Source organism: Chelonia mydas, chromosome 1, assembly GCF_015237465.2.
Source record: "Chelonia mydas isolate rCheMyd1 chromosome 1, rCheMyd1.pri.v2, whole genome shotgun sequence".
Classification (NCBI taxonomy): domain Eukaryota; kingdom Metazoa; phylum Chordata; order Testudines; family Cheloniidae; genus Chelonia; species Chelonia mydas.
Genome location: NC_057849.1, coordinates 158,141,276 through 158,213,364, shown reverse-complemented (window position 1 = coordinate 158,213,364; position 72,089 = coordinate 158,141,276). Strand labels below are relative to the sequence as shown.

Genomic DNA, 72,089 nt, shown 5'->3' with positions numbered 1-72,089 from the left:
TAACTAGAACTAGGAGACGTGTATCATGGATGCTCATAGAGTTCTCCTAAACTATCACACATTCCTCTGTAAAGTTTGATTCTTTTTTTTCAGACTGTGTTTGTATCCATCTCTGTTCACCAAAGCATTGGAGTATATGGTTAAATGATATTGACCTTAATGAGAGTTAAGCATGCGCTTAAGATTTTGCTGAACAGGGAAGGACTTAAGCGCATGTTAACAATCAAGATCATGCTTAAGTATTTTGCTGAAGCGAGATCTTAGTCAATTGAACAAGACATATAACTCAGTTGTGCAGCCTTTTCTCATTTTACAGAGCACTTACTCACCTCATAAGTCCCCATGTGAAGAAAGCTTGCACAATTGGGCTTATTGTGATCAGACAATATAAATATTCATCATATTTCTCTCTGTTGCCATATGGCAACTCAGAAGTCAGGAGGCCAGATTTTGCTCTGTTAAGCAAGTAAAAATCCAGAGTAACTCCGTTAAAATCAGGCGAGTTATAACCTGAATTTACATTAGGGTAAATTGTTACTGAATCTGGTCCAAGCTCAGTGTTTTTGGGTAAGGAAACAATAAATGAAAAGCAAAGGAGAGAGGACTGTGAACATAAGCTGTAGACCACAAAGACAGGAAGAGGACTCATGGGGGATTTTAACCATCGAGAGAGCCACTGGGTAGGAAATACAGGTAAACAGGCATAATCAGAGAGTTCTAAATTGCATAGAGTAGAGACAACTTCTTTTCCAGAAATTAGAGACTTCAGCCAGAGGAGAAGCCATCCTAGATCCACTTCCTCCTGTCAGGGAGGCATTGATAGAGACTAAGAGGTGATCTTGGAATCAATGACCTCAAACTACTTGAATTCAACATAGTAAGGAATGGGAATCATAGAATGGAGAAGCACAAGGACATTCAGTTTCAGAAAAGTAAATTTGGGGGAATTAAGTCAGCTACGGATTAAGATGCAATGGGAGTAAAAATTAAAATCTACTAGTGTGGAGGAAGGATTGAGAATTTTGAAAGGCATATGGCACAATATTTCAATAGTGCCACAAGTATATGTAGCATTGGACAGGTATAGGTCAATGCCAAACAGACAGGTGCCTGCCCTGAAAGGCATTGTTTCAACTGGATAATATTTTTCACTTCTTGGATTAACCTGTTGTGTAGTGTTGCACTATAAGGTTAAAAAGTCAGTGTGTTTCATCCTGCACATGGTGTTATTTTAGTGGGCGGTGAAACACTTTGGAATCCTTCTGGAGGAAAAATTCAGTCTAAATCTGTAATAAGTTATTATGAAAGTCTGTCAGCTGCTATGCTCGGAAAAATGAGTTTTGACATGGCATAAGTAGAGAATTAGGAAAGAGATGCTGTACACACATGCACGCTTGCTGAGAGTACATATCACTAACTTTGAGGAGAAGAAAAAAAAGTTAGGAATGTTGCAATTATCAAAGAGCATTAGAAACCTATTAAACTCAGAATCAAAGTTCAAAGGATCCCAAACCTGTGAGAGTATGAAAATGCCCTTTTAAGGCATCCAGACAACCTTAACTTTACCCCAGTAGTGGTGCCCTGAGCAAAGAAACCAAAATCCGAGACAACCTTATCCAACCGTTACAAAGACGTTCATCCCACCAGTGACATCAGACTTTGTATAATGACCTTTGTAAAGCATTCCAGAATGTGTGGTCATATTCTTCGAAGGCTTTCTGACACCTGCTCTCAACCTTAACTCCTGCATTATCTAAGGTGGGGGCGGCGGGGTAGTTTGTTTTGTTTTTTGTCTGGAAACTTCCTTGTTTTTGTTTTGTTTTTTAATATCATGTTACCAGGGCCCTGGCAGGGAGAGTGAGAAGGGCAGAGACCTGCTGCATGGGTGCCAGAGAGCATCAGGATATAACAGGATAGGTGGTGTAGAAGTGCTTTGTTGTCCAACATTTCCTGCCTGAGGCAGGGGAGTATCATGATGAGGAGAGGGGAAATGGTTCTTCACTCCTCAGAGCCCCTCCTCCTTCTTTCAACACAAGGGGCCTTTCCTGGCAGTTCAGCCACTCAGCAAGCCTAACTGGCATCTCAGCCACAACAAACATAGGTTCTCCTTTCTAGCCCACCCTTTACATTCCACACCCCATGCTTCCCGCTCTGGTCTCCACCTTCTCTCACACCCTTCCAGGTTCCTCTCTCTCCATTTTCCACTTTCTCCCCACCAACCTCTTGGGATTCCATCTCTTTTTCTCCAGAATTGTAGACAATTCTAGCAAACAGGTGAGACACTTCCTGGGACAGTGAAACTAGTTTGTATACCATGATGCCTTCCTATTCGATGTGGCTTCTGTCCATAAGGATCAAGAGTCAAAAATACTCCTTTCCTTGGAAAAAATGCCCCACGATTTAAAACTGCCCTAAATAGTCATATTAGACTATAACATCTGAGGTTCTGAAAACCTACCATTGATGAGCATATCCTCGAGGCCCCACCAAAAGCATAACGCTAGAGAAGAATTTAAAACACAGGCAGTTTGTGATGAAACAGCAAAAAAAAAAAACCAACAAAAACCCCACCTTTAATCAAGTTCATTCCAAATGTTTGGGGGGATAAAAAAAACGCTTTGTGCTTTATTTTTAAGTGTCCCCATGTGGAAACAAATCAACTTTTGCCTAAAGTAATGAAGGGGGGGGGCTTGAAAATATAGGGCTTATAATGGGTGTCTAGACTCAACTTTAACTAAGGAATTACTCCCAACACCTGTGTATTGCTGCCCATGTCCAGAAACAAGATGGCCATACCCTGCTCCATTCAGCAGCAGCACATTCCACCACGTTTTCTGTGATTTGTTTTACTGCACCCAAAAGTGTGTGAGGCATATTACAGACATATAATTAGACAGTTCTCTGCCCTTGTATGTGTTTTATTGTGAGGTGTCTCAAAAGAGCTAGGACTGAGGCATGGCTTTTATAGAAGAAAACACTGACCACAAAGAGTAAATTAAAGTAATAGTTTTAAAAATGAACTGCTAATTCAACCACATCTTCAATGGAAAATTCATATTACAGCAAAAACACAGCATATTTCTCTCTCTTTTGTGAGTTTAACTTGGAACACCACACAGCTTTTATTTTGGACTGAAAGCAGAGAGTTCTGGAGTGAGGCTTTCTAGCATCTGCTTTGCTGTGGCAGCTGTACAGTGAAAAAATGGCATTTTTGTTAAAAATTCATCAGTTAGCTCAGATGTTTGGCTTGAATTTTCTGATCCTTGATCTTCATGTTGCAGCTGAAAAAATCTGAAAAAATCTGATCAAAACTGACAGTTTTTTTTTCTTGGAGCAATAATTACATTTACACTTTGTTTATTGTAATACTTGAAAGGTGTTTCCAGGGCTCTATTATTTTTAGGTCTTTCCTCTTGCAAAAGATTACAAGATGTACTGTTTGAAATGTGATGAATTAAATAAAAAAGTACATCACAATTTAATACAGCAACCATTTTCTTTTTTCCTACCTCCCAAGCATAATCCTCACACACTGCAAACTAAGGGCCTGATCCAGCAACCATTGCAGTCAATGGGAGCCTTACCAGTGGCCTCCATGGCCACTGCATCAGCCACCATAAGAATGGGCAGATTTCTAGTTGCTTGTCTCATGTGAGTACTCCCATTGGCTTTAATGGGACTGTTCTGGTGAGCGGGATTTGTCCCTATGACTATATTACACATTGGCTAGACCCTCAGTTATTCTCTAGCCTTTTAACCACTTGACTGAGGGGTTAGTACAACTAACTGAGCTAAAAGTTCACATCGATCATTTAACAACTTGCCTTGACATGCATTGTCAGAATTATGCACATCAAGAGCAGTTAAAAAACAGCTAGGACATTGTTAATAAGTAAAAGTAGCCATAATGACAGGTTAAATATTAAAGAGGATGAAGGTGAATATTAAAGTTAAAATATTAAATATTAAGTTAAATATTAAATATTCTTCAGTGAAGGTGCTAATATCTGTTGTTTCCTTTCTGTAGTTCCAGGTAGCGGATTGTTCTCTGAACTCAAGTGTGTTTGAAGAACAAGGGTGAAATCCTGGATCCACTGATGTCAATGGGAGATTAGCCATCAACTGGAATAGAACCAAGATACATTATAGCTACATTTACTTTTCACCCTTATTTTTTATTGTTGGCACAACCCCTCCCAAATAACATTTAATACAGTATTTTTGTTACATACAGAATTAACACATCTTTATCAATAAAAGTACTGGAGAACTTCAGTAGATTACTTAAAACTTCTGATTTGTGACTTTCAGAGCTAACTGTGTCATGCTAGGGGTTAAGTTACAATAGCCAGTACAATTACTTTGCTAACTTGCATTCATTCTATAGCAGCAGTCTTATTAATTTCAGTTTTAACTGAAGCCAGTTTTTCAGCCACTACAAGGAGGATGCTGGTAAATAAAGGCCTCAGTGGACAAATAAGTAGAATAGGTCATCAAGTTCACAGCTTAACATATCCATGTGAAAAATGGAGCATGTTGTAATGAAAATGGAGAGTGATGGGCTGCTTCACTCTTGTGATTTGCATTGTGAGCCCCTTTGGGTAGGGAGCTGGTCTGCATACTTTGTCAGAAGTGCCCAGCAAGAAGGGAGCTGGCTCCTTGTTAAGACCTCACACAGATGGTCAGGGGGAAGTGATGAGATAGGGATGAGGCAGTAAGTTCCATTTGGATTCTTAGGTTTTCTTAACAGCTATAAAAGCCCTGTGTGGCACAGAGTCTCAGCTGATCAAGGCCTGGGCAGTGGGATTAAAAAGAGTGGTGTAGATGTTCAGGCTCAGGCTGGAGCCTGGGTTCTGAGACCCTCCCCCGTCATATGGTCTCAGGTTCCACCCCAAGCCCAAATGTCTACACTTCAGTTTTATAACCCGCCCCAGCCCCGTGAGCCCAAGTCAGCTGACCTGGGCCAGTCACAGCTATGCCACAGGTCTTTCATCACAGTGTGAGACATATTCTTGGGCATGGGATACAGGGAACTTTATAAGAACAGCTACTTGTGAGACATAATAGAAAGATATGCTGGAAACTGTGGGAACTCTGCAAACTTGTATTGAACATCTGGCGTGGTAACCTTGGCTGGGGATGTTTCTCTCTCTTATTTCTAGTTATATACGATTGTTTTATTCCCCTCTCTTCTTATAACAAATACACTCTTAAACCCTCAAGAATAAAACCTTGATGGAGAAAATTCCCCCTGAATCACTTTATAAAAATGTTTAAGACACCTAATCCACACCAACAGCATAGAGATGTTAGCACACTTTTGCTGCTATATACAATTATAACGCTCAGTGCTGAGGAGGAAACATTTGAAATTAATCAACAAACTTTCATGCGCCACACACAGGGCAGGGCCACTGGAAAGCTGGTTTTAGGTCTAATATCCATGATCAATAACAACTACTCTAACAAAATGTGTTTTTGAAATGGACACAGTACAAATAATTCACTTGGGTTCAGCAACAATCTCCAGTGTGCTGGAGTCTTCCAGTGGCTCCACAACCAGTTCCTACTTAGCATCAGTTGGTGTCTAGGGCTCTGGCAATCTCAACACCCAATCTTAGTCCTTGTTAGTAGGAAACCAAGTCTGGAACAGATTCCTGTGCATTGCTACAGCCTCTCTTACACTTCATGAATATGAGATTGTGACTTTAGTGACCAGGTATAAATCCCATCAAGAAGTTATACTTATGTTCTCAGTGGTAGCTGATGACAGAACAAGGAGTAATGGTCTCAAGTTGCAGTGGGGGAGGTCTAGGTTGGATATTAGGAAAAACTTTTTCACTAGGAGGGTTGTGAAACACTGGCATGCATTACCTAGGGAGGTGGTGGAATCTCCTTCCTTAGATATTTTTAAGGTCAGGCTTGACAAAGCCCTGGCTGGGATGATTTAGTTGGGGATTGGTCCTGCTTTGAGCAGGGGGTTGGACTAGATGACCTCCTGAGGTCCCTTCCAACCTTGAGATTCTATGATTCTATGACAATGACCTGTCCATTTGTAGACATGTTCAAGTTTTGTATATGTCCCTGAGGGCTCGTGATCTGTTCACGGTGGGAACAAGTAGCTACAGAAATCACAAATCCAGCCAAAGGCTAAGGCTTTATATTCTCTTCTGTTGCTTTATACCCTGTGATATATCACAGAGTGTGCAGGAGAGTGATGTAAGGACCTCATCCAAACCCACTGAAGTCAATAGCAAGTGTTGCATCAGCATTTTGGCTGTAAATAGAAAAACAGATGACTAAAAATGGTCAAGTAAGAAAAGTGCTTCAAACTTTTTAATTTTGAAATCATCTGTAAAGGAAAATTATACGGGGTAAATTCTGTCTTGTCTTGCACTAGGAAGAAGAGAGTTTGGGAGACTCTTCTCTGCTTACCTGTTGCCCAACAGTTAATTTTCCATTGCACAGGAAGCAGGTAGAATGGTGACTTAGTGTTCTGAGAACTATGCTGGTGATCTAATTAATATGCCAGGGATGGTCATTTTCCCTAAGTGTTTGTTGACTGGCGTCTTGAGGTGTGGCCAAGACCCTAGCACCCTGAGACTCTGCTGGCACCATAAAGCAAGTGCTTGGAGTAGTGCACTCCTTTCTTTTCTGGACTGGCTGTAGAAAGGACTATCTGAAACCAAGTTAATTGATTGCATGTTTCCAAGGGAGAAATCACAAGTCTCAAGGGAGATGGAGGATGATGGGAGTGTATATGACTTATGGTCTGAGTACATAATGATATCTTTTGTGCTTATTTTAACCTTTAGTTCTCCTTGTGTTCCTCTGCAACCTCTCCATTTTCCTTACTCACTCTTGAAGGTGGCTGTATATTCAAAATATCATTGCAATCTTTTTAATTTTCATTGTGTATCATAGATAAACTTCATCACACCTTGGTGTACGTACTGTATATGCATTCATAAACACATTCTACTAAATTCTACTTAAGGGAAAAAACCTAAAGCTTTACTAATTTCCAAATCTGTCTGCTTCTGAAATACTCTACTACTCATCAATCCTAAATGAAATTGTGAATTAACAGGAATAGAAGAAATTACATTCAACAGAATACTTTTGTCTCCATTTAATTCAACTTCTGAAATACACCAATATTTTTCATGTGAGATTTCAAGGTTATAGTGCTCAGTACATTCTTTTATTTCCTTAGAACTGTAAACACTGATTAAATGTTTCCACCCCCCAAAAAATCAGTGTTATCTAATATATTGTAAGATCAGCTCGGGACATTGCATTAAAACAAAGGAAAGCAAGCAAGCATATCTAAGTGATAAAGTGTTTTTCTTTGTTCTACTGCTAAGATAGAATATACACCAAGATATTTATTGTAGAGCCAATGCGATCTGAGAAGTAGGTGCTGGAGTCAACTTGTTCCAGCACACTAGGTGGAACAGCTCTCTTTCTCTTTCTCTCTCTCTCTCTCTATATATATATAATACAAGCTATAAAGTCGATTGAAGAAATGTAAATTGAAGAAAAATCTGGAATGTTCTGAATGTTCCACTCTAATAAACTGAATGCTGATTTCTCCCTAATTTTTAATGATAAATTAACAGTAACTAACTACTGTGTTCATAACAAATACCAGTGGGACATTTCCCATAATCTAAAATGTTATGCCATACTTGGGATTTAAATATCAGTATATTAAGAGTGAAAACACTACAACATTACCAGAGAATCAAAATGGTACATAACAATCCTTTATTTGTGTAGCTGATTTATCTAGTTAGTGCAGAGGTAGCATGTGTTTTGAGTGAATTGCTGCTTTTTTCCCCCTCATGCAGCAACTGGGATAAATGAAGTCAAAGTCAAAGTCTGAATGAAGGTTCCTAGGGCAACAATTAAACTAAAAGAGGGCATGGAGAGGAGGCATAGTGACAGTGGCTGCAGGCATTTTACCTGAAGCGGTCAGGAGCAGATATACTAGCTCAATCTATTATGTACATCAAGCTCTACTAGTCCTTGTTGCACATTTGGAAAAAATATAGCCTGCTTCTTCCATGCCAGCTGGTTTCTTTGTCCTCTTCCCTCTCTTGTTGCCGCTCAGCAGATTAGGGAAGAAGAATGCAGGGCATTTTAACAAGAGGAACCTGTAGGCCCACAGCACATCACTGGCATTGACAATTAAGAATTACGGGTTATCATGTTGGATAGGAGGAATAGACCTGTCAAACACTTGAGTTTGGCTGGAGCTTTCTGGCCTCAGGTCCAGTTCCTAGGCCTCTCCCCTGGGTTCTGCTGTTTTTTGGCTGTCTTACAGGGTAGGCATGACCAACAGTAGAGATTCCATCCCTTCTTCCCCTGCCAGCCATCCAGCTCACTGTGCTCAGCACCTCCACCTTGTCCAGTGAGAGAGAGAGAGAGGAAGTTGGGGGAATGGCTGAGCAGAGGAGAAGGAGTGGGAGAAATTGGCAGGAGAACTGAGGGAGGGAGGATGGGAGTCTCAGTCACTAACCCAGCAGAAACAAGAGCAAGCTGCTCAGCCTGAATATCTGCAGAGGTGCTGCTGACAAGAAGAGCCCTGGATATTGAGGATGGCAAGAAGAATGCGTGGGGGTTGGAATTGATAGATTTTAGGGGAATAGTGTCGTAAGGTCTTGACCACTTAACCTGTGGTAATTAAAGGTGCCACAATATTTCTTCATCAGAATAAGGATGCATTAACCTTGACATCCTGGCTGCACAGCAGCTTACTTAACCACCCTGTGCAAACATAAATTCTTCTTCTCCATCCCTCCCCTGCAGCCTCAGTTAGAGTAAGCTCCCTTTGTGCTGCCAGAGAGATGCGAAGAGACCTTAGTGTACATGAGAATAAGGCTCTGAGCATTCTTCGGTTTGTGTTTTGGAACTGCAGTGCAGTGTTGCTGAGCACTTCCTGTGGTTTTTCGCCTCAGTGGGCTACACTTTAGAAATGGCAAATTAACTGGAAGCATGTGGGACAGGGTGGCCAACTTTCTAATGTCTGAAAACTGGACTCCCTTGCCCCTGTCCCGTCTCTTCTCCCAGACCCCCGTCCCTGCCCCAACCTCACCTCTTCCCTCAAGGCCCTGCCCCCACGCTCACTCCTCTTCTCCACCCCCCTCACCTCGCTGTCGCTCTCTGCTCTGCCCCCTCGACTCCAGCGTGAGCAGCTCCAGGGGACTTGAAAACCCCAGCTCCAGCAGGTCACCTAGCAGTGCAGGTCAGAGGAGTGCTGTGGCCGTACGGGAGCAGTCAGGCAGCCCTGCTGGTGCGCTAAGATGTGGCCTTCCTGCTTGGCAGCTGTCCCCCCCCGCCCCCCGCCGCCTCCCTCTTCACTGCTTGCCCAGCAGCCCCCTTCCCACCCACTCAAGCCCTCCCCACCCTGGAGCTGCCTGAGAGCATGGCCAGGGGAAGCGCTGGCTGGTGGGGCAGCTCGCGTTCCTTCCCTCCTGGGGAACGTTCCATGCCCACTGGGACCACTTACCTCACTCATCATGGGCCCCCACGCTCTGTCCTCCGCTGCAGCCCTGCAAACCATGCTCCTCAAAGGAGCTGCCCACAGCCCAAGCCGGTGCATGCGTCCTGCCGTGGGAGCCGCTGCTTCAGGGCTGGGCACCAGGCTACCACTCCCTCCTTGGCCCCCTATCTGTGGTAAGTGGACTTTTAGTGTCCAGTGAGTAGATCTGACTGGACACTGCCAGTTCCCTTTTTGACTGTACTTTCCAGTCGAAAACCGAACTCCTGGCAACCCTAAAGTGGGATGGCACAAGTGGGCTCAGGCTCTGCCCCTCCCCCCACTTACTAGCACTCTGTACCACACACGGTGTGAGCTGGTCCCTAAAGGGTACAATCTAGTCCATAGTTAGTAGCTCAGTGTGCAAAGTGCTTTAGGGTCCTTTGAGATGAGAAGCACTATATCAATGTAAAGTGATACTACTATTATTATGCACCGCCTTGTATTTAGGCATTGCAGGGGTCTTAGGCAAGTGAGAGACAATATATGCAGTGATATTTTGGCACAACAAGGCCTCTTAATGATGAATTGGCAGTTAATTCAAAAGAGCTTCAGATTTAATTTAGCTTTCTCCCCCTCTCTTTGAAGGAAATGAGAGGTGACACAACAGGATTAGATACACATTTTAGGTTTTTTAAAAACCAGGATATTTATCTAAAAGATTGTAATGGGTCCAAGCTGATAAATACCCCATATTGTGCTTGGCTTGGACACCAATTTAGAAAATAAATATTATTTACCAGCTATTTTGTAGATGCTCCTCTGGAATCTTCACAAGCTGCTATGGTTTTTGTAGCACTGTGTGAAAAAGCAAATTGTACTGATGCTTCTTAAAGGGTTTGTTGTATGTCTATATCTATACCTATATAGGGGCTGTCAAACAATTTTTTAAAATGGCAATTAATCACGAGATTAAAAAATAGTCACAATTAATTGCAATTTTAATTGCACTATTAAACAATAATAGAATACCAATTTTAATTTAATATAAATATTTTTGGATGTTTTTCTACGTTTTCAAATATACTAATTTCAATTACAATACAGAATCCAAAGTGTACAGTACTCACTTTGTACTATGCCAGTGCCATGCAAACTCCTGTTCTCACTTTCAGGAAACATTGTAAATAAGAAGCGGGCAGCATTATCTCCTGTAAATGTAAACAAATTTGTTTGTCTGAGCGATTGGCTGAACAAGAAGTAGGACTGAGTGGACGTGAAGGCTCTAAAGTTTTACGTTGGTTTGTGTTTGAGTGCAGTTAGGTAAAAAAAAAAGTCTACATTTGTAAGTTGCACTTTCACATCAGAGAGTGCACTACAGTACTTGCCTGAGGTGAACTGAAAAATACTACTTCTTTTGTTTATCTTTTTACAGTGCAAATATTTCTAATACAAATAATAATATAAAGTGAGCACTGTGCACTTTGTATTCTGAGGTTGTAATTGAAACAAACATATTTGAAACTGTAGAGAAACATCCGAAAATATTTATAACAAATGTAAATTGGTATTCTAACATTGTTTAACAGGGCAATTAAACTTGTGCTTAGGAAATAGCGAGCCTGTAGGTGTGTCCAGGCACCCTCTGAAGGCTTAATGATTCACTCTTAGTCTGCATATATATAGTATACTTGATTATCTTGATTACTTTATTACTTTGTTTTTTGGCTTCAGAAACTGCTGGTAGAGAGTGCAATAGCCCTGCAGTCCTTACCAGCTCCCTAACACTCAGCTGGTCTCTGATTGGCTAGAGCTGTGTGAAATGTTTTGTTCACAGGGCAAGTGAAAGGCCATGCAAACAGTCACCTGCCTTAGAGAGTGAACCCAAAACCAGAGACGGCAAGGTACCTTGTGAATTGTTTTTGAGACTGCAAACTTCTTGCCAGAACTAGAAGTGCAATGCCTTGCTCTGCCTGGAGTAATGTGGATTTCTAGCTGTTAAGTTTAAGGGGTTCATTTCAGGTTGATTGCAGAAGATCCCCGGGTGTAAATTATGTAGCAGGTTCTCTGGAACTCTGGCGGAACGACCTGAACTTCATATATGTGAAGGGGCCACCGTATTGCCGGCTGTGGTTGTATGTTCATAAAGGGTAAAATTCATCCTTGTGCAGAGGGCTGGCACCATGGCACATAACTAGACTGTAAGAGGGATTTGACTGGTGCTTGCCTTCTGCAAATAGGCAAATTACACCCAAAGAGAAATTGGTTCACTGAGCTTTGCATACCTTTTCCCAGGAGTAAAGCAACTGCATATATTGCAGCTTTTAAAATAACCTCTCACACATAAAATCACTGTCTTGGTATCATCAATTAGCCAGGGAGGAAGGAACACAATGTAATTTTTTGCATTTGTAATAATGTATTTTTTATCGTGTAGCTCTGATTTTCTGTTCAGGGACCAGACTCGTGTAAACTTAGACCTAAGCTACTTTCCTTTCTTTGTCCAGCCAATAATTCTAGCTCTAAGGATATGTGTGCACTGCAATCAGGAGGTGTGATTGCAGCATGTGTAGACATACATGCACTAGCTTTGATCCAGGTAGCACAAGCTAGCCTTGTGTAAGGGGACTGTTGCCCCCTTACTAACAGTCAGTGGGGGTGTTTTGGTTGGCTAGCTCCCAGTACTAAAAGGTGAAGGGTCGATGGGGAATCAGGACCCTGAGACTGACAGCCCCCAGGCACAATGAGGAGAGGCCAATGCTCCTGGTCAGCCTGAATGACAGGGCGAGCAGGCTAACCAGGGAGTCAGGAGGCCAGGGAGGTCCCGTCCTCCGTATGAGCTGGATTTGCCTAGGTCAGACAGAGTGGGGTCGAGCTAAGGAGAAAGCAGGGGCCCAAGTTAAGCTGGGGAGCAGAGCTGGGCCAGATCCAGAAGAACCAGAAAAGCAGCCCAGAGAGCGCAGACCCTGTCCTGGGAGCAGAGCTGCAGCCCCAAAGCCAGAGGCACAGCCCAGAGAGAGCAGACTTGCCCTGGGGGGAGAGCTGCGGCAACCAGAGCCAGAGGGGCCAGAAAAACAGCCCAGGAAGCAGGTCAGTGCTGGGAGCAGAGTCACAGAAGCAGCCTGCAGAGCAGACCTGTCCTGGGAGCAGAGCTGTAGCAGCCAGAGGCAGAGGGGCCAAAGACGCAGCCCAGGGAGCTGGAGGCAGAGCAGCAGCAGTGCCGAGACAGAGTGGTGCAGCTGGGGCTGGAGCAGTCCAGAGCTGGGTGTGGTGAGCAGCTGGGGAGAGCGAGGGGGACCCTGGGCAGCAGGCCCAGCACAGGGAGACGCCTCAGCCAAGAGGCTCTGCAGGCCAGGCTTGGATCGTAACCCCGACAGGGCGGGGGCAACACTGGGAAGAAGGGTCCTGCCGCTTATTGCCTGAGAGCGTGTGGACACCACCAGAGCAAGTGTCCAACCCACAGCATCCCTGCAGCACAGCCAGGGCCTGAGATGAAGGCCTGGGACTTACAAGGAACAGATTGTGACCTGCCCTGACATTCCAGAGACGCTGTTTGTGATGTTCCCTGCCACAGAGCGGGGTGATGTGTTTCCTTTAACCTTTCCCATTTTTCCTTATTCTTTTAATTAATTAATTTAATTAATTGTTGATTAAATAACTTGCATTTGCTTTAACTTGTATGTAATGGTCAGTGGGTCAGAGAAGTGCCCAGTGCAGAGAGAGTACCCTGGAGTGGGGACACCCTAGCCCCTGTCCTAGGTGACCACAGCAGGGTTGGGGGTTGAGCCCCCCAGGAATCCTGGGCCCAGCCTTGTTGGGGTTACGAGGATTCTGCCAGACAGGAGAGTGGAAGGGGAGTCCTCAAGGGAAGGGAGGCCACAGGGTAAAGGAAGTGGGAGCGAGGACTCAGATCCTTTCGCTAGCCCACTTCACTGGGGTAGTGCAGAAGTCAGGAAAGTTCCGCACAAGAGCGGGACTATTCCCCTGCTTACACTTTCTCACCCAGGACCCTCGAGACATACGTGAGCAGCCAACCCATGCTGCCTCAGCTTTGCTGAGATTATTACTCAAGCTCTCTTTGATCTTGCTCAGATATCATGAGCTGCAGTTTCACCTTCTGACTGCAGTGTAGACATATCCTAAGTGTCTTATAAGTATATTTTGCAGGCCCACATTCCCTGTTTGTTAGACCAAGATAAATATTTCTTTCATACCAACTGCAAAGAGAAAATGAAGATGGTCAGCAGTAGCAGTGCCAGAGCAGAAAAAGCCAGTGAAGCAACAGGCAGGAATCATAGAATATCAGGGTTGGAAGGGACCTCAGGAGGTCATCTAGTCCAACCCCCTGCTCAAAGCAGGGCAAATCCCCAACTAAATCATCCCAGCCAGGGCTTTGTCAAGCCTGACCTTAAAAACCTCAAAGGAAGGAGATTCCACCACCTCCCTAGGTAACCCAGTCCAGTGCTTCACCACCCTCCTCGTGAAAAAGTTTTTCCTAATATCCAACCTAGACCTCCCCCACAGCAACTTGAGACCATTACTCCTTGAGGCAGCTTTTTCAAGGGGCTGTAGTTGGCCTTTGGGTGATGGCAGTGCTGGGGCCAGGGTGGCATAACTTGATCGTGATCAAAGTAGATCATTTAGTTTTACCTCAGAATGTCAGGTGCATTAAAATCTAAGAGGAAGTAGAAATCCCTGCAGGTACTCTGCCGTTGGAGCAGAGCTGGGTGAGAAATTGTTTTCCAGTCCTGGGAGTTTCTGCAAGAATTCCAAATTTTTTCCTTTCTCAAATCAAGAGGCAAATTTGAAATCTCAAAAATATTTGTAAAGTGACAAACCAAAACCTTGTTTGTTTTGGGTTAATGGAAACATTTTATTTTTCTTTTGATCTTTTTTTCATTTTTTCACTCTAATTAGCTGATGTTTTGAAACAATGTCATTTTGAAACTGAAAACCAGAATTTTTTGTTTTGACATTGCCAAAATGAAACATTTTAATAATTTTACATTTTTTTCATGGCCTTTTTTTTGAGTAAGGAAATTTGTTGAACATGCCCCTGTTTTGTGATAAGTTTTGATTGAGACAAAAATGGCATTTTTTGACAAAAACGAGATTGGTCAAAAGTTCCCAACCAACTTTACATTGGAGATGCGGCATTAGCCAAATGGTAATGAACTAATGCCAACTTTCATCTGCTGCAACTTGGCATTGAATAACATGCAATATGCGTGAGATGAATCATCACAAATTAGTCCTAACGAAACAAATGTATTTGCAAACCGAGATATCTTTGGACAGCTCTAGTTTTTGCTGTTGCCTCTAGGGAGATTTGTTTTTCCTGTCTGTACAGTGTCTTTCCAACATGTCTTATGTTGATGACACGTTCAGGAGCGTGGGCACATGAGGCTGCAGACTCCCTGGAGCGTTGTAGTTTAATGCCGTATCTTACTTTTGCTTTGGGTGTTGCTGCTCTTCTGGTTCCTTACTCATACTGTAATCCATGATTGCTACAGCACTGGATTATGAACATCGATACGTATTCTGTAAGGCCAACATCTGCAAACTTGGGTATCTGAAGTTAGGCACTGAAATTTTTATTTAGAGTCCTAAATAAGTGGTCTGATTTCTCTGAGGTGCAAAGCACCCGTAGTTCCCATTGACATCAGTATAGGCTGTGAGCACAGCATGTCTGAAAATCAGGTCACTTACTTAGGCATCTACTGGATGCAGGTGCCTAACTAAGGGTGAAATCCTGGCCCCACTGAAGTCAATGACAAAACTCCCATTGACTTGAACAGGGTAAGAATTTCTCACAATGACTTTGTCTCCTCCTGTGTAAAAGACTACCTGTAGCTCCCCTGTCCCAGGAGCTTTGAGACTCACAGTTCCTTCACCAGTTCCCCCTTGCTCCAGAGAGGAACTAATCTGCTACTGGCTTATAACAGTAGCAGATTGCTTCCTACTCTGTGCCAGCTTAGGTGTTGCTGGGGTGGGAGCCAAAACTTCATCCATTCTCTGCTCACGTCTGTCCAGTCCCTTCTTGCCTGTGTGTAAGTGTCAGGGGGATAGAGGAATGACCCCGTGGAGCCTGTTCTCCCCAGCAATGCACAAAGACCATACAGAGGAGAAAGGCACTGCCTTACTCCTTGCTAAGCTGCATAGAGAAAGTTTGTGACATATTTTTCCTTTTTAGGCATCAAGTTTGAAAAACTGATCCTTGTTTTCTGTAGACACCCACTAACCTGGCTGATTCCCCCTGGTTGCCATCACCTTAAACAGAGAAAATCCTTTCCCCCTGCTTTACTCATACCTTTCAGCATGTTTCAAATATCAGCGATCAGCACCATCAGACCAAGAGTTTGAGAGGAATATACTCTGCTAATATGAATTCTCTATATAGTCTGCATTAAAGGAGACACATTTTGGGTGGGGGAGGGGAAAAAGGGACAATCATCCTTAAAATAACTTTTCCAGTTAATTATTCCCCCTTTCTACCCCTAACCACCTGAAACCTTAAAAAAATCCTTGCAGACCTTAAAATTCTGAAGTCCCTGATTATTTTTCATGCCTGTAATTTTCAGCTGCAGATGGTTTATGGCAGGTTTGACTTTACCTCAGAGGAACAAAACACTGTACAAAGAACAGGAGTATTTGTGGCACCTTAGAGACTAATTTCAGAGTAACAACCATGTTAGTCTGTATCCACAAAAAGAACAGGAGTACTTGTGGCACCTTAGAGACTAACAAATTTATTTGAGCATAAGCTTTCGTGGGCTACAGCTCACTTCATAGGATACATGCAGTGGAAAATACAGTAGGATGATTTTATATACACAGAGAACATGAAACAATGGGTGTTACCATACACACTGTAACGAGAGTGATCAGTTAAGGTGAGCTATTACCAGCAGGAGAGAAAAAAAAACTTTTTGTAGTGGTAATCAAGATGGGCCATTTCCAGCAGTTGACAAGAACATGTGGGGAACAGTAGGAGGGAAAATAAATATGGGGAAATAGTTTTACTTTGTGTAATAACACATCCACTCCCAGTCTTTATTCAAGTCTAATTTAATGGTGTCCAGTTTGCAAATTAATTCCAATTCAGCAGTATCTCGTTGGAGTCTGTTTTTGAAGTTTTTTGGTTGTAATATTGTGACTTTTAGGTCTGTAATCGAGTGACCAGAAAGATTGAAGGGTTCTCCGACTGATTTTTGAATGTTGTAATTCTTGACATCTGATTTGTGTCCATTTATTCTTTTATGTAGAGACTGTCTGGTTTGACCAATGTACATGGCAGAGGGGCATTGCTGGCACATGATGGCATATATCACATTGGTAGATGTGCAGATGAACGAGCCTCTGATAGTGTGGGTGATATGATTAGGCCCTGTGATGGTGTCCCCTGAATAGATATGTGGACACAGTTGGCAACGGGCTTTGTTGCAAGGATAGGTTCCTGGGTTAGTGTTTTTGTTGTGTGGTGTGTGGTTGCTGGTGAGTATTTGCTTCAGGTTGGGGGGCTGTTTGTAAGCAAGGACTGGCCTGTACTGGCCTGTCTCCCAAGATCTGTGAGAGTGATGGGTCGTCCTTCAGGATAGGTTGTAGATCCTTGATGATGCGTTGGAGAGGTTTTAGTTGGGGGCTGAAGGTGATGGCTAGTGGCGTTCTGTTACTTTCTTTGTTGGGCCTGTCCTGTAGTAGGTGACTTTTGAGTACTCTTCTGGTTCTGTCAATCTGTTTCTTCACTTCAGCAGGTGGGTACTGTAGTTGTAAGAATGCTTGATAGAGATCTTATAGGTGTTTGTCTCTGTCTGAGGGGTTGGAGCAAATGCGGTTGTATTGTAGAGGTTGGCTGTAGACAATGGATCATGTGGTGTGGTCTGGATGAAAGCTGGAGGCATGTAGGTAGGAATAGCTATCAGTAGGTTTCCGGTATAGGGTGGTGTTTATGTGACCATTGCTAATTAGCACTGTAGTGTCCAGGAAGTGGATAATCAAGGTGGCCCATTTAGACAGTTGACAAGAACCTCTCTGGCCACTCAGTAAAAGATTTAAGGGTGGCAATTTTGCAACAGAAAAGCTTCAAAAACAGACTCCAACGAGAAACTGCTGAGCTTGAATTAATATGCAAACTAGATACCATTAACTTGGGTTTGAATAGAGACTGGGAGTGGTTGGGTCATTACACATATTGAATCTATTTCCCTAAGTTAAGTATCCTCACATCTTCTTGTCAACTGTCTAAATGGACCATCTTGATTATCACTACAAAAGTTTTTTTCTCCTGCTGATAATAGCTCATCTTAACTAATTAGCCTCACGAAAGCTTATGCTCAAATAAACTGGTTAGTCGCTAAGGTGCCACAAGTACTCCTTTTCTTTTTGCGGATACAGACTAACACGAGTGCTACTCTGAAACAGTTTGTATGGCAACTTCCAACTTATCTGTATGTGTGTGTATGTATATATATCTTCTTACTATATGTTCCATTCTATACATCTGATGAAATGGGCTGTAGCCCATGAAAGCTTATGCTCTAATACATTTGTTAGTCTCTAAGGTGCCACAAATACTCCTGTTCTTTTTGCAGATACAGACTAACGTGGCTGCTACTCTGAAACTTACTGTGCAATCTTCCTCAGGCAAATTGTCCCAGCGACTGCCTGAAAACAATAGCCTCTGTCTCTGAAAGGATTTTGTTCAAACTTTCTAAAAGAATTCACCTTCAGGATAGAGAGCAACTATGGAAAAATGAAGCCCCAAAGGTCAACGTTTTGCAATGTTTGAGCATGTGAAAACAGAGGGTTATAATGGAAACTATTTTGCAACTATAGTGATAATAGGTGTGGCCAGGAACTACTATCACATCTTCTTGTGAAGAAAAGCACTGTCTCTCAGTGTTTGCAGTGTTTTTTTAGCCCTGTGGGTCCCAGGATATTAGAGAGACAAGGTGGGCAAGGTACTGTCTTTTATTGGACCAACTTAATTAGAAGGAAGAATTTTTTTAGCCCTTCTCAACCCTGAATTTAGCAGGATAAAGGAGAATAGTTCTCTTTTCTATAGATTATTTCTTAAGCTTGAGTAATTTTAGCTACATCTGTAAATAAATGTATTCTGTGACCTTCCAAGGGCATTTCTTAACTTTTTCTATAGTAGAAATAAAAAGATCTCTCTGAGATAGATAATCATTGTACCGGATTTGAGGTGCAGGATATGTGTAGTCTTCTCTTTATTACCATCACTTCTTGGACTTTTAATAAAATGTCATAGGCGCTATCAACCTCAGTAGTTTTCTCAAGGCTCAGTTCTGAAGCCTTTCTTAGTAACATATTTGCAAAAACACAGATTTCATTTCCTTTGATTACAGTCAGATGATGAAGAATTCTCAAATGTTTATTCAAGATGCTGTTTTCCAGGAATACACATTTGGAATGCAATGAGGCACTGGTTTGGTTTGGGTTTTTTTAGTTCTATTTACAGAGAATCAATCTAATCTCTGGGCATTTGAAACTGATTGTACTAATTCCATGGTTTGATGCTCAAATCCCCATGGGCCTGACACAACTCTATTGAATTCAATGGGAGAATTTCCACTGGTTTCAGTGGATGTTGGGTCAGGTCCCATATTGCTGGTCCATGGAAACCATTTTCTAATTAAATTAATCCATTGTTTGCACTAATTTTCCAAAGCAGGGCTCCTTTGAACATCTTTGGATTGCAAAAGTGATAAAGGTATTTCTCAGTGTTTAGGATCATCAATCTGAAGCGATTTCCTTGTTTGAGAGGTAGATATCATGACCTCGTGGGGAAGAAACCTCAATAGAGGTTTTTCATTTTCAGCCCCATTGCACAAAGCATTTGTGTAGTATAGACACAGCCTGAAAGACCTGGATGAATCATTTGGATCCTTCTGTTCCTGATCTAAGAGGAAGGAAAGAAGGGGTGTACATGAAGCATCTGTGTAGGTTAGTATGTTACAAGCAGGTGGGCAGTCTGTTCCCCTGAAGCAATATTGTGTGTGTAATCAGCAAAAGCTCACTTTGTCCTCCCACCTCAAAATACAGCAGATGGAGCAGTCAGCCACTAACTAGAAGAGTCTTGAGATGGGAAAGGGACATGTTTGAGTTTCAGGCAAGTGAGGTGAATTTTGGCTGCTTTGAAGTTGCATGAACATATCAGGCCGAAAAAAAATACTTTCTTGAATCTGAGCTTTTTAAAATTTCCAATTTGGGGCTTGAAGGCCATTTGTATTTGAATTCCTGCATGTAAATCTAGCCCTTCAGTCTTGGTTCTGGGTCACAATCAAAACTAGAAGGGTTTAATTTAACTTATTTAATTAAACTGAAGCCACAAATTCATAGGAACTGCTGTCATCATGAGATTACAGCCATCCTGCGAAATCTTTTGAGATTCCTGACATCATGAGCTGAAATATATGAATATTTCTGTCATTTGGGACCAAAACTTCAGGATGTAGAAACCTAACTTTCAATGTCCATTTTGAAAAGCTTGTCCTAAATCCAGTTTTTAAACTGGGTTTACAATGGAAGTTTTCACGTAACTAACAAGATATCACTTCTGTTGCTGCTCTGATAACATGACCAATCAGGTGGAAAAACAAACAAATTCCTTACCATGCACTGATAAGAACCATCTCGGCAATACTCACTTGGTAAAATAAAATTACTTGATAAAAAGGAAGGAATTTTCAAAGGCATTAGTTGGTGGGGGTAACTCTCCTCCTACTAAGGTCAATGGAAAATTTACAATCTACTTCAATAGGAGCAGTTAAGCCAGTGGTGGATGCTTTTGAAAATCCCACCGAAATCTTTCAGTGTGTGAAGCTCTTCAAGTGGAAAAGAAGCCCATTCCAATTATGTACTCTTATAGGCATGTCATTGCCAACTGTCAACCAACACCTGAGTCTCCCATCCCCATTCACCCTAAGAGACAGGCGAAGGAGGGCTTGTCTACATACACAAAGTGTATCGCTTTAACTATACCATGGTACAATCCCCCTAGTGTGGACTTCTGTGACATCTTCAAAGAGATGACAAAAGCAAGATGAAGACACAGAAGTGGAGAGCAGTGACGACCATGATGATACCTAAATGGGAGGGAGTGACACTGAAGAGGATGTCTTCTTGTTCAATACCTGATCCTGTACTATTGAATTCCATGGCAGCTTTACCACTGATTTCAGTGGAGCAGAAGTGGGGCCTCATTTCCTTTCATGGTCACATTGCTCACAACTGCCCTAGAAACAGTGCATTCAGTTAAAACATATATCCCCGCTACCTCTTCATCTAACTTTATCAACAATTCAGTCATTAAGAAACAGATTTGCCAGTTTGATTCAAAATTAGATATAGTTACAAATAAAATCTCTAATCTCAGGAAAAGTATGCAAACAATACAAGGTTATTTAAAAATAATGAAAGAAAATATACTAAGGAGAGAGTACACAGTTGTCAATGGGGTTTTTTAAAAAGGGTAACTGACTTTTGTAGTGGCAAAAGCAGTTCTGACAAATTTCTACTGATCTTTTGTAATCAAGCTTTATAGTTTGGAAAGCAATACATGAGTATTTGCAGAACAGAATGTCAGTAGGGATCTGGGTTTGTAGACTTTTCTAATTAGCCCAGGAATCTAAAAAGAAGTTTCAAGTTAGCATCTTTGTTTTTGTTTTTTTAATTAAAATATCATTTATAGAGTGCAGTGTGTATTTTCTTACCATTTTTTAAATGGGAATGGAAATTGGCTTTTTATGTAGATTTTACATATTAAGTAATCAGATCTCATTTAATTAGAGTGATTGATAAAAATGCATTTTGAGCTTAGTTCTTTGTGTGTGTGAAAAGTTGTTATGCTGAAAGGAATAGTTTTGGTTGTATTGGATATACATAGCTAGGATTTTTCCTCTAAGGTGCTCAGTAGTATCCCAAGAACTGTCCTCTTCAGCACAAGCAACTTTCAGGAGAGTGAACCATACTGTGAGGTTAGCCTGACCAACTGGTCTCTGCCTACTTAGGTGGGTGTCTTAGGCGATATGTACGGGCTAAGTCAATGGTTTCAGTGTACCAGCTCACCAAAAATAGCTCCAGCATTTCCAAAAGAACATCTTGTCCCTTGGAAACAATGCCTTCTGCTGCTCCAAGCTTTTGAGATGCACCATACATTTGTTTTTTCTTCTCCCCAAATTCTTCAATAATAATTAGATGTGGACCTCACTCAAACTCGTTGATTCAAATACCTCTGCAGGACATTTTGATCAGGATCCGAGCAGTGCATAGTTGCTCCTATTTCTGTAATGAGCTGGGCCAAAATCTTAGATCTAAATTCCCCCAAACTGTTTTGAATCCAGATTCAAATATAATTTCAGGTCTGAACTTCATGGCTCAGGCACATCTATCCTCTTTAGGTGGAAGTAGCCTCTTTCTTCCATTGCTTAACCCACCCAGTGACCCTGAAACTTCTAATTAATGCACGTAATTAAAGATTTAAGAATTTTTTTATTTGTTAGGAAATAGAACTTAGAGATGCATTTTGGTCAAGATGTGTTTCTGCACTTGTTTATGATCATAAATTGTAACACAACTTTTGCTAATTCCTATATATATTTACCTAGAAAAAATTGTGCAATGAAATGTGTATCTTTAGTTTTATTTCAGAGAGACAGTAAAACATTTTTCTGACATATTTGTGATAGAGAAAAGCTAAAATTCAAATGTTCATTATGACTTTTATTCCCCCTTTGGGATGCATGCAGACACATGTTGAACTGAACCTTGACTAAAACTTTTTTGCAAGTCTGAATCATTTTCTGCCTGAAATTTTTGTTTTCTTCTGTCTCTTCCCTACTTGACTCTCTCCAAAAACAGTGTAAGAGTTGGAAAGTAAATTATTATCATTAGATTTCCTGCCCAAATTTATAGATCCAAAAACTACAGATAAACCACTGAACTTCTGGGATGTTATACTCTTCCCTATCATTGTTCTAAATGTGAGCCATAGCACTGGGGTACAGTAAAATACATTACATGCAGTGTAAGTGCTTTAAGACAGGGATCTTGTATTGACAATTCTCTGTAAAGGGTCTTGCATGCTATGGGCACTGTGTATAATAAATTACGCAGAAAAAGCTACATTAAGAGAAAGGCATTTGAGTTGCAAAGTCAAGCATGCAAAAGTTGGGAAATGTCAGATTTATATTTACCTGTGGACCCTTAATTCTACCACTTTGTGCACTGAATGAGGCAGTCATCCTGTGGGAAAAATAGTAGTAGCTCATGTAATTAAAGACTGTATCATAGCACATATGTACAAAGGGTCTGAATAAATATTCACAGGCAACTGTACAACAGGCATTTCCTGATTTTCAAGTGCTTAACTTTGCAACCTTAACATAACTTTTTGCAAGTAATTTTCTAGGTTTTTATAAGAAGGGAAAAGATAGATATCTATCATCATGCATCATTAACAGGGTGTGAACTCTGAACCTTCAGCACTGCAGTACAGACTACTGCACTTGAGATACGAGGCTAACTGCATCAGTTAACAGCAGGAGAAGGCTCTTACCTCAGAGGAAATCTGTTGCTGGTGCATGTTCTGGGTCCAAGGTGTGATTGGTGGGGAAGCTCAGCCACCTCTTTCTCTCTCCTCACCATCTGGGAGTTGGAGGAACTGCTGCCCCATTTGATATCCACAGAGGGAGGCTAGGATGCTGAAACCATGTGCAAGGGCTGATGAGGGCCCAGTCTGCCTCTCTTTCCACCCCCACTCCACCCCACCCACCATTATACTGGCTTTGGCAGCTACCAGGCTTTCCCAGTGCAGCGTGTGCTGCGTTGGTGGCAGTGTGGGCCTGACACTTTAGAATATTCACATTGTTATTATGTTGGCAAGCTGCCACCATTTTCCTGAGGAACACAAGTCAGAGCCGGGAAATAGCAATTTTAATCATTCATAGTTCAGCTAACCCTGAATGGAATTTCTCTAGCTCAAGGGCTTTATCCCTGCCCAGTTCCAAAGGCCTGCTGCAAACAAAGGTAAAGTTACAGCATCTCAAAAAAAAGGTCACTGGACTCTTTTTACAATGCAAGGCACTAGACAACCTAAATACAGGGGTAGCTACCAGCTCCGTCTCTCATAATAATTAATAAAGGGACACTCAGTGCCACAGGTCTAAGAATTGGGGGAGGAGAGTATGTGTGAGTGGTGTGAAGTTTGTTTGTCTTTGACAAGGAGATAAAATCACATCTTACTTATGTCCTTCTAAATTTAAAACAGCTGTTGCCTGCTGGAACTGCCTAAATGCCTACATACTTAACCACATGAAGGCAGAATTCCAGGCCTCTAGTTTCCTATGGTTGCATATCGATGACATGATTGTTTGTTTACCAACGCCACTGTGGAAAAAAGAGCTTTCGCTTCTGTTAGTGTGTTTTCTTTGAAGTGAGATGGTTGTGATTTTGTTAGTAAAAACCCATACTTAAAACACCTCTCGCACCTCAACACTAAAGGGGGTAAGATCAATCTAGCATCAAGTGCTCCCTCAGAAGTCTCTATGGTTGCTTGTCTCTATGATCTGTTGCATTGGGCTGGCTTGCTGTGACATAATTCCGTGAAGCCATGCATCTGGGAGGATGTATGTCAGAGAACAATATCCCAGAGCCAGCAGATCAGTGTTTCCAGTGCTGTAATGTCTTCCCTTGCGTTTCTGCTTTTGGGATTTACTTCTGGGAATCCCATCAAACAAGAAAGTAGCACCTAAGGTACTTCAGAAGGGTTATGTATGGCAAAACACCTACACCACTCACTCTTCACATTCAGAGGCACCCAATTTTCCCCAAATCAAATCTGTACCACCTTGCTTTATTTTCTGCATCTGGTAAATAACAGAAGAAATGGCACACAGGAAAGCTCAGAATAAGTCATCAAAAAGAAATATTGTCGTGGCTAACCAGCTTGGAAACATTAGTGTTCAGGGATTTCAGCTATGACCATGATTGTTATGGTTCAGTGTGCTAAAATAGTCCTGGTATAAATTCATTTCAGATGGGTTTCAGTCTCCTTTTTGCCAGAAGGAAGGGGATCATCAATAATGTTGACTTTTTTTTTTTTTTTGAGTCTCTTTTTTTTTTTTTTCACATGTGCAAAGCTTATTTGTTTCGGCAAGAAGGCCTTTGAGGGACTTTGCTCAGTGTGGCTAAAGTTTCTTCAAAGATTAACTGACATTCTTTAAAAGTACATCAGTTTCCTTTTAAGCAGGTATTTGCTTACCACGTAACTGGGTTGTTGAGTGCTATTGTAGTTATAAAGTTTGCTGGGCTCAACTCTAGATTTCCTTAAGACATACTGCTGACATCACCGAATCTCCTCTCAGATTCCTTTCCCTCTCTCTCCGGTTTCCTCCTTCAGGTAATTCCAACTCAGACTCTTACCAACTTGTTTTTGACTGACAGTGAATTAAGGAAGACTTTTTAGGGGAATAGAGGAGGAGTGTTTAAAACATACATATGTGCTGTACCTAAAGGAGACTCATTCTTTTATAAAGAGTTGTTTGACCTGTCATGACAATAACATCTAGTAAGGAATCTGAACACTGATCTTTCACAGGTAAGAAGAAGTCATCGGTTTAAAAAAAAAATGCATATGTGCTTAAGAGAGGTTTGAAAACGTTGTGTTTCAAGTAAAGCTTAATGAGTCCATTCTTGTCCTATTTTAACTATTTTAATAATGTATTGTTCCAGAAACTATCTGCAAGAGAAAATCTGCTTATTAGATCATGTCTGCATGTGAAAAATAGAACTACAAAGCAGTTTAGTGATGGTGCAGCAAAAGCTGTTATGTTTTATTCTTCCTATTGATGCAATATTCCAAACATTATGTTTATAGTGGGGGGGTGGGGGGGAGGGCAGTATTTTGGTCTGTTAGGGGATAATATAAGAGTTATCTTTGGAAGACTTTTCCTGTTATGGTGTTTTGCTGAAGACATTTTTAATGATTTTTGTTCTGTTAAAAATCTGCTTTTGTTAATTTTCAGTCAGTTATTTCTCCTTTTCCAGTGGGGAAATCAGTTTTTGTTTCCACAGTGGGAAACTAGACCGAAACATTTAAAAACCTTTGGTGCATATCTGAATAAGGGTTTGTAAGTGTTCTGTGGTAGGTATAAGGAATGTAAACAATTCTGACTTGGAGAGCACGATGCACTTTCCCCCAGCTCCTGGATGGTGTCTTTATAGTTCTTCCTTAAGTGTGTAATGAGTATGACTTACTGTCAACAATCAGAATCTCCCATCTGAGTTGCAAATTCCCCATTACTTCTGTTTAGCTTACTTGTACCTTCCCACTATTATTTTTCCTGTAGAATTTCTGCTTTGAACATATTTGTAGTTAAATTACTTTTCCCATGTTATGTAGGGTGTGAAAATGCAACAAAACTAGCTTTTCTACATGAACAATGGAGAGTTATATGATCTTTATAACTAACATTGTTTCTCCACTTCACTTTGCTTATATGTATAGGCATTTCTAGAGGCCTCTTCATCTTAGTGTCCGAGTGCCCACCTTAAACCTCAACTTTTTTTGTTTTTTAATTCTGATTTCATATCATCACTCACAATTTCTTCTTTCAAAGCAGGGAGGCAGCAGGGGCATTTTCAAAACAGAGAGCTGCTACAGAAATGGCTTTATTTTTCTCTGTTGTAAAATGTTGCTCTGGGCTCTCTGCACTCTCTGGTAACCAGCTTATGTGGGGAAGAAAGGCTCAAAATATAACTTAGTGCAGTTGGTCGTACATTACAAACTGGCATCACTTTTGCAAACTGGAGCATTGAGGAGACCAAAACTTCCAAAAGAATTCCATGTGGGTAAATTAGGCATGGACTAGAGACAAAAAATGCAACAGATGACTTGGGCTTCACTCTTTTAACATTTCAGTCCTGTTACTTTTGATAGCCTTTCAAGTAAAAACAAATAGTGCTTTTTACCCCGGTTGCTCATGCAAAGTTAAAAAACAACCACGTCATCCGCTCGCAATACTGATTGGAGCTGAAATTCGGGTTTGCACAGATTTTACAAAAAGTGCTCTGACCCCTATTTTCTTTCCTGACACACACAAGTAGCAGAGACCAGCTGTATTCTTTGGGTACAGGTAGAGACCAAAAAACCAAACTTAATCGTTTTGCACACTGAACCTCAGGACATTTTGAAATAAACTTGGATTCTTTTAGCTTGTAGAAAAACTGGAGTGAATTGTGGGTTGATGGGTTTGTATTTATTTTGTCGGGAGGTTGCGGTCAGGCAATCTTTATCTTATTGCCTGTAAAAATATACATGTAATTAGGGAAAACATTGACTGGACCCTCAAACAGTTAAATTCAAAATCTCTAATCTGAGTTGAATCCATTAAATGTCAAGTATTTGAAAGCTGCCTTCCTGCTGTGATGTCCCTAACTCACTGGCGTGAAAGAGCATTCATGAGTTACTTGAATGAGTTACTACAGACTCCAGGATCACCTCAGCACTCTGTATATCTGTGCTACTAATATGTTAAAAGGCTTGGAACTAAGACAAGAGTGTGCACTATCGGAGAAAATGGCACAGTTGAAAAAGACAGCACTCTTATAACTGTTGCATATGAGTTTAAAGTGAAAGGCCAAATCATTCTCTCGGTATCTAGACATGCATGGGATTCAATGCAACGCATACCAGCCCAAACCAGCTGATAAATTCTTCATATGGGAGGGGGAAGGAATATCAGCAGCATTGTTCCTTGCCCAGGAACATGTGAAGTCCATTGCATGGACAGCACATATTTTGAGGCTCACTAAGTTGGAAGACATAATCAGGTGGAAAGGGAGCAAAACTAGAAAGGGTGGCTCTGTGTATCATAATTCCCCTAGTGGCCAATGGAAACTCTTGTGCAATTGCAGGGTCAGAGTTAGTTTCTGAAAAACTCAGCTCCGCTCATATTTGCCCACCTCAGGGAGTGTAGTTATGGTCCAGGGTGAAATCCTGACTCCAGGAAATCAATGGCAAAACTCCCACTGATTTCAGTGGGACCATGATTACACCTCAGGTATAGAGTGGAGCAATGCTGGGGCTAGGGAGTACCATGAAGGGGCAGGTGCTCCGTTCGGATTTACTGAGTTCTGCAAGATGATCACCTGAGATGTTTCAGGGTCCACTAGGCTGAGTGATGAGGTAAAGCCCATCCTCCCACCTGCGTGAAACTATGGAAATTCTGTGATTGTAAAGTCACCAAGCCCTGGTCTACACTACGGGGTTAGGTCAAATTTAGCAGTGTTAGGTCGATTTTAAAATGAATGCGTCTACACAACCAACCCCGTTCCATCAACCTAAAGGGCTCTTAAAATCGACTTCTATACTCCTCCCCAGCGAGGGGAGGAGCACTAAAATAGACCTTGCTGAGTCTAATTTGGGGTAATGCAGACCCAGTTTGATGGTATTGGTCTCCGGGAGCTATCGCAGAGTGCTCCAGTGTGACTGCTCTGGACAACACTTTCAACTGCGATGCACTAGCCAGGTACACAGGAAAAGCCCCAGGAAATTTTGAATTTCATTTCCTGTTTGGTCAGCGTGATGAGCTCAGCAGCACAGGTGATCATGCAGTCCCCCCAGAATCGCAAACGAGCTCCAGAATGGACCAAAAGGGAGACACTGGATCTGATTGCTGTATGGGGAGAAGAATCTGTGCAGGCCAAACTCCAATCAAAAAGAAGAAATGCTAATATATATGCCAAAATCGCACAGGGCATGGTGGAGAGAGGCTACAACAGGGACACACAGCAGGGTCGCATGAAAGTTAAGGAGCTCAGGCAAGCCTTCCAAAAGACAAAGGAGGCAAGTGGTCACTCCAGGTCAGCTATGATCAGCTGCATGGCATTCTAGGGGGGACCCTACCACTACCCCACCACTGTCTGTGGACACCTGAAATGGGGGAGTCTCACGCAACACGCAGGAGGATTTTGTGGATGAGGACGAGGAGGAAGAGGAGGAGAACGTGCAGCAGGTGAATCCGTTCTCCCCGACAGCCAGGACCTTTTCATCACCCCGGAGCCAATACCCTCCCAAGGAAGGATCCCCGACCTTGAAGCTGGAGAAGGCAGCTCTGGTGAGTGCACATTTGTAACTACAGTACGGGGTATAGAAACAATAGTGTTTAATGTTTGATTTGCCCTGAAGAATTGGGACGCATTCGCGGCCAGTACAGCTACTGGGAAAGTCTGTTAACGTGTCTGGGGATGGAGTGGGAATCCTCCAGGGACGTCTCCATGAAGCTCTCCTGGAGGTACTCTGAAAGCCTTTGCAGAAGGTTTCTGGGGAGGGCTGCCTTATTTCATCCTCCACGGTAGGACACTTTACCACGCCAAGCCAGAAGCAAGTAGTCTGGAATCACTGCAGCACAAAGCATGGCAGCGAATGGTTCTGGGTTTTGGTTGCATTCAAGCAACATTTGGTCTTTATCTTTCTGTGTCAGGCTCAGGAGAGTGATATCATTCATGGTCACCTGGTTGAAATAGGGGAATTTTTGTAAGGGAACAGTAAAAGGACCCCGTTCATGCTGGGCTGTTTGCGCTTGGCTAAAAGGGATCATCCCGGAGAATAGCCACATGGTGGGGGGAAGGATTCACTGCACATCCACTCCAAAACTGCAGCCCCTCCTTTTAAACGGCAAATCCAGCCAGTATTGCTTGCTATGGGAAAGGAGGGCGCTGCAGTTTGAAACCATTCCCACATGTTATGAAGGTGTAAGAAGCCAACCCTGTGTACCCTTTGGCTTACCATGGCTGCCTGGAAACCGAATTCTGTTGCCCAGCTGTTTGTGATGCATCACCATACTGGCAGGTGCTAAATATAAAAGGAAAAATGCGACCTTGTACCTAAAGCACATGTGCTGTCTGCTGCAAATTGCTTAATTCGCTGTGAAAGAGTCTCCCTTTTGTTCTCAGAAATGTATCATCTTACATTTTACTCTCCCTTTTTATCTCCACCCAGGTGCAAATGTTTCTATGCTCCCCCATCATCTCTGTCCCTGAGGTTATCACCGATTAGAAAGTGAAAAAAACGCACTCGCAATGACATATTTTCCGAACTCATGCAGTCCGCCCGCACTGATAGGGCGCAGCTGAATGCATGGAGGCATTCAGTGGCAGAGGCCGTAAAAGCATTAAGTCAGTGCGAAGAGCAGAGGCAGGAGGCGATGGTGAGGCTAATGGGGGAGCAAACGGGATATGATGAAGCATCTGTTGGAGCTGCAGGAAAGCCAACAAGAGCACAGACCCCCACTGCATCCATTGTATAACTACCTGCCCTCCTCCCCAAGTTCCATATCCTCCTCACCCAGATGCCCAAGAACGCAGGGAGAGGGAGGCTCCGGGCAGCCAGCCACTCCACTCCAGAGGATGCCCAAGCAACAGAAGGCTGTCATTCAAACAGTTTTGATTTGTAGCGTGGCTACAATAAGCAATGTGGCCTTGTTCTTCCCTCCTCCCGCACCCCACCCCACCCGGGCTACCTTGTCAGTTATCTCACTTTTTTTTTAATTAATAAAGAAAGAATGCTTGGTTTTAAAACAATAGTTACTTTATTTCCTTTGCCAGCTGTGATCGAAGGGGGAAGGGTGGTTGGCTTACAGGAAATTAAAATCAACGAAGGGGGCGGGTTTGCAGCAAGGAGAAACACACACAACTGTCACACCGTAGCCTGGCCAGTCATGAAACTGGTTTTCAAAGCCTCTCTGATGCGCAGCGTGCCTAGCTATGCTCTTCTAATTGCCCTGGTGTCTGGCTGCTCAAAATGGGCCACCAGGTGATTTGCCTCAACCTCCCACCCTGCCATAAACGTCTCCCCCTTTCTCTCACAGATATTATGGAGCACACAGCAAGCAGCAATAACAATGGAAATGTTGGTTGCGCTGAGGTCTGACCTAGTCAGCAAACAGTGCCAGCAAGCTTTTAAACGTCCAAAGGCACATTCTGCCACCATTCTGCACTTGCTCAGCCTATAGTTGAACTGCTCCTTACTACTGTCCAGGCTGCCTGTGTATGGCTTCATGATCCATGGGAGCTAGGAGTAGGCTGGGTCCCCAAAGATAACTATTGGCATTTCAACATCGCCAACGGTAATTGTCTGGTCTGGGAAGTAAATCCCTTCTTGCAACTGCTCGAACAGCCTGGAGTTCCTAAAGATGCGAGCGTCATGCACCTTTCCCGGACATCCCACATTGATGTCGGTGAAATGTCCCTTGTGATCCACCAGTGCTTGCAGAACCATTGAGAAGTAGCCCTAGCAGTTTACATACTGCTTGGCAAGGTGGTCTGGTGCCAAGATAGGGATGTGCATTCCATCTATTGCCCCACCACAGTTAGGGAATCCCATTGCAGCAAAGCCATCCACCATGACCTGCACATTTCCCAGAGTCACTACCCGTGATAACAGAACGTCAGTGATTGCATTGGAGAAACAGACATTGGATCACAGCAGTCCCCACAGGAGACTTGCCCACTCCAAATTGATTCCCAACTGACCGGTAGCAGTCAGGCATTGCAAGCTCCCACAGGGCTATCGCCACTTGCTTCTCAACTGTCAGGGCAGCTGTCATCTGGGTATTCCTGTCCTTCAGGGTGGAGGAAAGCAACTCACTAAGTTCAAGGAAAGTGGCCCTACACATGCGGAAGTTTCACAGCCACTGTGAATCATCCCATACCTGCAACATTATGCGGTCCCACCAGTCTGTGCTTGTTTGCAGGGCCCAGAATTGGCGTTCCACTGTATCAACCAGCCCCACTGCCTCCATGATGTCCCAATTGCCACATCCTGTGCTTTCAGGAACATCTGTGTCCATGTCCTCATCACAATTGTCCTCGTGCTGGCGTCTCTTAGCCCAGTTCTGCACATACTCCAGGATAATGAACAAGGTGTTTACAATGCTCACAACAGCAGCGGTGAGCTAAGCAGGCTCCATGCTTGCCGTGGTATGGCGTCTGCCCAGGTAATCCAGGGGAAAAGGTGCGAAATGATTGTCTGCCATTGCTTTCATGGAGGGAGGGAGAGGCGACTGACAATATATACCCAAAATCACCCGCGACAATCTTTTTGCCCCATCAGGCATTGGGAGCTTAACCCAGAATTCCAATGGGCAGCAGGGACTGCAGGAATTGTGGGATAGCTACCCACAGTGCACTGCTCCGTAAGTCGATGCTAGCCATGGTATTGAGGATGTACTCCGCCGACTTAATGCGCTTAATGGGGACGTACACAATTGACTATAAAATCAATTTCTAAAAATCAACTTCTATAAAATCGACCTAATTTTGTAGTGTAGACATACCCTAAGTCTTAAGAATATCTTTTTCCTCCCTGTGCATTTCACAATGGGATGCCATATTACACTGGTGCTCTGGGAACTACACTGGCATCCTTTGGATTTCTTTGTGGAACTGAAGATGTTAATTTTGGCCTATGCAGCTGTAAATGGCTTAGGAGATGCCTACTTGAGAGATTCCTCCCCCCTCCTTAGCCTGTCCCACAGATGCTGCAGCTGAAACCTGCAGAGGTGCTCAAGCTGGAGCAAAGGAGTTGCGGGTGTGTTACTTTCCTGGAGGGTCCCTTAGGAATTTGCTCCCCACTTGGTTCAAAAGAGCCCAATTTGTTGACCTTCAGGCCATGCTACAAAGTTCTTTTCTCCCTCTGGCTTTTAGGGAGGGATGGGGACACCTGAGGATTAGCAGCTGAGAAGGGTGAGATATTTTCACCTGTTTTTTGTTTTGTTTTTTTAAAAGCTTGGCTGGTTTACTTTTGTTACGTAGTGAGGATGGGCAGCTGGACTTGCTGTATGCCTGGTGTTTTTAAATAAGCGTAAAAGGTAGACAGAGCTTTTAAATTTCCTTTATAAATCGAAAGTGATAAGGTGTTGATCAGCAATGGCACACTAGTATGACCTGGTTAGATTCAATTTGTTTCCACAGCTTCAACTCAGGTGCTTCATACCAGATTAAATCACAGCTTGTTCCTCTTCACTAGTTTCATAGATTCCAAGGCCAGAAGGGACCACTGTGATCATCTAGTCTGACCTCCTGTATGGCACAGGCCATAGAAATTCCCCGAAATAATTCCTAGAGCAGAGCTTTTACAAAACATCCAGTTTCTCAAGTCTTATTGTCATCTACACTTTTTTTATCTGAACTTAACACTTTTTTTATTAAGGATATTTAATAATAAGGATTATCTGTTGAAACAATGAGTGTAATTTGTAATGGACCAATGTACAACACAGCACATTTAATTCAATGCATGTCGTTAAAAATGCAGTATGTGTTGCTTTTCTGACTTAAAAGTGGATTAGAGTGAGCTGGCGGAAAAAACATGGAAAAACATCATAAATATTTCATCAAACTTGCTCCCCTTTTTCCATCACAAAATTGGACAATCTCATAAAAAATAATTTTTTGAATCTTTCCACCAGCTCTGTTGTTTTTAGATAACTTTGTGGACAATAGGCACAATTCATCACATCAAGAATAATTGCTCCTGGGAGATAAAGGCAAATTTAGTCACGGCAGAGCCATGGAAATTGTACCTACGTTTGGCTGAACATTTTTCATCAAAACTGTTTTCTTGTCCAAACTGGTTGGGTTTTTTGTTTCTTTTAGGGAGGGGGGTTAATAAGGCGACATTTTCTGTGGAAAATTTCAATGAAAACGAATTTTTTTTTGTTTTTGTTGACATTTTCCATGAACCCTCCCCTCAATTGTCTGACAAGCTCTGATTATAATGCACCATGGCTGGTCCCACTCCCAGCATCTTCGCTCTTCCTCTCAGCTGGTGAATCCACTGTCATTCTCTAGCCTCAGCAAACAGTCCTTACTTCCCTGCGGCCTTAGCCACCTGCAGCCATCCACAAAAGCATCTGCCCTAACTTCCTAAATGCTAAATCTATTAACAATACTCCCCCTTCCCCCTAAAAAGACATGACACAAAACTACAAAAGCAGCCAGTGTAGGAAAAAAATATGAGAAATAATGGAAGAAAAGCCAATGTGATTTCTGTGATTTTCGTGGAAATGTGAGTCAGATTGTCCCTCATATAAATAAGGCCTTGGCCCTGGTGTATATGTGGTGATGCTTAGATGTTCTAGCACATATGTAATTGTCATTCATTTTCTTAGGAAGAAATTAACTGAGGCACCATTTGCATAACATTTCACTGAGTGAATACAGGGGACTGGGTGATTCAAGAAATAAGTATTTGATCAGGAAACTTTTGATTTCCATCTGGCCACTCTTTAGTGGCCCATCTGAAACATGCCCTTGGCCTCAGCGCCGTTCCTGGTATACTGATGTTACATCATAAAAACCACTGCCACCACACTGGTCCTCTTTGGCAGTCTCACAAGAGAGTCAAAGACTGAAATGGCACAGCATGTGAAGTGCTGCTTCACCAGTAAAAGTGGAAGAACATAGAGCAGGCAAAAACAAAAGGAGGACTTGTGGCACCTTAGAGACTAAAAAATTTATTTGAGCATAAGCTTTCATGAGCTACAGCTCGCTTCATCGGATGCATTCAGTGGAAAATACAGTGTGGAGATTTATATACATAGAGAACATGAAACAATGGGTGTTACCATACACACTGTAACCAGAGTGATCACTTAAGGTGAGATATTACCAGCAGGAGAGCCGGGGGCGGGAGGGGGGAACTTTTGTAGTGATAATCAAGGTGGGCCATTTCCAGCAGTTGACAAGAACGTCTGAGGAACAGTGGGGGATGGGGGGTGGAATAAACATGGGGAAATAGTTTTACTTTGTGTAATGACCCATCCACTCCCAGCCTCTATTCAAGCCTAAGTTAATTGTATCCAGTTTACAAATTAATTCCAATTCAGCAGTCTCTCCTTGGAGTCTGTTTTTGAAGTTTTTTTGTTGAGGAATTGCAACTTTTAGGTCTGTAATCGAGTGACCAAAGAGATTGAAGTGTTCTCCAACTGGTTTATGAATGTTATAATTCTTGACGTCCGATTTGTGTCCATTTATTCTTTTACGTAGAGACTGTCTGGTTTGACCAATGTACATGGCAGAGGGGCATTGCTGGCACATGATGGCATATATCACATTGGTAGATGTGCAGGTGAACGAGCATCTGATAGTGTGGCTGATGTGATTAGGCCCTATGATGGTGTCCCCTGAATAGATATGTGGACACAGTTGGCAATGGGCTTTGTTGCAAGGATAGGTTCCTGGGTTAGTGGTTCTGTTGTGTGGTATGTGGTTGCTGGTGAGTATTTGCTTCAGGTTGGGGGGCTGTTTGTAAGCAAGGACTGGCCTGTCTCCCAAGATCTGTGAGAGTGATGGGTCGTCCTTCAGGATAGGTTGTAGATCCTTGATGATGCGTTGGAGAGGTTTTAGTTGGAGGCTGAAGGTGACGGCTAGTGGTGTTCTGTTATTTTCTTTGTTGGGCCTGTCCTGTAGTAGGTGACTTCTGGGTACTCTTCTGGCTCTGTCAATCTGTTTCTTCACTTCAGCAGGTGGGTATTGTAGTTGTAAGAATGCTTGATAGAGATCTTGTAGGTGTTTGTCTCTGTCTGAGGGGTTGGAGCAAATGCGGTTGTATCGTAGAGCTTAGCTGTAGACAATGGATCGTGTGGTGTGGTCTGGATGAAAGCTGGAGGCATGTAGGTAGGAATAGCTGTCAGTAGGTTTCCGGTATAGGGTGGTGTTTATGTGACCATCGCTTATTAGCACCATAGTGTCCAGGAAGTGGATCTCTTGTGTGGACTGGTCCAGGCTGAGGTTGATGGTGGGATGGAAATTGTTGAAACCATGGAAATCAAATCAAATCATGTTGAATTCCTTGAGGGCTTCTTTTCCATGGGTCCAGATGATGAAGATCTCATCAATGTAGCACAAGTAGAGTAGGGGCATTAGGGGACGAGAGCTGAGGAAGCGTTGTTCTAAGTCAGCCATAAAAATGTTGTCATACTGTGGGGCCATGCGGGTACCCATAGCAGTGCCAGTGATTTGAAGGTATACATTGTCCCCAAATGTGAAGTAGTTATGGGTGAGGACAAAGTCACAAAGTTCAACCACCAGGTTTGCCATGACATTATCGGGGATACTGTTCCTGATGGCTTGTAGTCCATCTTTGTGTGGAATGTTGGTGTAGAGGGCTTCTACGTCCATAGTGGCCAGGATGGTGTTTTCAGGAAGATCACCGATGGATTGTAGTTTCCTCAGGAAGTCAGTGGTGTCTTGAAGATAGCTGGGAATGCTGGTAGCGTAGGGCCTGACGAGCAAGTCTACATAGCCAGACAATCCTGCTGTCAGGGTGCCAATGCCTGAGATGATGGGGCATCCAGGATTTCCAGGTTTATGGATCTTGGGTAGCAGATAGAATACCCCAGGTTGGAGTTCCAGGGGTGTGTCTGTGCGGATTTGTTCTTGTGCTTTTTCAGGGAATTTCTTGAGCAAATGGTGTAGTTTCTTTTGGTGACCCTCAGTGGGATCAGAGGGTAATGGCTTGTAGAAAGTGGTGTTGGAGAACTGCCTAGCAGCCCCTTGTTCATATTCCGACCTATTCGTGATGACAGCACCTCCTTTGTCAGCCTTGTTGATTATGATGTCAGAGTTGTTTCTGAGGCTGTGGATGGCATTGTGTTCTGCACAGCTGAGGTTATGGGGCAAGTGATACTGCTTTTCCACAATTTCAGCCCGTGCACATCGGCAGAAGCGCTCTATGTAGAAGTCCAGCCTGTTGTTTCGACCTTCAGGAGGAGTCCACCCAGAATCCTTCTTTTTGCAGTCTTGGTAGGAAGGTCTCTGTGGGTTAGTATGTTGTTCAGAGGTGTGTTGGAAATATTCCTTGAGTCGGAGACGTCGAAAATAGGATTCTAGGTCACCACAGAACTGTATCATGTTCGTGGGGGTGGAGGGGCAGAAGGAGAGGCCCCGAGATAGGACAGATTCTTCTGCTGGGCTAAGAGTATTGTTTGATAGATTAACAATATTGCATTGTTATCAGTACACTATGGATAAACAATTTTCTTCAGCCTGTTCTTTTTCATCCCCACTAGGGTCCCTTTACACTGCCAGAGTGGTGTAAAGAGCTCTTGGTGCAAGTGAGAATCAGGCCTTTGCCTCCGGTGAGATCAGTCGGCTAGAATTCATGAGCACTAAACTCAACTTCAAATAAATTAAAAGGCAAACACAATAGTGCAGTTGTGCTTACTATGCTTACTTTCCTCCCAACAGTTTCTTATTTTTCTTCATATCCTTGCTCTTCTTGAACTAACTCTACCAACAGACTTAAAGCTACATACTTCTCTTCCCTTGTGCATCTCCCGTATACAATAGTGTGAGTGTGACTACAGGATTTGAGGGTATGTGGCCCTTTGAGTTCATCCCTTTTCAAGAGTGTTGTTGCACTTGAAGAATGTACTGCACAGTAAATTTGGATTTTCTGAAACAGAAAATTTGCCCTTTGGTCTTGATTTATTTCTTTCCAATATAAATAGACAAATTGCGACTTGAGTTTCAAGATTTCAAAATAATGTTTGCATCAATTTTGCAACATCATATTCAGTGCTCCTGTGTGGTGGAGAACTTGAAAATACTACCCTGATGCCATTTGTCCTTGTTTGTCCTTTAGTGGAGTGCAGAAACTAGTTCAATGGAGCAGTCCCAATGATATATCTTCCTACAGTATCCTGTAAAGGAGTTTTGTTTTTGCTGAGTGTAGTCATGATTTTGTAGACTTACATTTCCAAGAATGGTTCTCTGTAGATTTTGTAGAACCCGTTTCTCTTGGAAAGCTTCTGAATAATAGCTAGAAAACAAAAACAAAACAAACCATTTACTTCTAGATACCTTAGACCAGTCTTATGAAACTAGTTAATCATTTTAAGCTGTTACAGTAACTTTCACTGTTCAAGGGTGAAAGTGCCACAGAGGGCAATAACCTCTGAAAACATCAGTTAAAGTACATTGCTTAAAAACACAGGCTGTAGGAGCTGAAAGGTTAACATGGGAATCTATAAAAAAGGCCTGAACAACAGACAGACTATTGTTTCTCAGCCTTAGAAAACGATGGACCTGATTTTCAGAATCTGCTGAGCATCCAGACCTCAGGTTGAAATCAGTGGAATTTGTGGGTGATCAGTAACTTTGAAAATATTAAGACGAAAGACAAAGACAGACAATGCAGAGCAGCATCTGTCAGAGGCTTGTGGTGACAGTGCATGGCTCTAATTTTGTCTCTTTTTCTATTGGTTATTGGCTAATTCTCAGGGAATGCAAGTGTCACTAAGAAACAATGATAGAATTAAGAAACATATACAATTTTGGAAGATCAAAGTGATGTTACAAAAGATATAGGGTTGACAGTGGACAGGGAATTGGATGCGTTTACAATGAAATGTGCTACTAAAAACGGCCAGTACCATTTTTGGAGTTGCATACATGTAGAATCATAGAAAGGAGAGCTGGAAGGAACCTTGAGAAGTCATTAAGTCCACCTGCTCTGTGCAGAAGGAGGGCAAAGTAAACCTAGGCCATCCCTGACAGGTATTTGTCCAACCTTTCTTTAAAAAATTCCATTGATGGGGATTCCACAATCTACCTTGGAAGCCTCTTCCAGAGCATAACTATCCTCATACTGAGAAAGTTTTTCCTAATACCTAACCTAAATCTCCCTTGTTGAAGATTAAGCCCATTGCTTCATGTCCTATCTTCAGTGGCCACAGAGAAAAAATTGATCACAGGCCTTTTCTAACAGCTCTTAACATATTTAAAGATTATCAGCTCCCACCCTTCTTTTCTCAAGCTAAAACGTGCCCAGTTTTTTTAACCCTTCCTCATAATCAGGTTTTTTAAAAGTTTTATCATTTTAGTTGCTCTTCCCTGGACTCTCTCCAATTTGTCCACATCTTTCCTAAAGTGTGGTGCCCAGAATTGGACACAGTACTCCAGGTGAGGCCTCACCAGTGCAAGGAGAGCCTGTGTCTTACATACAACCCACTTGTTAATACACCCCAGAATATTAGCCTTTTTTGCAACTGCATCATATTGTTGACTCAGATTCAATTTGTGATCCAGTATAACTTCCAGATCTTTTACAGCAGTATTACCACCTACCCCGTTATTCCCAATTTTTGTAGTGGTGCACTTGATTTTTCCCTCCTAAGTGCAGTACTTTACACTTGTCTTTATTGAATGTCATTTTGTTGATTTCAGACCAATTCTCCAGTTTATCAAGGTCACGTTGAGTTCTAATTCCATCCTCCAAAGTGCTTGCAACGCCTCCCAGCTTGGTGTCATCTGCAGATTTTGTAAGCCTACTCTGCACTCCATTATCCAAGTCATTAATGAAAATATTGAGTAGTATTAGACCCAAGACTCTCCCCTGATGGACCCCACTAGATACACTTTCCCAGTTTGACAGCAAACCATTGATTACAACTGTTTGAGTATAGCCTTTCAACAGCTGTGCACTCACCTTAAAAGTAAATTCATCTAGGGGCATGGCTACACTTGCAGATGTAGAGCCCTGGGAGTTAAACCAGCCTTCGGAGAACGCAGCAGGGAAAGCGCTGCCGTGTGTTTACACTGTCAGATTCAAGCGCACTGGCATGGCCACATTAGCAGCTCTTGCAATGCAACAGAGAGCAGTGCATTGTGGTAGCTATCCCAACGTGCAAGTGGTTGCAGTGTGCTTTTCAAATGGGGGAGAGGGGTAGAGTGTGACAGGGAGTGTATTGTGTGTATGTGGGGGGAGAGACAGTGTGTTTTGAGGTGCTGAGAGTGTGTCAGCAGACCCCCCTGCCTCTCTCTCTCACAGCAGCAGCATTCCACACTAATGGTTGCTTTGTCCCGGAGCAGATAAGCATGCTGGCTGTCAGAAACAGAGCTTTGAAAGGGGATATCCGCATTCCTACAGCTGATTCCAAAACCATGACAAGAGTGGCCACTTGACTTCAGGGGATTATGGGATGTTTCTGGAGGCCAATCACAGTGCAGTAATGCAACACCTCGTTCACAATGACAACCAGGCGTTTCAGCCAGGACGCAGCAAGCATTATGCTTCTCGTGGAGGTGGATTACGAGGAGTGCTCCAGCTGCAGAGTCCGGGCGCACTACGTGCCTTGCCAGTATGGACGCACCGGGAGTTAGGGCGCCAGGGGCTGCTTTAATGCACTCTTAACTTGCAAGTGTAGCCAAGCCCTAGATCTCATCATGGATTAGGGAGCTGCGAGTCCTATACAGCGTTAGATTGGTGAGACTACACTTCGGTAGGGGATGGAGCTAGATGGTTTAACAGGTCTTTTTTATCCCTTATTTCTATGACTCTTTGGTCCTGAAAGTCCATCTGAATTATTCAGGCAGGTCTTGCTGTCTGTTACTCTGTCTTAATGCCAACACTGGTTTGCTTTTTTTGCATTCTTCCCAGTGATGTAAGTTATGCATCAGTAAGTCAGTACAAGAGAGTCTAAGGTGGTACAGTTTACATGAAGAGGAGATGGAAGAGGGGGTGAACTGGGGCAGGAAAAGCATCAAAAGGATAAGATACATCCCCACACCTTATCTTATAGTTTCAGTTAGTTGTTTTCCTTGCCCCTCTCTTCTGCCTCCTTTGTGTATAACTTACACCTACTTACAGATATATAACTTAAACTCACAGATGTGAAGGTCAGAAGAAACTTTTAGCTCATGTAGACTGAAGTCCTATAGGAGCCCTATCTCCATCCACCTGATGGGGCTTCTGTGGAATTTGAAGGTAGGTCCTTTGTCTTCACGAGCAATACACATACCTCCAAGCTACTAAGCCACTTGTAATCTACATCAGCTCTAAATGTGGTCCATAATTGGAATGTATTATTTGTACGGTGCTGCTGTCAAAGACCAGAATCCCTGCCCTGAAGAACTGCAGATCTACAAGCACAAGTGGAGCATGATACAGCACAAACAACAGATACGGGTACTCTATAGGAAAACATAGGGTGGCATGTAGCTACTAGAGCTGGAATACTTCATCAAACCAGATGTGTTTTGAGAAGTTGTTCTGAAAGCAGCCAGAGATGGGACTTTATATATGTTAATTGGGAGGCTGTTCCAGGCACATGAAGTGGTAGGAGAAAAATCTCAAGGTGATATATCAGCAAAGGAGACAAAAGGAGCAGTCAGAAGTGAATCGGAAGAAGTGGGAGGCCAGGTAGGAGTGGATGAAGGCAGAGTTATGGTAAACTTTGAAGGTGAGCTATGCTTTTGTGCAGTAATGAAAGGGAAGGCTGTGCAAGTACTGAGGAAAGAGGAAGTCGTGGTCAGACTAATGGGAGAGAAAAATGATCTTTGCAGCAGCACTTTGGATGGCTAGGCCATAAGGTAGAGGAGAAGGGCTAAGAACACGCTGTTGCAGTAGGCAAATTAGAAAACACCTAGCTAATGAACCAGAGTTTGGCAGTGGGTTCACAGAGGAAGGGAAGGATTTTGGCTATATTGTCGTGTCTAGCTGCCAACAGAAAGGGAGGAGTTTTACTCGTTTAATGAATGAAGCAAGGGATGCTATATCCCACAGAAAATGTTCCTTTTGTAAATTATGGGTTTTCCGGGGTGCCACTTTGTTAACATGGGGACAAATGAATTGGATTGATGTTATATTTGCGTCAAGATGACAGAATGTTGTATCATTTGCATAATCCATAATGGAAACACAGTGGTCTGTGCCCTTTTGTAGTGTGAGGACTGGATCTGTCTTTAATCCATCACTGTGGTTACAAACAGATCCCACTGAAATATACTACTGCAAATTAATGCTCATGGGTCTTTTTTTATTATTATCTATCACCAAGAGTAGGTGACTCGTAGTGTGCTATGTAGTAGAAACAAGAAACGATTTCCTTACGTTTATTGATTTGTAATAGTATGTAGTATTTTAGCCTACAGTACCTTTCAACTCAAGCTTCAGAACTCCTTGTTAGATTCACTTCTCTTTAACAACTGATGATAGAATAAGAGCTACCTTTATATAGGATTATCACTCAATGAGACTACATATGGCTGTTTACTAGGGCTGATCAAAAAAATTGGGATTTCAGTTAAACAAAATCTTTCATTAAAAGTGTCTGATTTTGATGGAAAATTTACATTTTTCATCCAAAAACAGATACCTGAAAACCAAAATGTTTTCAGTTGAAATCTGAAACAATTTGATTCAGGAAATGCTGCTGTGTGTCTCATGGTGGGGATGTGGTTTGGTTTTCTCATGACCCCATTCTTCTCTATGGACCAGGACTCCTATGATGCACTACTTCCCCTCCCCAAGAAGGGAGACCAAAGAGCCTAGCCTGTACAAGAGAACAGAAACATGAGACATTCAAACTACAGCTCCTCTTAGTCACTGCAGTAGCATTTCTGACTAGAAATATTGTGGTTTAGTTTTCAATTTTTATCTGAAAAGTTATAATTTGTTTTCACTGAAAATTTCAGCAGAAAAAAACCCCACTTTCCAACCAGCTCTCATGTTTAAATTTAAATGTTTCTCTGTTCTCTTCTGTGATACACATTATGAAGCCATTAAAAGCCTGATAAGTTATTCTTGTCAACCAAACACCTAGTAGTGACATAATAAGGTAGTTGGGGAAGGGTGACTTGGAAAACATCAAAGTAACTTCTGACCTTTTTGGCATCTGGAAAAGTTAAGACAAAAATAATTTAATATAGTTACTCAAGTTGTTGAATTTTGTAGAGTTTTAAGAATAAATTTGGGGAGCTCTGAAAAAAGAACAAACCTATTTCTCAACAGAACATGAAAGTAATATCCAGTTTAATTCTTCAATGATCAAAGCTAGACTTTCTCAAGTTCCCTAGTGTGTAAGATCACTGAACTTTTGAGCTGAGACAGGATCATAAAGAAACAATAATAAAGATAAGATGGAGTGTAAATAAACAAGCAATACAACCTCCCTTCAGTAAAGTTATATATATGTTGACTTTGAAAAACAGGTTGGTATTTATCTTGTTGGGAATGTACCATTGTTCTCTGAAGTATGTTGCAGGGCAGCATAGCCACAGGTTTTACAAGGGTTTCCTAAGGAGCCATAAAGTGAAGAGAAAATAAATTAGGATGGAATACCACAAAGTTATCCCCCCAAATAAAGACCTTAGGCATGGATTCTGCTCCCTTTACCTAGGATGAGTAGTAACTTGTTCCACAAATAGTTCCATTGGCTCAGAGAGTGCCCTTGAGATGACCCATGCAGAAGGGGTGCTCACAGTCCCTTTCCCTATCTGCACTTACCCACAGTACACTTTCCCTTTCTGGAATCCATGATGATCTCTCTGAGGGGCTGGGGAGGAGGGGCGTCTCTGCTGCGGGATGGGGCAGAGACTGCAGTGGGAAAGTGGGTAAAGGACCAAGGGGACATACACATTCCCTTCCATTCCCCTGGAGTTTACCTGGAAAACAAGAAGCCTGGGGATGTATTATTTTCCACAGAGCACCGCACCATATGGGATCCCAGTGGCCACAGCAGCCCAGTCCAATGAAGCCATACTGCCCAGGAGCTCCGGGTGGATGGCCCTGACCTCCAGCAGATAGCCTGGGAATTATCAGGGCCAGTTTGGAGGGAAGCTGACAAAAACCCCTCCCACCCACATGAGGAAATGCCCTCAGAGCCTGTCCTGAGGGCCTTACCACCATGGGGATGAGCTGGGGCACTGGCTTCAGTGGAGCCACTTGTGGAGTAAGCTACTATGCAGTGTGAGTAAAGGTAACAGAATCAGGCCTTTCAGAACACTGCAGGCATTCCAGTTAGCTTTGGAGATAGTGTGGGGCTCAAAGAGGCATGCAGCCAGTGGATCCCTTCAGCACTAAAAGTGGTTCCCTCTAAAGCAGCAACGGGGGCCGTGTGGGGAAGCCCAAAGTGCTGCAGCGTTTCTCCTCTCTGCACTGTGGATAAGGAGAGGACTGCAATGCTGTCAGTCCAGCACCTTTCACAAAGCCTCTCCAATCCCCTGCCATATTGGAGTAAAGAGAGTCTCTGAGGTTACAGCTGCAAGCTACCATTTCCTTATAAAGCTCCCTAATATTTCTCCCCATGGAGCTTTGATTTTTGTTTGCCCTCCCTCATAAAACAACAATGCATTCAAGAGTGTTATTGGAATACTTTGTATAAACAGACAGGGAGCCGCACAATCTAGTAGTTTATATTATTTTCACTTTATAATTATTTTTCTAAAAAGTCTCTGTAGCACTCTATATTTATGGCTTGAAAACACAATCAAATAGTTTGGGATTCCAACACCAGAAACTTCCTTCCACAGGCAGCACTAGAATGTTCTCATTAACAGTGGCACTCTCATGTTTCTGCTCTGAAACAGCAGGTATAACCAAATTCCTCTGGAGGCCTTTCCTTCCTCTCCCCAGAAATGTGCAGAAATGGGGGGGAAAGGCATTTTTTCCATTCATTGCATGGAGAGTATGAAAACTTGGCACACAAGTGAGTTATGTACTGGAATTTGGGTGGGTCTAGGAAAAAGCACAGACTTCAGTGGAAAACATATATGGGTGTGTATGAGAGAAAGCCTTTTAAACCATAAATTGATCACATGCATGGACTGGTGAGGAAAGAAACAGAAATTTGCCCTGAAATAAAACACTCACTGAAAACAAGCACTACTGCCCCAATTTGAAAGTGCCATTGGCACTTTAAATATCATTCCATTAGTTTCATAGTGGCAGGTGAAAGACTCCCCTTTTGCCCAAGCATTTTAATTGCTTACATGAACCGTGTAACTATTTTAGTGCTCATTATAAGTTCAGACTGTAGCTTTAAGCCATTATCCACGTGGGTGATGGTGAGGGCTCAGTGGCATATGCGCCAGCAGCTGCTGCCGGAGTAAAACAGTAGGCCTAGATCCTCAAAGGTGTTTAGACGTGGAACTCCCATTGGGAGTTAGGTGCCTCAGGACCTTTGACAGTCTGGGCTTAGGGCCCAATTCTCCATTCTGCTATAGCGCTTTTGCACGGCTCAGTTAGCAGCCAGTCATAGGTTAGAGGGGCCTCTTTGAGGACATGAACTGCATGTTTGTATGGCCCGTTGGCAAAACTCAGTGGGCATTTTGATGAAGAACTTCAAGATTTAACTCAAAGAGAATACTCCGAGCCCTGTCTTTGGTGGACATTAGTGGGATGGCTAAGGCATCACAAAGGGTCAGTTCAGAAGTTCCATTTGTGTCACGATCTAAAGACTTTTCCTCATTGAACCTAGCAGTTCTGTAGGCAAGCAGTGCAAAGGAATGTGTATTCAAAACCAGATGTTTCCAACCCGAGCCTAGAGCCAGCAATACCTCACAAATTAACACTTGGTTAATAGGCAAACCTGCTCATACTTGCACTGCTCGTTCTCAATCCACTGCTCCACAAAGATGCAGCAAATGAGTGTTGCACTGGTAGATCATGTTACCAACGACATGTCTACATGGTGGGTAAGGCACATTACAGGGATGTGCTTTCTAAAGCACACTACCGTGCTGCACATTAATAGGTCAGTGTAGACCCTGCTGCTGCACCAAAAGTTACTTTTACAAAATATACTACTGGTCATTTAAGAGAGTACTATCCTCTGAAGTGCCATTATACATAGCGAAAGCTAACCTGAGGCGGTCAGAATAAATGAACGAAGTATAGGTACTGATGAATCAGCTGTAAGGTGACTCCATGTCCTGATTTTCCCGGACAGTACCAGTTTTTCATTTCATCAGTTCACAAGTTTGGACTAAGAGCTACAGAGTGTTTGTTCAAGCCTGAGTGGAATTTGCTCTGTGTTTACCAGAAACAAACAGTCCAAGGGAATAAGTGGTTGTGTGCTTTACAACATTTGGCGTTTCAAGCGAAAACTCAAATGAGAGTGGCCATTCTAGAAGCTGTTTTTTGACTCTGAGTGAGTGTTCAACATGCTTATTCAGTAATACATGACCAGCTCATTCAAAACCCGAAGTAGCTGCAAGAAAATCCTCCACTCTGAGTAACATGCATGTGTCACTACTGTTTCAGAAGCTGGCAGTATGACACCAGCACACATTTTCAAAATAAAGGGGGCCAGGATTTCACCCTTTAGGACAGTGGGAGTTTTGCCATTGACTTCAGCGCATTTTTACCCACCGTGTACTTCTATCTTTTGAATGGCTATGTCGCAGCCCTAAAAAGAATGTCTACACAAGTGACCCAGTTTTTCATTTTGAAAATATAAATAGTTTTAGTTTTTCATCCTGGCTGGTTACTGATTAACAAAGGATGGAATTCACGCTTGTGCAAAGGATCAGCGTGAAGTCTAAGGCACCATTTACTTCCCACTTTCGCCTCTGTAGCTTAAGTGGCACACAGCCCTTGTACTGGCCCGCTGTACAGGAGTGAATTTCACCCAGACTGTAGTAAGCTGTCGTGTGTTTCCTAGCTGCTCGTGCAAATTAGTGAAGTTCTGTTGTAACTGGGTTTTTTAGTTGCTGAGCTTAGAGCAGAATGCTGTCATGTGGTATGTGAGGGCAGGTCTACACCACAAACAGTGTGGTGCTCCACTGTAGCGCTTCTGATGAAGACGCTCTAAGCCAATAGAAGAGAGCTCTCCTGTCGGCTTAGTAACTCCACCTTTGTGAGAGGTATTAGCTAGGTCAGCAGAAGAAGCTCTGCCACCGATAGAGCACTGTCTACATGGGGAAGAGAGGGAGTTAGGTCGGTATATCTACCTCGCTCAGGCGTGTGATTGTTCCACATTCCTGAGTAAGGTAGTTATACCAAAGCAAGTATGTAGAGTAGACCTGGCCTGAGTTAGTGTTTAGCAGCATGAAATTAAAGCTTTGCTTTAAAAACTAATAGACTTAGATGGGGGAAAAAGATGCTTTGTCTTATCATCTGCCCTTCCACAGCATGAACTTGTTCACACAGGCAATGGAATTCTTCTGCGTAGCACAAGCACTTCCTGAGAAAACCAGCATAGAACAAGTTTTTGTAACACTTTGTAATATTGTAAAATCATCAGACCAGATTCACTGGTACGCTCTGGTCATGCAAATCTGATTCAACTAGCAGGTTATGTTAGATCTATTGCTACTTTGCATAGCAGCTGAAGTGTACAGGTGAATCTGGCCCATAGCTCTCAGAGATGGAAAACTCTAGCAGTGTGATTGGGTCTCTCCCATTTCTTGGAACGAATATGCTGTATTCCCCCAGCTAGATTAGAGTCTATCTGCATTAGATCTGAGCTGACCAAAAGACCCAACAATATACTGACCTTTTAATACAGGACTTTGTACTCCTTGCCCCTTTTCTTCCCTTATGAAGCTGTAGTGTGGTTTTAAATAGCATGCTGTGCTTCCTGTATACCAGAAGAATTTTATTTTACGAAGATGTTTTCAGGTTGATGCAAAGCTTTTATTTCATCATAAATGTTCTACTAAGCCCTTTTCAGAGTTATGCTTGGTATTTTCATTACAGTGTGTCAAAATTATTTTGGAGCGAGAGAGAGTGTTCGGGGAGTACGGGGGGGTGGGGAGGGAGGTTCTCTGATTATTACTCCTACCCACCCTTTGTTCGTGGTGCTGTAGGCCTTCTAGGTGCTGAATAAAGGAGTGAGTTTGTTACAAAATCTGCCATAGCAAAATTTTGACACCCTCCAGTGAGCCACACCTTGCTGCCATACCTACCCTCTGCTATGAAAGCAACAGTGTATTGAGACTAATTAAAAAACAAACCCCAACTTGACTGTTATAGGGCGCATTCAGGCAGCAGTGAAATGAATTAGCAAATAGTTTACTGCAACTACCTAAAAGAAAGAGCTCTTCAGCGCATGTATGAATGACGCAATATATGGAAGCATAGCAAACCCTCCTACAGCATGGCAATATGTAACTGATCTACTGTGTTAGTTCCTAAGGGCAGATTGTGCCTGGTCAAGCCATGCATTACTCCTCCCGCCTCCTTCCCCAAGCACATGGAGAGCAAACTCAGGAGTGAATTAACCCTGTGGGGAGTAAAGCCCAGCCCAGGCTGTGGAATCCTCTTTAAGGAGGGTTTAAAGGGCAGTGCATGGACCCGACTTCCTCTGACGCCCTAAGATCCTTGGTTGTGGGGACCAAGCCCCTCTTTCCTCAATGTTGGGGGGACTCCCTGACCAACTGACAGGAGGATCCGTGAGGGGAACTTTGTGTAGGTCCCAGCGCCCTTGTGGGATTTTCCATGGAGGGTTATGATCTGGGCCGCGTATAGTAACCTCCACTGGAGAGCAAGTAACCATGAGCGATGTAGCAGCGAGAAGGTCTGGTCTGTTAAAAGAGAGAAAGAAAAACTGAAATCGGTGACAGAGGGGACACAGCAGCCTTCCCTGGGCAAAATCCTGCAATGAAAGATCAATTATTCTGGGACCTAAACAAATTATCAGCCAGATGCTCAGCTTTTATAAACTGTCCAAGTTCTAGTGAAGTAAATGGACCTACCCCAATTTACACCAGCTAGGTTCCAATCTTATATAGTTCCTAGAAAGCCAAACAGATGGTAACACATTGGTCACTGCTAGTGCATGTGGGCCAGTATTGAAGCTATGACCTAGCAAAGCTCTGGTACGAATTCTCTGAGTCATCCAGGTTGTTGTTTACTCCTAATTTATTTACAATGAAGAAACCTTGCCCATTTAAAAGCGATACCTATAGGTGCGACTGTACTCTCCATTTCACTAAGTATCGCTGGTGCCTAAGACAAACTCTGGTCTGCTTCCTCATCTACTTGCTGAACTCCTGACTAGGAAAAGCCCAGAGTAAGTTAATACTGTTGTGAGTTACCGAGTTGTCAATTTTGTCAACAATTATACTCCCAGCAGAGAGCGGAACACTTTAAAATATATTTTCTCCACTCTGCAACCGTGCTGCATTGGGAAAGCTGGTTTGGGTTGAAATCATTGAGAAGTTAAATGGAAACATGTGAAAAACTAGTGTAATCTAGTTAATTTTAGATGCATTGTTAGCCAGTGACTTGAACACTCATCTGCAGACCAGGAGACCTGGTTTCTCTTTTTGACTATGCCATGACCTGCTCTGGGACTTTGGGCAAGTCACTTTTTACCTTGCTGTGCCTCTGTTTTTCTTCTCAATCTTTATCTGCCTTGTCTATTTGGCTTCTGAGGAGTTTGGAGCAGGGAGTGTCTCTTACTATGTGGTTGTGCGGAGGAGGAATGGTGCTAAGTAGAAAATGGCTGAAGTAAACATCAAAGAGCCTATTCATATTAACATTAATAAATCGATTTGCGGAGAAGAAAGATGGTCCAGTGGTTAGGGTGCTGGCTTGAGAGCCCTGGGTTCTGTCACAGACTCCCTGTGTGACTTTGAACAAGTCACTTAGTCTCTCTCTCTCTGCCTCAGTTTCCCCATCTGTAAAAGGGGGATAATAGCACTGGCCTACCTCACCGAGGTGTTGTTAATAAATACAGTACTCAGATAATATGGTAATGGGGGCAGTATAGATATGGCAGATGGATAGAGGTGGGGGTACAACCAGAATTTTCCTAAGGAGGGGCCCAGGACTCTCCCTCCCCAGCCCTGCACCTCGCCCCCAAGCTCTCTCCTTCTGCACTTAGACCTGTGCTTGTCCCCCTGCACCCAGCTCCACATGCACTCCCTTCTTGTGGCCCCAGACTCACTCAGCCCCATGCGCTCTGCACCCAGGCCCGCAGTCTCTCTGCCCCCACACCCAGCTCCATGCTCTTACCCAGTGAGGCAGTCAGGCTGAAGAGTACCATCCTCACTTGGGTCTAGGCAGCTCTGGGAGCCCCAGATCCCTTCTGCATCTCCACTTCCCCAGAAAGCACAGAAAGCCCTCCCACCATGCTGGGAATTCCAGGTACCTCCTGCTCCACTTCTCCCCAGGAGCTGGGAAGCCCCTATGCCCATGGGCACCAGAAAGACTACAAAAGTTGGGGGGCTAAGCAGGCACATGGGGTTGCAATGCTATTCCAATGTGGCCCTGCTGTCCAGGGAGTGGAGTTGCAGCCTGGTGCATGGGGGCACAATGCCACTCAGATTTCCTGCTCTGGTCAGGGGCCAAAGGGGTAGGAAGGCCATTGATGCATCCCCAGAATACAGGACATCCGGCTTGGTTGCATGAACTTCTGGAATGGTGTGGGCCCACCCCTGCTGTCATGACCCCGCTGCTGCTCAGTCATACCAGACAGAGGATGCCATTTTGCAGAGCTTGCTGCCCCGCCCCCAGCAGTGTGACCTCACATGCACAGTCACGCCACAGGGTGACCCTGACTTGCTGTTTGTTAAGTGCTGGTGATCAATTTTGCTAAATGGATGACGATGTTAAATTCTGGAGCTCAGCGACCGTGTCATACATAACATGGTATAAACCAAATGGAAATATCACTGATAAAAGTCTCCATCCAGGGGTGCAATGGTGAGGCCATGCTGGCAGCATGCCCTGTAAAATGACGTTCTCCGTGCATCCACGTCGCGATGATGCTGGACAAAACCATGCCCGGTTTTATATCAGTCCTGGACAGGGAGACAAGCTTTACAAAGACAGGAGTGTCCAGCCAACAACTGGATGAATGATCTGCCTGCAGTTGGAGGCCGCTGTCTCACTCCCCTTCGCCCCCAAGGTTGCTGAGCCCCTGGATAGAGGTTTTGACCAGTGATAGTTCTGCTTCCACAGAGGCTGAGATCCAGAATTAACCATCCTGATCAATTTCGCAAAATTGAGCATCAGCATTTAACAAAAATCAAGCCTGACTTACCAGCTGCCCCAGTTTGCCTGGGAAAGTCCTGATTTGCCCCGTTTCTGGTTCCTAGGCAACTGAGACTGAGGGCTCGTCTACACTGCCGCTTCAGTCGATATAAGTTACATCTCTCAGGGGTGTGAAAGAACCACCCCCCACAACCAAGGTAACTTACATCGACTTAAAGCGCTATCTACCCTGCGCTGCGTTAGTGGGAGATGCTTTCCTGCCAACACAGCTTCTGCCTCTCATTTAGGTGAAGTAATTAAGTCACCAGGAGAACACTTGATGCAGTGGCACCAAATTAGCGTGGCAGTGAAGACAAGCCCTGGGTGAGGTTTTAGTGCTGCTGCTCCCCAGGTGCCAGCAGCGGGTCCCTTTGTGCAGGAGCTGTCTAAGAAGCAACTGCTGCCTTGCTTTCTGCTTCATCATCTGTCGGCTATTTGCACTGTATGCCTCCACCTCCCATTGGGACTGTTCCTCGTCTAGTTTTGTCTCTGATTCTGCAGCATACAGCAGGAGAGGCAGGTACCAGTTCTAGTCCTCATCGGTAGCAACAGTGTGAGTGTCTCTTAAGGTATATACATAGGTAATCCTTCTGCCAGGAAGTTAACAGCAGCAATAAGGGCCAGGTTCAATACAAGTAGGGTCCCTCTCGCCAAATAACTAAACTGATGTCTCGAGCCCCCTCCCAGTAACCTGGGAAAGTTAAATGCATCCTAGCCATTCACAGTCAGACTGAACTTCCTTGTGCACAAGCTCTCTGCGACTGCGTATGCAGAAGAAAATCTTTAGTAGGGGAAAGAGAACCCAGTGCTAAAGTTGGGAAAACACAGCACCAGAATGTATATGCAAATAAACCCAACCCATTTCAGTAATTTTGGCGGTCGTCTGCCTGCCTAACTTCCATGCCCCCTGGTATGGGCGTCCCCTGACTGTACTGCCTCACCCATCCACCAAGACCCACTCATTGTTGGAATCAGTAGTCCAAGTGTCCCTTTGCAGGTCTTCTCCAGTCCCAAAGGAGCAGCTTGCCTGGTCCTGCCTGGAGGTACCACCACTTAACCCATTTTGATAATTCAGGTTTACTAAGGGGAGTCCATTCAATGAACTGTTGTCCCCTTCACTGTCTCGCACCATAAAGTCCTCTGCATTGTCTGCTGCAGCAAAGTCCTTGGTATGCATCGTTTCTCACAGTGAAGTGAGCTAAGAGTGCTAAGCACCTTGAGTATAGAATCATAGACTTTAAGGTCAGAAGGGACCATTTTGATCGTCTAGTCTGACCTCCTGCACAACACAGGCCGTAGAATCTCACCCACTCTTGTAACAAACCCCTAACCCTTCTCTTAGCTAAGTCCTCAAATTGTAGTTTAAAGACTTCAAGGTGCAGAGAATCCTCCAGCAAGTGACCCGTGCCCCACGCTGCGGAGGAAGGCAAAAAACTCCCAGGGCCTCTGCCAATCTGCCTTGGAGGAAAATTCCTTCCCGATCCCAAATATGGCGATCAGCTGAACCCTGAGCATGTGGGCAAGACTCACCAGCCAGACACCCAGGAAAGAACTGTAGAAACTCAGATCCCACCCCATCTAACATCCCATCACAGGCCACTGGGCACATTTACCACTAATAGTCTAAGATCAATTAATTGCTGCTGGCTGCTTAGAAATTAGCTCTTTGTTAGCGATGGCCTAAACTGAGGATTTCTAGTTCACAAGAAATTTTGACATTTTAAAATTTTTCATTCTGACTTGGACCAAAACCATTTTTTACATTTTTCTGTGAACCTGAAACTCCAGAAATGGTTTGTTTTGAAAATGCTGACTCAGAGTGTTTCTGAAATGAAAAAGGCTCCCCTAGGCTGCATGAAATTAATAGGATTCTTGTCTTGACAGGAATCTTGCTAGGATTCAGGAGTGAGCAGCAGTAAATCTGACAAAAATCCTGTCAATTTCATCACAAGCTGCCAGGGAAGGGTTTACAGGATTTGCGGCTAGGTGCGGCCCTGCTGCATGGACCACCTGAGCTGGGGATGGCAGGACTTCCAGATAGAAGGCTCCCAAGGAGCCAGCTGGCCTGGGAGTCTGGAAGCCCTGGGTTCCACATCCCAGAACAGTCTGTAGGATGGGGCTGCCCAGGAGCTGCATTTGGGAAATCCATCCTAGGACTTCCTGGCTCCATGGCAGGGAGCCAGGAAGTGCTGAGAACCCCACAGAGTTTCCAGGTTATGGCTCCGCAGCTTGAGCCTAGAAGCCCTGGGAAAACCTCAAGGTTTCCAGGCTCCTTGCTATGGAGACTGGAGCCAAGCCATAATCCCAGAGATCCCAGAGTTTCCAGGCTCCTGGCTCCGTGCCAGAGAGGAGGTGCCCTGGAACCATGGACCCTGGAAGCCCTGAGGTCTCTATCCCCAAAGCCAGCCACACAACAGGGCTGCCCCAGAACTGTGGACACTTGACACTACATAAAACAACATACTTTTCCCTAGCCTCATTCTTGGAAACGGTTGAACCATTTTGGCAGAAACTTCCATAAATAATTCACCCTGCAGCAGACACAGAGCATGGAAAATTTGAGCCCAAATGGTTAAAGTTTGGCAGTTATAACTGAAAACAGGGTGTGATAATGGGAAGTGTCGGACCACCTTCACTGTAGGTGGTGCTATCAGTCTTGCCTAGCATACGATATTTGTAAAGCAATAAATAAAACTTGTAGGAGACCAAGATACTGTGGTGGTGAATGTGGTAACACACATGTAAATAGGTAGAGTCCCTTTAATTCAAAGAGCTAAGGAGGGCAGGACAGGAAGGGGATACCTCCCAGGACCAGGGAAAACAGGACACCAAGGAATACCTCACAGGGAAAAGACACACCCCAGAGGGAAGGGGGAGAGGACATGGGAATGGAGGACCCCAGAAGGGCACACTAACAAGGTAAGGAGAAAAGAAATGGGGAACCTCATACAGCAATGCCTACTGGACAAGAAAATGGGTAGTCTCTAGGATCTCCAGAGTTCTAATCCTGGCTCGGTTACTGTCTTGTTATGCAGCTTTGGATAAGACATTGGCCTCTCTCTCTGCTCCTTTCTGCCTACATAAAGTGGGCTAGGGATGCTTGCCTCCTTCACAGCAGCGTTGTGAGCATTAAATAGTGTTTGTACAGCACTTTGAAGCTGTAAGTGATACAGTGGGGAAGTGCTAAGTATTATTATGGTAAGCATGTTCAGCTGATAATGGCTCTTTGTAACCTGCAGTTTAATTCTAGCACTCCGAGCCTCAGAAATGGAAAGTGTGACTTCATAATGAACTAGTGTCTGTTTAGATTTGCCCTCCTAAAGAGACAGGTAAGGTTTGCACAGAATGAACTGGGGGAAGGGTGATGGGAGGGCAGAGCACCACTCAGGAATTGGGAGTCAGAATGCTGGCTGTGCTAATAAAGAGTAAAGATGAAAGCACTTTGAACTTAAGGAATTTGCAAAAATAATACCCCAGCAAGAGCCACATAAAAAAGTACTGAACATTTTGTTACTGAGGAAAAGTCATTCATAAAAAAGTTTGAACATAACAGGTTTCTGGTGATTCTTCACATAAATGTTTGTCTTTGTTCCAGCAGCATTTTATAACTTGTTTCATACAACAGAAAAACAAACTTTAGTAACAGTTCAGTTTGTTTTAAAAAATGGTGCTCATGAAGGATTCCAGATTGATAGCTCTGTGGACAGCAAAACCCTCTGTTTATCTTCTGAACATGGGCAGTGGCAGTGAAAGCTTCTCCATACTGCAGGGACTATGTTCCTCAGACCTGTTTGGGGATCTGATCTAAAGCCCATTGAAAACAACAGAATGTCTCCACTGACTTGGATGGATTTCCTCTTTCTTTCTTGCTTTCTTTTTCTTCTGCCCATCATTGTGGTACCTGAGCATCTTACACATAAAATCAATAGCAATGGCCCTGATCAGGCCCTTGGAGAGATATGAATCTCTGCTGGACACAGTGGAACACCCAGACTTCTTTGGTTTGACCTCATCCTTGACTGATCAAATGTCAGTCAGGCAGAGAAAAACTTATGAAGACCTATGACTGGATTTGGATGTTTTACTCCCTTTGCTGAGAGATGCATGTCTGAGATCAGTCAGACAGAGCTATTCATATCATCCATTGGACTCTGTTTTATGTGCCTTAGTATCAACTTGTGGCTGGGGAGAGGCAAATGGATGGGCTAGCTTTAGGAACTGATCTATCAGCCACAGGCAGATATATTTATAGGCATGAGAGTCCAGCCCTTTTACAAATAAAAGGCAATTTATTTAAAAAACATATTGGCACTGTTGATCAGATGGGCTACCAGCCTGTCCTTCCCTTCTCCCAGCTGTAGAGAAGACTGTTACTCCAGCCTGGAGCCTAGCCAGGAGCCTAGAAGTAACAGTCGCTGGAAGAGTCCAGGGTTTCAGGTGACAAGGCTCTATTACTGGATGCTGCAGCCTGGGGAAGATGAGGAGCTCATTTTCAGGTACTGCTCACCTTTCTGATTCCATGTGTTGGAACATGGAGGAGGGTCTAGCTGGTCGACTGTCACAGAGCAGAACCTGCCACCGTCCAGCACTTGTGTAGCCCAGAGGGATGGTGGACAAAGTTGTGAGAATGCTGAGACATGTTTACAACCCTCTGAACCTTGTGTGACTAGGGCTACCAATTTCTAATCACACAAAACCAAGCACCCTTGCCCTGCCCCCACCCTCACTTCTCTGAGGCCTTGCCCATGCCCCACCCCTTCTCCAAGGCCCTGCCTCCGCTCGCTACATCCCCCCTCCCTCCCTCGCTTGCTCTCCCCCACCCTCATTCACTTTCACCAGGCTGGAACAGGGGGTTGGGGTGCGGAAGGGAGTATGGGCTCTGGGCTGGGAGTGCAGGCTTTTGAGTGGGGCTGGGGATGAGGGGTTTGGGGTGAAGGAAGGGGCTCCAGGATGGGTCCAAGGGGTTTGGAGTTTGGGAGGGGGCATGGGCTCCATCTGGGGGGTGTAGGCTCTGGGGTGGGGCCGGGGATGAGGGGTTTGGGGTGTGGGAGGGGACTCCGGGCTGGGGCAGAGGGTTGGGGTATGTGTGGGGGGGTGAGGGCTCTGGCTGAGGGTGGGACCAGGGATGAGGAGTTTGGGTGCAGAAGGGGGCACCAGGCTCTGGGGTGGGGCTGGGGATGAGGGGTTTGGGGTGTGGGCGGGGCTACGGGGTCCCGGCGTCACTTACCTTGGCTCCGAGGAAGCGGCCGCCAGATCCCTGCGGCCTCTAGGCGCACAGGTGGCCAGACAGGTGTGCATGGTGCCTTTGTGCCTGCAGGTGCTGCCCGCTCCCAGTTCAAATTGGTTGCAGTTCCCAGCCAATTGGAGCTGCGGAGCCAGCAATTGGGACAGGGGCAGCACATGGAGCCTCCCAGTCACTGTCTGATCCAGTGCCTAGGGGCTGCAGGGACCAGGCAGCCACTTCCAGGAGCAATGAGGATCCAGGGCAGGTAGGGAGCCTGCCTTAGCCCCGGGCCCCCACTGCGCCGCCGAACAGATTTTTAATGGCTCAGTTGGCAGTGCCAACCAGAGTTGCCAGGGTCCCTTTTCGACCGGGCATTCCAGTCAAAAACCGGACACCAGGCAACCCTATGTGTGACCTGCCAAAGATCTCAAGATGAAAAAGGTTTGTTTTCTTTTTTTCAAATGCTGGTAGCTAACAATGGCTAAAAGATCAATGTAAGTTTTAGTCATTTATATTCAAGAGGAGGGTGGGGGAGGCTCCATTGGCAAAGCATATCTGATGGATAAGAAGGGAGGCATTTCAGGCCATTTGATCAAATAATGGTTTTGTACTTCTTTAATCGATTTGTGTAGGCCCAAGCAGATCCTAAACAAGCATATCTAGTTGCACGGTGGGGACATTTTTGTGTGTATGCAAGTGGGTCTCAGCTCTTTGATAATGTGGCCCTTGGCATCAGTGTTAACATCAAGATACTGATTGTCAGTGGTTTGGTACATAACTCTAAGTCCTGGTCTACACTACGGGGTTAGGTTGAATGTAGCCGCGTTAGGTCAATTTTATAATGAATGCGTCTACACGAGCAACCCCGTTCCATCAACCTAAAGGGCTCTTAAAATCGACTTTGGTATGCCTCCCCGGCAAGAAGAGCAGGTGTCCCATGGACACCTGCAAGGGGGGAGTCTCACGCAACACGGAGGAGGATTTTGTGGATGAGGAGGAGGAGGAGGAGGAGGAGGAGGAGGAGAACGTGCAGCAGGCAAGCGGTGAATCTGTTCTCCCCAGGAGCCAGGACCTTTTCATCACCCTGGAGCCAAAACCCTCCCAAGGCGGGATCCCTGACCCTGAAGCCAGAGAAGGCAGCTCTGGTGAGTACACATGTGTAACTACAGTACGGGGTATAGAAACAATAGTGTTTAATGTTTGATTTGCCCTGAAGAATTGGGACGCATTCGCGGCCAGTACAGCTACTGGGAAAGTCTGTTAACATGTCTGGGGATGGAGTGGGAATCCTCCAGGGACGTCTCCATGAAGCTCTCCTGGAGGTACTCTGAAAGCCTTTGCAGAAGGTTTCTGGGGAGGGCTGCCTTATTTCATCCTCCATGGTAGGACACTTTACCACGCCAAGCCAGTAGCAAGTAGTTGGAATCACTGCAGCACAAAGCATGGCAGCGAATGGTTCTGGGTTTTGGTTGCATTCAAGCAACATTTGGTCTTTATCTTTCTGTGTCAGGCTCAGGAGAGTGATATCATTCATGGTCACCTGGTTGAAATAGGGGAATTTTTGTAAGGGAACAGTAAAAGGACCCCGTTCATGCTGGGTTGTTTGCGTTTGGCTAAAGGGGTTATCCTGGAGAATAGCCACGTGGTGGGGGGAGGGGTGAAGGGATTATCCCAGAGAACAGCCACACGGTAGGGTTGGGGGGAGGTGTGTGCTGCACATCCACCCGAAAACTGCAGCCCCTCCTTTTAAATGTGAAATCCAGCCAGCATTGCTTGCTATGGGAAAGGAGGGCGCTGCAGTTTGAAACCATTCCCACATGTTATGAAGGCGTAAGAAGCCAACCCTGCGTGCCCTTTAGCTTACCATGGCTGCCTGGAAACCGAATTCTGTTGCCCAACCATGTGCGATGTGTCATCATACCAGCAGGTGCTCAATATAAAAGACAAAATGCGACCTTGTACCTAAAGCACATGTGCTGTCTGCTGCAGATTGCTTGATTTGCTGTGAAAGAGTCTCCCTTTTGTTCTCAGAAATGTATCATCTTACATTTTACTCTCCCTTTTTATCTCCACCCAGGTGCAAATGTTTCTATGCTCCCCCATCATCTCCGTCCCTGAGGTTATCACCGATTAGAAGGCGAAAAAAACGCACTCGCAATGACATATTTTCCGAGCTCATGCAGTCCTCCCGCACTGATAGGGTGCAGCTGAATGCATGGAGGCATTCAGTGGCAGAGGCCGTAAAAGCATTAAGTCAGTGCAAAGAGCAGAGGCAGGAGGGGATGGTGAGGCTAATGGGGGAGCAAACGGGATATGATGAAGCATCTGTTGGAGCTGCAGGAAAGCCAACAAGAGCACAGACCCCCACTGCATCCATTGTATAACCACCTGCCCTCCTCCCCAAGTTCCATATCCTCCTCACCCAGATGCCCAAGAACGCAGGGAGAGGGAGGCTCCGGGCACCCAGCCACTCCACTTCAGAGGATGCCCAAGCAACAGAAGGCTGTCATTCAAACAGTTTTGATTTGTAGTGTGGCTACAATAAGCAATGTGGCTTTGTTCTTCTCTCCTCGCACCCCACCCCACCTGGGCTACCTTGTCAGTTATCTCACCTTTTTTTAATTAATAAAGAAAGAATGCTTGGTTTCAAAACAATAGTTACTTTATTTCCTTTGCCAGCTGTGATCAAAGGGGGGAGGGTGGTTGGCTTACAGGGAATTAAAATCAACAGCTGTCACACTGAAGCCTGGCCAGTCATGAAGCTGGTTTTCAAAGCCTCTCTGATGTGCAGCGCACCTAGCTATGCTCTTCTAATCGCCCTGGTGTCTGGCTGCTCAAAATGGGCCACCAGGCGATTTGCCTCAACCTCCCACTCCGCCATAAACGTTTTCCCCTTATTCTCACAGATATTATGGAGCACACAGCAAGCAGCAATAACCATGGGAATATTGGTTGCGCTGAGGTCTGACCTAGTCAGCAAACAGCGCCAGTGAGCTTTTAAATGTCCAAAGGCACATTCTACCACCATTCTGCACGTCCTCAGCCTACAGTTGAACTGCTCCTTACTACTGTCCAGGCTGCCTGTGTATGGCTTCATGAGCCATGGAAGCTAGGGGTAAGCTGGGTCCCAAAGGATAACTATTGGCATTTCAACATCGCCAACGGTAATTTTCTGGTCTGGGAAGTAAATCCCTTCTTGCAACTGCTTGAACAGCCTGGAGTTCCTAAAGATGCGAGCATCATACACCTTTCCTGGACATCCCACGTTGATGTCGGTGAAATGTCTAGCCATTCGGTCCCTAGTCTGTAGCGGTGCATTGGATTCTTCCATCCTAAGTGCAGGACCCTGCACTTATCCTTATTGAACCTCATCAGATTTCTTTTGGCCCAATCCTCCAATTTGTCTAGGTCCTTCTGTATCCTATCCCTCCCCTCCAGCGTATCTACCACTCCTCCCAGTTTAGTATCATCCGCAAATTTGCTGAGAGTGCAATCCACACCATCCTCCAGATCATTTATGAAGATATTGAACAAAACCGGCCCCAGGACCGACCCCTGGGGCACTCCACTTGACACCGGCTGCCAACTAGACATGGAGCCATTGATCACTACCCGTTGAGCCCGACAATCTAGCCAGCTTTCTACCCACCTTATAGTGCACTTAGGATGGAAGAATCCAATGCACCGCTACAGACTAGGGACCGAATGGCTAGGCAGCAGTTCTGCGGAAAAGGACCTAGGGGTGACAGTGGACGAGAAGCTGGATATGAGTCAGCAGTGTGCCCTTGTTGCCAAGAAGGCCAATGGCATTTTGGGATGTATAAGTAGGGGCATAGCGAGCAGATCGAGGGACGTGATCGTTCCCCTCTATTCGACACTGGTGAGGCCTCATCTGGAGTACTGTGTCCAGTTTTGGGCCCCACACTACAAGGAGGATGTGGATAAATTGGAGAGAGTCCAGCGAAGGGCAACAAAAATGATAGGGGTCTAGAGCACATGACTTATGAGGAGAGGCTGAGGGAGCTGGGATTGTTTAGTCTTCAGAAGAGAAGAATGAGGGGGGATTTGATAGCTGCTTTCAACTACCTGAAAGGGGGTTCCAAAGAGGATGGCTCTAGACTGTTCTCAATGGTAGCAGATGACAGAACGAGGAGTAATGGTCTCAAGTTGCAATGGGGGAGGTTTAGATTGGATATTAGGAAAAACTTTTTCACTAAGAGGGTGGTGAAACACTGGAATGCGTTACCTAGGGAGGTGGTAGAATCTCCTTCCTTAGAGGTTTTTAAGGTCAGGCTTGACAAAGCCCTGGCTGGGATGATTTAACTGGGAATTGGTCCTGCTTCGAGCAGGGGGTTGGACTAGATGACCTTCTGGGGTCCCTTCCAACCCTGATATTCTATGATTCTATGAAATGTCCCTTGTGATCTACCAGTGCTTGCAGCACCATTAAGAAGCAGCCCTAGCGGTTTATGTATTGCTTGGCAAGGTGGTCTGGTGCCAAGATAGGGATGTTCGTTCCATCTATGGCCCCACCACAGTTAGGGAAACCCATTGCAGCAAAGCCATCCACTATGACGTGCATATTCCCCAGAGTCACTACCCTTGATAGCAGAAAGTCATTGATTGCATTGGCTACTTGGATCACAGCAGTCCCCACAGGAGACTTGCCCACTCCAAATTGATTCCCAACTGACCGGTAGCAGTCAGGTGTTGCAAGCTTCCACAGGGCTATCTCTACTCCCTTCTCAAGTTTCAGGGCTGCTCTCATCTTCGTATTCCTGCGCTTCAGGGCAGGGAAAAGCAACTCACAAAGTTCAAGGGCAGGGAAAAGCAACTCACAAAGTTCAAGGAAAGAGGACTTACACATATGAAAGTTTCGCAGCCACTGTGAATCATCCCATACTTGCCGCACTATGCGGTCCCACCAGTCTGTGCTTGTTTGCCGGGCCCAGAATCAGCGTTCCACTGTATCAACCAGCCCCACTGCCGCCATGATGTCCCAATTGCCACATCCCATGCTTTCAGGAACGTCTGTGTCCATGTCCTCCTCACAATTGTCCTCATGCTGGCGTCTCTTAGCCCAGTTCTGCACATACTCCAGGATAATGCGTGAGGTGTTTACAATGCTCACAACAGCAGCGGTGAGCTGAGCGGGCTCCATGCCTGTTGTGCTATGGCGTCTGCACAGGTAACCCAGGAAAAAAGGCGCGAAACGATTGTCTGCTGTAGCTTTCACAGAGGGAGGGGCGACTGACGACATACACCCAAAACCACCTGCGACAATGTTTTTGCCCCATCAGGCATTGGGAGCTTAACCCAGAATTCCAATGGGCAGCAGAGACTCAGGGAACTGTGGGATAGCTAGCCACGGTATTGAGGACACAGTCCTCCGACTTAATGTGCTTAGTGGGGACACACATAATCGACTGTATAAAATCGATTTCTAAAAATCAACTTCTATAAAATCGACCTATTTTCGTAGTGTAGACATACCCTAAGCTTTCTTGATCTTGTGTGTACTAAAGTCCTTTACCCAGTACACAGTCTGGTGGGGAATCTCTCTTTTGGTGGTTACAAAGTTCTGACCAGAAATCTGGAGGGGCTAACTGTTGGGCATTACAGTACAAAATAAATCTGAGACTACTCCTTCCCTGCCCTTATTATGCTACTGTTTCTTTAAGCTATCAATTAATTCAATGGTTAGAGTTGGGACGGATTTGGTTTTTTTTTTAACAAGGTATTTTGGCTAAGTAACCTGATAGTTTTCACTTCGGTATAAATCAACTGGTTTGCTCCCTTACAACTAGCAAATGTCATTGTTATTGGGAATGTTTGAAAAACGTAAATTTGTTGTTTTAGGAATGTTTGCTGATTCAGGAAAAAATTAAAAGGAAAAGAAGTAGAATAAAAGCTGGGCAGGGAATCAAGACAGAACTGAAAACTTCCAGATGTAAGGAAGTCCCCCTGTAGAAATATTTTAAGGTGCCTGTATATAAAATGCATACAGAATGAGATGGAGAATATTAAGGAAAATATTATAATGACATTGTATAACTCAATGACTTGCCCTCATATGGGATACTGTACAGGTTACCCCATCTCAGAAAGGCTATTTCCGAATTAGAGGAGGTTCTGAGACCAGTGATGAAAACTATTAAGGGCATGGAAAAGCTCTCATATGAAGAGAGATTGAAAAGATTGGGATTGTTAACCTTAGAGAGGAACTGACTAAGAGGGGATCAGATAAAAGTATATGAAATAATGAATGATTTAGGGAAGATTGATTGGCATCTTCTGTTCAGTCTTTCTCTCTAATCTCCACAAGAACAAGGGGACATTCAATGACATTGGAAAGTGGCAAATACAAAAAGGAAATGCTTATCCAGACAGCTCACTGTGAGCCTGTGGAACTCATTGCCACAAGATATCATAGAGGCCAAGAGTTTAGCAGGTTCAAAAAGGGATTAGATATTTATGTGAGTAACAAGACTATCCTGTTAAAATAGAAAACATTTTTAAAACCAGGAGCTTTGGAAGGGATAAAACCCCTCAAGCTTCAGGGTATAAGCCAATCTCTAACTATTTGGGTTTGGAGAAAATTTACCTTGGGTGCAGGTTATCCCATGACTAGTTACTAAAGGGTTCATTCCTCGGAAGCATCTGACACTGGATTAGATGGGCTGCTGGTCTTGTACAGTATTGCAATGCCTCTGTCATGCAGCAAGGATGACACCAAGCAAAGTACTTTTACAGTAAGAAAAAACCAACACGAATTTCCCATGAGAGGAATAAATATAATAAAGGAATTCAAGCTTGTGCAGGAATAGATGATGTAACAGGGAAAATGCAGGAAGTCAGAAAAAAGTCCAGGATCAGATGGGATCCATTCCAGAATACCAAAGGAAGTATCTGAAGAGCTGAGAGCCTTGAGATAATATAGAAATAAAAATCAAGAGAGGAGCCTAGCAAAGACCAGAATGAAGCTATTATCATGCGTATATAAGCTAAGGGAGATCCAGCAACCTACAGATCAGTAAGTCCCCACCACAGAAGTGGAGAAAAGGCTGGGGATGTCAGGGACAGAGCGTCAGGTCGCTTGAATGAAGGGGTGAATGGGAGGTTACTTGGAACATTCTGTAGGTCACTTACAGCTAAACTGAAATCTGGTGTCTTCGGAAGAGGCAGCACAAGTTGTAACTGTTCCCTGCTCCGAGCAACCCTGAGATAGAATCATGCCTTAGAATCACAGTTCCTTCCCTGGCTCCTCCCTGCTGTCTTGGAGAAGACTGTTTTGCTATAGCCCATTAGGGTATGTTTACACTGGGCTCCTGGGGCTTAGGCAAAGGGGCTGTTTAATTGCGGTGTAGATGCCCGAGTTCTGGGACCTTCCCACCTCACAGGCCCATCATTCGCCATCCCCCCCCAGCTCAACTCCACTGACTGGTGCACTGAGGGGAGAGGGCAGGTCCTTGGCTCTCTCCACCCACGCCTCACACAGCTGCACAACTGGGAGGAGGTAGCAGCTCTGGGGAGCCTGCTCTGCCCCCTGCACACAAAGCAGCAATGCTGGTAGGCTGCACAGGGGAGTGGGGCTGGCCCTTACTCCGCTGCATGGCCTCAAAGTCCAGGTACAATTTGGCCTTTAGAAGATTAAAGCTACTTGTGGCAGAGAACTGATTGTAACCCATCACTTCTCATGAATGGAAGCAGAGACTACGGAGAAGTGAGCTTTAGAGGAGATAGGATTGATATCAGGACAGATTTTAGGCACTTTTTATATCAATATCTTATCATGGTAATGCTTGATGAGGGCAATGGAGCTTCTTGACTGTATGGCATGCATTTTTTCCTCATGAGTTTTGCATTGCATGTTGCATATCCTTACATAAGCTGTATTTTCTCTGGCAGCACCATTTGAGTTCTGGGCTTGTCTAAATAGCAGTTGCTCATATGCTGCTGTGTTTTGTTTTGCTTTTTCTGCTTCCTCCTGTAGTTCTTTTTAAGATCTCTTGGTCTTTTTTTTCCTTCTTTTTTTCTGTTTATCTGGACATGCTGCCCAGTCTGTGTGGTGGTTTGATTGTCCCATAAAAGGTCTCCTGCTGGGATCATCATCATTTAGAACTGAGCCTAAAATGAGCTTTAACGATTAATACAAAATCTGAATGAATTACAGTGTGACAATACAAATAAAATTGCAATTACTTTCCCCCTGAAAAACCCGTAATGTGGTTATCAGTGTATTTAGTAAACAAAACTCTCTTTTATTGACATAACAGGAAAGTTACAACACTGAACAATTATGTTGTTGTCCGGGGCAGGCACCCCTCCCCCCCACAAATAGGTCTTGAGTTTCCTGCAAGTTTCTTTTAAGTAGTTACAAGGGAGAACGTTTTTTTCCTGTGGTTCATAAAAAAGAAACACTTATTAAAGCTTCTTTTTAAGCAAAACAATGGAACAAACCGATGTTTGTTGTATGAACTGCCAAAAGCACAAAGGATGCATGGGGGCTTTTTTTAGAGCAGGAAGTTTTGTTATTGGAAACTACTACTGTAACATCCCCTGTCCTTGCACTACGCAACCACTGTCTTGTCCTGGAAGCAGTGTTTCTTTATTTGCCTCATCAAACTGGCACAGGCAACCTTCTCCTGCACTTTGTGGGCTTTGTTCCGTCCTGAATGTACTCCCACTTAATCTCCATCTGCACTGAACTTGGTTCACAGTAAACAAACTTTTTGAGTCTTGTGCTCCATTGAGTCCTGTGTTTGCACAGGTCAGGGCCTAATGCTAGAATGCTGAACTTGTGAATTGCCTCCTGTTTTCCACTGACTGTTTGAAATTGGAGTGCTATATGTTACAAAGAGCCTTGAAGAGTTTTCAGGTGCAAATATTTCTTTCCAAAACTCTCCTTTATGTGTTCACAGGACTATGCTGTTTCCCTGTAGTTTAGTTCTATGTTTAGGGAAGAGCTAGAAATGATTGATTAAATCACTTATGGAAGTTAATTAGCCATGAACAAAATTTGTTTTGCTTATTTTGACTGTGTTGTTTTGCAAGACAAAGGTAGTCCGGCATTCTAAATCAAGCATCAAAATGTGTTTAATTTTAATGAAATCCTTCTCCTGAGTGCATGAGTGGGAATAAATGTAGTAGTCAAAACAAGTCTCTCCTGCTTTCTCGACAATATATGAGAAGAATTTTACCTCATGCCTTTTTAAAAAATACAGTCCAAACATAGGATTTTAGCTTGGTCAAATTTCTTTTCCAAGCTACCATAAGATAGTCCATTTCTCCTTATATGGCAGTCACTACAGTCATAGTGTAAAAGTCAACTAGCTTTAATATCAGACACTATATGATGGTAGCTTTTTGTTCCAGGGACATTCCTTTACTATACATCTGTAATGCGGTCATGATTGTGTACCTTCTGTCCTTCTGTGTTTTTCACATGATTTTTAAGGCTCGTGTACTTTGACTTTGTTAAATAACTAAATTCTTTTTTTCTCTTCTTAGAACTGAGGAACTGAAAATGGGCACCACTCAAATCAATACATCGAGTGCCCCACTCATTAACAGTATCATCAGTGCTGACCTCAAGACACACAGACCCCGGGTGATGTCCAAAAGTGGTCACAGCAATGTGAGAATTGACAAAGTAGATGGTATATACCTGCTTTACCTTCAAGATTTGTGGACAACGGTTATAGACATGAAGTGGAGATACAAACTTACCCTGTTTGCTGCTACTTTTGTGATGACCTGGTTCCTCTTTGGAGTTATCTATTATGCCATTGCATTTCTTCATGGAGATTTAGAAAGGGATCCTTTCCCCCCCAAACATATGCCTTGTGTCAAGGAAGTAAACTCACTAACTGGAGCATTTCTCTTTTCTTTGGAGTCACAGACAACTATTGGTTATGGCTTCCGTTTCATCACAGAGGAGTGCCCTCATGCCATATTCCTCCTGGTTGCTCAGCTGGTCATCACAACTTTGATTGAGATCTTTATCACTGGTACCTTCTTGGCCAAAATTGCAAGACCCAAAAAACGGGCTGAGACTATTAAGTTCAGTCATTGTGCTGTAATTACCAAACACAATGGAGAGCTTTGCCTTGTGATCAGAGTGGCAAATATGAGGAAGAGCCTTCTGATTCAGTGTCAGCTGTCTGGGAAGCTTCTTCAAACCTATGAAACCAAAGAAGGGGAGAGGATCCTGCTCAACCAAGCCAGTGTCAAATTCCATGTTGACTCCTCTTCAGAAAGTCCTTTTCTCATTTTACCTTTAACCTTTTATCATATATTGGATGAAAGTAGCCCTTTAAGAGATCTCACACCCCAAAACCTAAAAGAAAAGGATTTTGAACTAGTTGTCCTCTTGAATGCCACAGTAGAATCCACTAGTGCCGTCTGCCAAAGCAGAACTTCTTATATCCCAGAGGAGATCCACTGGGGTTATGAGTTTGTACCTGTGGTTTCTCTCTCTCAAAATGGTAAATATGTTGCTGATTTTAGTCAGTTTGAGCAAATCAGAAGAAGTGTAGACACTACTTTTTATAGCATGGACTCTGAAAAACAGAAACTAGAAGAGAGATACAGACAGGAAGATGAAAGAGAGAGAGGACTGAGAACAATGTTGTTACAGCAAAGCAATGTTTGATTGTATGAGCAAACTTTAACATTAGTAATGCCTATTTACAAACTGAAACAAAAGCATACATTATATACTGTATGGCTCTTAAGAAAATGCATCAGAGACCTCTTAAGCAAGTGCCTTGGTATAGAGTAAACCTGTCCTTTTGTCAAGTCAAGTTGTTAATCGAGTATTTGTTTTAATTAGGTGGGATTTCTTTGTTTATCATAATGATTTAACAGAGTTGGATTTATTCTGAGAATCTGCCTTGTACCAGCTGTCAGATCAGACATACTACTTTCTATTTGGTAAGTGGCCTTTGATACCATGAGAAGATTTCTTCACATAGATATTTGCCATGGTTTAATTATAACAGTGGGATCTCAAAGTTAGCACACAAGTGCTTCCAGAAGGAAACAGGCTCTTTTAAAATGTTTATTTTCAAACCAGTGCTTTATTTTCTTTAAGTGGTCTTAACTAAGTTAATGTGAGATAAGTGTGGGTCAATCAATGCAGACACACTATAGCTGGTAAAAAGAAAAGGAGTACTTGTGGCACCTTAGAGACTAACAAATTTATTTGAGCATAAGCTTTCCTGAGCTACAGCTCACTTCATCGGATGTATGCAGTGGAAAGTACAGTGGGGAGATTTTGAACTGGTTGTCCGCTTGAATGCCACAGTAGAATCCACTAGTGCCGTCTGCTAAAGCAGAACTTCTTATATCCCAGAGGAGATCCAATGAAGTGGGCTGTAGCTCACGAAAGCTTATGCTCAAATAAATTGGTTAGTCTCTAATGTGCCACAAGTCCTCCTGTTGTTTTTACGGATACAGACTAACACGGCTGCTACTCTGAAACCTATACTGGTAAACACATTCTTTTATCCTGAGAGAGAAAATGACTTGTACACTAATAGCCCCGCTGGGCTTTGTTAAAAGGGTGTTCTCAGCTCCATTAGGGACCATTAGTTTCTTGAACACTCATTTGTTTTTTTACCATGTTAATGGCAGGCTTGTATATAATATCTAGGGAGAGAGCTGAGGGCAGTTAACACTGAATCAAAACAGTAATTAACTGAGTTAAAACTGGCTTTGCCAAGACTTTTGTTTTCATAAAGTGTAAATCATTTCTACTAGCAGCCTAACAATACATTTCTGAAGGTTCCTTGTTTTGCCATGGGCCATATTTAATTTTTGTTAAATGAAATCTTGATGACATCTGTAGCCAATATTTACTGTTTCTGCCCACTTTAATGGACAAACATTCCTTTGATCCATTTCAGTTTCGGTCTATTAAACCACTCTATTAATAAAGGAATGTAATTTGAACAATTGCTGATTTCTTTGTGGTGCAGTCAGAGGGTGTGGTAGTTAGGATATGCTTGGCATATTCATTTACATATAGCAAAAGCAAAGCTTACAGATTGACTCACTTTAACTAGACAGGGAATTGGGAGAAACCAGTGGTGAATTGGAAACATACTTCTGCACGAAGAACAGCTGTCCGATACAATTTAGAAACGAGTTTCCTTTCAGCCCCAGGTGTGCTTTTGCCAGTGGCAGTAGTGAGCTCCAGAGGCCCTGATCTGGCAAACCCGGTACATAGAAAAGTGCCTGTTTACCTGAGTGTGAGCTTTGGGTGTGTCATGTATGCAGGCTGGGCCTAGGGCTGGGAAGCACTGGGTCCTGCCATTAAGGTAAATCATTTTCGAGTTCCCTTCCAGCCCTACATTTCTATGATTTTATGCCAAGAAAAATGTTAGCTCACTTGCACTTGACCAGAATTAGAGCTGTGCAAACCCTAAAGGATATGCTCTAGCTGAACTACAAGTCACTAGGCTAGATGCAGATATCCCTGGGTGCAATGCTGTGGCCTGTATTACACAGGAGGTCAGACTAGATGATTATAAGAGTCCAGTCTGTCCTTAAACTCTGTGAATCTACTTGTACCAAATAATAGTAGAAAGTTAGCCCTCTTTTCTCCTGCTCATTAATTAGCTTTGAGTAGACTTTGATTTTGAAAATGTGTTAAGGATTTGAAACTGTACAACCCATGAAGAAATTTCAGCTTATGGTTTGTTTATGAACTATTTGCTTCATCAATGTCTTCAGCTCCTCATTACTAGTTTTTCATGATATTAAGTGACTCAAGTCACATGGGCTACCTTCCGCTACTTCCCTGGGTATCTTAGAGACAGGAAAAAAGAAATTAAAGAGATTTTGAGATGGCCTCGAACACTTATAGTGGGATCCAAAAGGTACTTAAGTGCCTAAACCCCGGACTTAGGCACCTAAGTCTCAGGGTTAGGTGCCAAAATCCCAGTTTTTGCTCCATTCTGATCCACAAAACTCCTGCGAAGCCCTGAAGGTGATAAACTTGCTTGGCACCAAAGTTTTCAGGGTAGAAGTTCCTTAGGTGCCTATGTTACTGCCTCTGAGCACAAGCACCATTGCCTCACCTTAGGTGTCTGGAATCTGGATGTCTATTCCTCACCTAAGCCCCAGAGCGAATCACAAACTGGGAGAGGACAGGCATTCAGTTGCCTATCTCATGTGCAGGGCCCAATCTGACAGGCAGCCTCAGAGCATGTCTACTGGATTGGGTTCCATTGGTCTCTCTAGCCCAATAACTATTTAATGATTTATCTACAGTGAAAAAGTCCTTGGGCTAGAGAGAAAGAACAACTCCATAGCCTGGTGGTTAGGGCATGCTTCTGGGATGTGGGAGAACGGGGAGTCAGTCCCCCTGCTCTGATCACTCTTTCATTATTTATCGCAGTGGAACAGCTTCAACAGTAGAAGCCCCACGTCAAAATATCCCATATCTCATGCTTAGAGCACCCTCCTAAGAGGTGGGAGATCCCTGTTCAAATTGTTTCCCACCTCTGGAAGAGAGGGAGGAATTAAACCTAGGTCTCCCACATCCCAGGTGAGTGCTCTGACCACTGGGTTAAAGGTTATAAGGTGGGTGGCACCACCTCTACCTCCTCCTCCAGCCATTTTGTGTGGAGGCAGGTACCTAACTCATTCCTGCAAGAAATGCCTTAGCCACCTAAGCTGCCTGACCCCAAAGGGTGGGTTCCTGTTTGTGAATTGCTGAGTAGAGCTAGATGCCTGTCTCTGAGAGAGGAGATGTGCTTAGCACACACTCCTCTGATCAGTGTCTCCCATTGCCCAGCACCAGTGGCTTTTGTGGATTCCATTGTAAAGTGCCTGTCTCTCTCCATTCATTGTATAGGGAGCCTAAGCACCTAACTCAGCTTCGTTGTTCCTGTGATTTTTCTAAGCATATAAAAGTTAGGCACCATGATGCTCAGTTTTACAAAGCCTAAGTCCCTTCATGGATCCCACCCTTAGTGTATAGCACTGTGCAAATGCATTTGCACAAGTATTTGTGAGTAGAGTTAAGTGAATAATTGATTTTTTGGTTCAGTCTCTAAACCGAAAAATCTGGAAAAAAAAGTTGATTAGTTTCAAACTGAAAGTGAATGCTCACTGAATCAAAACAAAACAGAAAACATTGTGTTTGGATTGAACAAAATACTTAGACTGTCATTTCATTCTGCAAATGTTGTTTTGAAACAAAATGTCAAAAGGGTTAGTTTAAAAAAAATGAATATTTTTTCAGGGTCCTTTCAGCCAAACCTATTCATCAAATTCAACCAAGTAATTTTGCATTTGTGAATAGTTTCAGTGCCCCTCAACACGCATTTTGGGGCAAATTTACTATTCACTGAAATTCCCCCCCTGTTCTACTTGGGAGGCCTTTGCTTTCTAAACAAATGCAAAACTTCTTGCAAAAATGGCTCTCATATTTGTATAGACAAATAAAACGGGTCGTGAGCACTGAAGTGAATTCATGATTTTATATTCGAACAAATCTCCACCGTTACATTTGGTAGTATTTGCCCAGCTCCAGTGAGAACACTTCCTATGACAGCCTGCTCTCAATTCAAAACAGGTATGATGACTATGCATCGATTGTGCCTGATCCATAATGTAAAGCAGCACAAAAGAAGGCATTGTGTAGACTGTAGCACTTGCATATTTGATATTAAAATTCTGCCTGGCTGGAATATAACTATTTATCTGTCACACTTATGTATGTTATTACATGAATAATGGAACGTTATGCTCTTACTAGGCTAGTCAGCCATCAGCCTATTCTATGAAAATATTAGATTACCAGTTCTGGGTCTTCTTAATGGAGAAGATTTCTGCTGAACATCCTGTACCCACCTGGCTTGGAAAAACTTTTGAAACATTTCCAGTGCTTTATATAGTCTGTCAGGGGAAGCTACTCAGAAGTGTCCTGTTCTGAGTCACCACATAGTAAACAGAAACCAAACAATGTAATCCACAAGTAGTACAGCAACTGTATTTTGTATATATTGTATATATATTTTTAATAATAAACTTTTTGATGATTATTGCACATCTCAACAGATTGCATGAGCTGTATTAAATTAATTCAATTTTACCTTCTTTGATTATCAGGCTGAACAAGATGTGATATGTGTCTGACATCATTAGAATTGATAGGAGCTAAGTGCTGTATATAGACGTAAGTATCTGCTAGAAGTCTGGAGTAGACACACCAACCTCAGATGAATATTTTCATAAACAAAATACTATGGGCCTGATTCTGTACTCCATTAAATCTAGTGTCCTGTAGAGGAGACTTAGACCGGGAGCTTTAAAGGACCGTGTATATTTTCAATATTTGTGCATAGCTTTTCTACTACAAAGTGTTAGCCTCCCGTCGTTCCATTCCAAAGTCTCTCCTCCTGTACTGTACATGTTAAGGATCGAATTGTTTGATTTCAGATAGGGTCACAACTCACTTACTTTCCTCTGCTAAGATGATATACCCTTAAATCACTGAGAACAGTAAGATTTCACTTAACAGCTGTGGTCAAACAATAATTTTCAAGTTAGGCGATTGTTGCTTATCCTTTAATCCAATAAACTTGTAAAACTGTGTGTGAAAATGTACCCGTTGCAGTGCTCCAGATTAAGAAATGACTCAGAATAAATATGAAAATCCACAAACTGGAATAAAGTATGCAATGCCTGCTAAACTGCTAACCTTGCTATTTATGGCAAGAAAAGGGAGGGCTATTTTCACAGACATCACTAAAAATTCTCTGGGAATGTTGCATTAAGTAGGAGAGGTCTTTAAGTATAGGTCTTTATGTTATCCTACACTAGGGCAAATCTTGGAAGGAATAATACATATTATAGCAATGGTTTCACCTAACCAGTGAAGGATGCCTGTTGTGTGCCATGAAGCTATTGTCATTGAGCATGAGTCTGTAGACGACTGCCTTCCTCTTGAGAAAACTAAAATGAACAAGTTTCAGAGGGGTAGCCGTGTTAGTCTGTATCAGCAAAACAACAAGGAGTCCTTGTGGCACCTTAGAGACTAACAAATTTATTTGGGCATAAGCTTTCGTGGGCTAAAACGCACTTCATCAGATGCATGGGGTGAAAAATACAGTAAGCAGAATATATATTATAGCACATGAAAAGATTGGAGTTGCCTTACCAAGTGGGGGGGGGGGGTCAGTGCTAACAAGCCAATTCAATTAAGGTGGAAGTAGTCCAGACAGCTTACAGACAGCCCCCGAACCTGAAGCAAATACCAGCAACCACACACCACACAACAAAAACACTAGCCCAGGAACCAATCTCTGCAACAAAGCCCGTTGCCAGCTGTGTCCACATATCTATTTGAGGAACACCATCATAGGATCTAACCACATCAGCCACACCATCAGGGGCTCGTTCACCTGCACATATATATATATATGTCATCATGTGCCAGCAATGCCCCTCTGCCATGTACATTGGCCAGACTCTACGCAAAAGAATAAATGGACACAAATCAGACATCAAGAATTGTAACATTCAAAAAGTAGTAGGAGAACACTTCAATCTCCCTGAAAAAAGAACAGGAGTACTTG

General features: G+C 43.6%; 1 protein-coding gene across 2 annotated transcripts; it reads left to right on the top strand.

Annotated features, from left to right (window-relative positions):
* Window positions 1-23,986: 23,986 nt before the first annotated feature.
* Window positions 23,987-70,566, top strand: KCNJ15 (potassium inwardly rectifying channel subfamily J member 15). 2 transcript variants are annotated; one of them, XM_043538226.1, is made up of 2 exons: window positions 23,987-24,905; window positions 65,008-70,566. In XM_043538226.1, exon 2 carries the CDS (start codon window positions 65,024-65,026, stop codon window positions 66,149-66,151), a length of 1,128 nt encoding a protein of 375 aa, XP_043394161.1. In that variant the 5' UTR covers window positions 23,987-24,905; window positions 65,008-65,023; the 3' UTR covers window positions 66,152-70,566. The 2 variants fall into 2 exon arrangements, with proteins under 2 accessions (XP_043394161.1, XP_027682681.1); XM_027826880.3 differs by having other exon boundaries at window positions 23,987-25,103.
* Window positions 70,567-72,089: the final 1,523 nt, after the last annotated feature.

Bases quoted from the DNA above. Each gene is read 5' to 3' on its own strand.
- KCNJ15 (XM_043538226.1), top strand. From the start codon at position 65,024: ATGGGCACCACTCAAATCAATACATCGAGTGCCCCACTCATTAACAGT.